General features: G+C 38.3%; 3 protein-coding genes and 3 pseudogenes across 6 annotated transcripts; 3 read left to right on the top strand and 3 right to left on the bottom strand.

The window, feature by feature from the left end:
• Positions 1–13,160: 13,160 nt before the first annotated feature.
• On the bottom strand, positions 13,161–13,763 carry LOC311048527 (transcription factor HES-5-like; the record flags this gene model as incomplete). Its single annotated transcript, XM_084061786.1, has 2 exons — positions 13,161–13,583; positions 13,701–13,763. 2 exons carry the CDS (start codon positions 13,761–13,763, stop codon positions 13,161–13,163), a joined length of 486 nt encoding a protein of 161 aa, XP_083917912.1.
• Positions 13,764–24,519: 10,756 nt separating this feature from the next.
• LOC311048526 (transcription factor HES-5-like) lies at positions 24,520–25,169 on the bottom strand (the record flags this gene model as incomplete). Its single annotated transcript, XM_084061785.1, has 2 exons — positions 24,520–24,942; positions 25,062–25,169. 2 exons carry the CDS (start codon positions 25,167–25,169, stop codon positions 24,520–24,522), a joined length of 531 nt encoding a protein of 176 aa, XP_083917911.1.
• A 3,624-nt stretch (positions 25,170–28,793) lies between these two features.
• On the bottom strand, positions 28,794–34,636 carry LOC311049092 (transcription factor HES-5-like; the record flags this gene model as incomplete). The annotated part of the gene is made up of 3 exons (XM_084062551.1): positions 28,794–29,001; positions 34,250–34,461; positions 34,574–34,636. 3 exons carry the CDS (start codon positions 34,634–34,636, stop codon positions 28,794–28,796), a joined length of 483 nt encoding a protein of 160 aa, XP_083918677.1.
• A 16,456-nt stretch (positions 34,637–51,092) lies between these two features.
• LOC311048525 (transcription factor HES-5-like) lies at positions 51,093–51,641 on the top strand (annotated as a pseudogene). The gene is made up of 2 exons: positions 51,093–51,155; positions 51,275–51,641. The product of its transcript is annotated as a transcription factor HES-5-like (transcript).
• A 3,705-nt stretch (positions 51,642–55,346) lies between these two features.
• On the top strand, positions 55,347–56,008 carry LOC311048894 (transcription factor HES-5-like; annotated as a pseudogene). Its single transcript has 2 exons — positions 55,347–55,465; positions 55,586–56,008. The product of its transcript is annotated as a transcription factor HES-5-like (transcript).
• Positions 56,009–60,589: 4,581 nt separating this feature from the next.
• Positions 60,590–61,331, top strand: LOC311048734 (transcription factor HES-5-like; annotated as a pseudogene). The gene is made up of 2 exons: positions 60,590–60,711; positions 60,829–61,331. The product of its transcript is annotated as a transcription factor HES-5-like (transcript).
• Positions 61,332–64,329: the final 2,998 nt, after the last annotated feature.

The raw sequence follows: 64,329 nt of genomic DNA, 5'->3' as shown, positions 1-64,329 counted from the left end.
TTTGGTCTCCTATTAACTTCAATTAGTCAAATATTGGAGTATTGGCTCAGGAATGCGAGAAAAACAATCTCATTCAAGGCTTTATTGTTTTGGATGAAGTATTCCTTTAAGGTAAACTCAGTTTTATGAATCAGAACAGCCCTCATCTGAGGCACAGAGTAAGTAGACATAAATGCCATCTTGTAATGTGCATTAGTGAGGGCCAATTATATGAAGATAAGGTTGAAAATGAGTGATGTGCTCCTTTAAGGATTATAGCTTTATTTGTATTTGTGTCTGTGATTGTGAATTCAATGTTTCTGTTTTACCCCAACCCTCAACAGAAGAAACTAAAGCACCTGCCACCCTGGCCCCTGGTATTTCGACTGGCTCACCAAGTGGCTCTGGGCATGAAGTACCTTCATAGTCTCAGCCCCCCTCTCATCCACAGAGACCTGAAGCCTGACAACATACTGCTGGACCCAGGTCTAAATGTCAAGGTGAGTCCCAGGCACCTTTTTGGGGGTGATTATTACCACCAATGATGGGTCAAGCATGCCCCTCCTCTGGCACTCTTCAAACTAATCTCTGCAGTTTTTTTGTATGAAGCGAATGCAACTGAGATGTAATATGAGCACACAATAATCTTTGTTTATTTAACATTGTAAGCTTGACATAGATGACGCTACATTTGTGATCTCCTCTTGGCCAATCAAATCTGCATGTCACGCCAGTCTACTATAAGCCCATTTTAATATACAAGTCAATATATTTCGCTGATCGCAGCAATGGTCACTGAGTTATGGCCATATGAAATGTTAAAGGTTTCATGACATGCTGGTTTACAAAACATTAAAAGTCTTTATCATGGTCCTTCAAACGCGTATTAAAAGGTTTTAACTGAAAAATCCACTCCAGTGAGCCATGGCAAGTTTATTTTCAGCTGCAATGAAAGAAACCCTACTTGCCTGCAGGTGTCACTGTTGAGGGATTTTGGCTGTCAATCATCACCCCCCCCCCCCCCCCCCCCCAAAAAAAAAAGGAGAAGGAGAGGGGAGGGGCGGGGAGGAGAGGGGGCGGGATTAATGGACTGTGACTTCAAAGTCCACGGACCAATCACAGCACTTTTTTCTGAGCCTAATTATTCAGAAAACCCCAGACCACAGAAAATCCACTGAATGAAGGAATACTAGACCAACATAATTATTTTGTGTGACAGGCCGGACTGGTAGCAGGCAGTGTTCAGGCCTTGTCTGATGGTAGTCGGCGGGTACAAACTCTTCAAAAGTCGGGTGTTCAGGCATTTGATACTGTGATAGAGCTTGCCTGGCCGTTGTCTCAGTAGCGTTGCATCATCAGTCACTCTTGCGCTCTCTCTCTCTCTCTCTCTCTCTCTCTCTCTCTCTCTCTCTCTCTCTCTCTCTCCCTTCCTTCTTCTCTGTTCCCTTTATTTTGTCTCCATTCTCCTTTCTTATTCATCCAGATCACTGACTTTGGCATCGCCAAGTTTGTCAGCACGGTGACAGGTGAACATATCGAGACGATGGGGACACAGTTATACATGCCACCAGAGGCCTACGGACTCTACACACCCCCCCAATGCTCTCATGATGTCTACAGGTATTCATCATTCCCTGTGCCATTTTCTCTGTGGCTGCAATACAACAAATGAACACTGACAAATACCCTCAAAACAGCAACATATAGTACAGTATAATTGGCGGTTTTATCCAGTTGCTATTTAGTTATTTTTGTAAGTGTTCTTATTGGGCTAACAATAACACTGATGCTGAGAATTAGTTGCTAATGCTATCTGTCCCGTGTGTGATGATTAAGTGGATATGTATGCTAATTGCTGATCAATGTCTCTTTTTATTTTAGTTACGCAATACTGGTGTGGACCATTTTAAGTGAGTAATTCTCTCCCTCTCCCTTCTTTATTTTGTCTTGCTTTCTCCTTCATTGTCTTCATTTTCTGTTCTCTCTCCATAAATCTCTCCCTCCTTTAGGGGCTGTGTCCACCAATACGTTTTTTTTCCTGGCTGAAAACGGCAAGGTGCTCGCCTAAAAACACCTCCAAACGTCCAAGTCAATAACATTATCTGAGCAAAATAAATGCTCAGTGACTCATCACGCTGCAGGGGTATAATTCAAAACAGCACTCAGAAAAAAAAGGCTTGGTGGACACTGCCCTTTAATCGCTCATTGTCTCTGACTCTGCCTCAAAGATTCCATTATTTGACTTAATGTTAATTCAATAATAGGAATCATTAGAAACACGTTAGTGTACCTGGTCTCCTATGTATTACAATTCCCATCCCAATCATATCTTTCACTCCACTCTCTCAGATACTGGCCAGGAACTTGCACCGTATGATGTCTCCAGTGGGGAAAGGCCAACCCTAGAGGATATTAAAGATAAAGAAATGCAGGTCCAAGGGCAGGAGGAGCTGGAAAAACTCATGGTGAGCTGCTGGAACCAAGATCCAGATGAAAGACCCAGTTTTACAGGTGAGAAGACTGCCCTGCAACCATCACTTGGAAAGTTTAATAGTTTTATACCTCCCACCTGTAGCGATACTGGTGAAATGACCAATCCCCAAGGGGAGAAAATTAAATGGCGCTGAATAGAACAGAATGCAAGAGTAGGATAGATAGAGTAGGAAAGTTGAGACAGCAGAATAAAAGTAAAAAACGTAAATATTTTCCTGGAGAAACTGTGTGCTCGCTGAAAGCAATACAGAAAACATGCTCAGTATATACTGTTTAGCATTTGTGTTCAAAGAGTGTGTGCAAACCAGAGAGCTGAGTTCAATTACTGTTAAAACTAAAAGTTGTCTAGATTGGGTGTTAGGTGGTTGCTATCATTAACTGGTAGATGTGTTCCACTCAATAGAACACCATCTAACTTTCTTGTTTTCAGAAAGGGGGTATAAAAAGGAAGGGGTGACAAGGAGAAGTAGCGCAAGAAAAAAGTTATTACAGTATAATAATCTATATACAATCAAAGATATCTATATATAAACCATAAAACCAGCAGATACAGTATGTGTATGAGGTTAATACGGTGCAAAAAAAGGGGGGGAAAGGGTCAAACCTAGCCATGGGTCTAGGAACTGACTGCAATCTGTCTGAGCAGCTGAATATACTTTTTGTCTTTGTTGTTCCCAGCCTGCACTGCTGAGACAAAAGGCCTGTATGAAAAGCACAAGACTGGGATTCATGATGCCGTCGACCAAGTGCAAAAGGAGCTGGTAAAGAATACATGATGCATTCTAAACTCATTCACTCACTTTAAAACAATGATGTTACCCTTCTCTGTGTGCTGAAACACTTTTATGAGAAAGATGTTTCTTGACACAGTATTGCAATCTCTGTCTGGCTGTCTAAATGTTTTCTCATTGCTTTCTTTCTCTTATCTCCTCCTCCCTCTTTCCAAGACATAATGATGTTTAATAGAGCCCATACTGTACAATACCATACTGTACATAATGTTATTGATATGAAATAACATGACTATGTTCAACAGGGTGGTGTTTTGGACGGCGGATTTGAGGAGTGGCTTCAAAACGGTCAGTAGAAACCAATGGGGCTCCTATTGTACATATTTTGAACAGTCTATGATCCTGATTAAGATTGGCTTCCAAAGTTTGCAGGAGGGGCCCGTTTTGAACAAAATGTCTCAAATCATGAACGCAGCATCCGATTCCCACTGGGTCAAGGATGAGATACATTTTCAAATCGGCCTCATGGTGGCGCTATAACCTGCTGATTCACATTTTTACCTATAACTGGACTGATCGGCGTGAAACTTTGCACACACACTCCCTAGAGGCCAAGGAAAAACCTTTTATAGTGCCACCAGGAGGCCAATTAAAAAATAAAATGTTTATATTACTCCTACAGATCATGCACATCAGTACACATTATCTCTACAGTCATGTGATCAAGATGGATCTGTCCGTTTTGAGCAAAATGCTTCAAATCATGCCTAATGTTTGATTGGCGTGAAATTTTGCGTTCACAATCCCACTAGGCCAAGGAAGAAATGTTTCAAATTGGCCTCATGGTGGTGCTAACAGGACAATTCACGCTTTGGCCTATAACTTTTGAGCTACCTGCATGGCCTGGTGGAGACCTGTGCTTTTTCTAGTTTTATACAAAATTCATACTAATACATTTATCTTGTTTTGTTTTCAAGATCCTGGCAGATATTTGACGCACCCTGGTGTGGTTTGTGACGGCTGTAAGGGAAGAATTTGGGGGACCAGGTATAAGTGTACAGTGTGTCCTGACTATGACCTGTGCTCTCGCTGTCAGTCCACTGGGTTTCATAAGGAACACCGTCTGAGGTCCATCGAGTCCCCATTCAAGGTCAGAATATAATCATTGCTGTTGGCAGAACCCTCATATCTCCATATGTCAATTCTTATGTTTCCCCCCATCCCTCCCGTAAACGAATTTCCCACTTTGCCATACTAGTGTCACACTAAGGTAGCACAAATAGCCAACCTGCAAGCTCACAACGCACAGCGTTGCAACGCATTGTGAGCTTGTAGATCTGCTATTTATGCTTTTTTGTTTGTGCGTGAAAGTGGTTAAGTGTGTCTGTGGATTTTATAAATCCACAGGTATTTGTTTTTTTATTTCCTGAAAAGTAACGGTTTTGGACATCAAGGTTTACACCCAACAGCGACAGTAAATGTTTTCATCTGAAAACTGTGCAGTTGTAACCTTTAAATACCTCAGGGAATGTAGAAAAGGAACTAATGTTGAAAATAAAAATGCAGTCACTGCCATTTGATGATGTATCTGTAGGCTACTTGTAACTTTCCTCGTACTTGCTGATGGTATTTATATTTGACTGTCTAGTCACTTGGATTATGTTTAGATGTATATGTATGAATGTTTTTTGCTTGTCCACAGATGCTAATATAACCTATGCTAGATGGTTTGTTGCTCAGCCAGATGCTAGGTTTGATGTTTACCTGCTATATGTTTACCTGTTACTTTGCAGCACTTATTCATTTTCCTTACACTCCATTTACTTGAACTCTTGCCTTGTTGTTTGCTGAAGTTTACTCCGGTTTGGCACTTTAGAAATCGCTCCGAGTAATAAGTTACATTTAATACGTTGTAGGTCTCTCTTGAAAAAGAGATAATACAGTAAACTGATTGGAACTAACCTGGTAAAAAATAAAGATAACATAAATTAATAAAGGTGTGTCTGGGTGGCATACAGTAGATTATCATACAGTTCATGGGTGGAAAGCCGGAAGGGGATTGTGTCCTTGTTGCTGCAATAGAGAGTCCTACTAGTCCGTTCACTTGTTCGGCAGGCAGGGGAATTCGTTGAGATAGAATGAAACTTGCATGTTAAGCAGATGTAGATCGTGTTCATTGCATCCTCAATCTCCATATGTAGATCTACAATTATAATGATAGCCCTTCTCTCTCTTTTTTGTCTTTAAGGAAGCAGACACGGAAGCAAGATCAAAGAAGGAAGCTGAAGGTATGTATCTTGCCAGAAGACACTAACTATCATTAGGGCCCGAGCTCTGCACCAGTGCGAAGCCGGAAGCCATATTGAAGTTGGAAAGATGATTAATGAATCGCAGTTTTGAGGGCCTAAACGTACTCAAAAAGTTGCGCAACTTTGTAAAAACATCACACGTGGTGGAAAAGAAAACAGTATTTTAATGGTAGTGAAAAGGCCCGTGGCCTAATGGCTCAATAGCGCCCCCTACACCATTTTAAAGTTGAAGCCCCACAATACGGATTCACCTGCAAGGATGAACATTGGTACACACCTGTATCATGTCCCGACTTACCAAAAAGTTGCTTGGACCCATGGCCTAAACCCAACAGGAATTCAGCCACTTTGAATTTATTGTGGCATTTTAGCACATGTTATGCCATTTTTACAGGTTGTACATTAACAAACTCCTCAGATCCATCTAAAACTTGCTCAGCATACACAAGAGACCTTAAAGGGATAGTTCACCCAAAAAAACGTTTCTAGTTTTATACAAAATTCATACTAATACATTTCTCTTGTTTTGTTTGCAAGATCCTGGCAGATATCACCCTGATGTGGTTTGTGACGGCTGTAATGGAAGAATTTGGGGGACCAGGTATAAGTGTACAGTGTGTCCTGACTATGACCTGTGCTCTCGCTGTCAGTCCACTGGGTTTCATAAGGAACACCGTCTGAGGTCCATCGAGTCCCCATTCAAGGTCAGAATATAATCATTGCTGTTGGCAGAACCCTCATATCTCCATATGTCAATTCTTATGTTTCCCCCATCCCTCCCGTAAATGAATGTCCTACTTCGTCATACTAGTGTCACACAAGGTAGCACAAATAGCCTACTTGCAAGCTCACAACGCACAGCGTTGCAACACGCTGTGAACTTGTAGATCTACTATTTTTGCTTTTTTGTTAGTGCGTGAAAGTGGCTATGTGTGTCTGTGGATTTCATAAATATTCAACCAATGAAAAGTATTAATATGAGCTTGTGACAAAATAATAACTACATTGGATCCATTGGAATACAGGTATTTGTTGTTTTTTATTTCCTGAAAAGTAACGGTTTTGGACATCAAGGTTTACACCCGACAGCGACAGTAAATGTTTTCATCTGAAAACTGTGCAGTTGTAACCTTTAAATACCCCAGGGAATGATTGGTCTATCCCAGTTTAACACACCGGATGTCAGTCAACAACAGTTTACTGCCATTAGTACTCGTCTTGCCTCATTTAGCACACATTTTAGTCTCGTCTAGTAGGCATACATCCTCTAATTTTGACGTTTTAATCAAGTGTTCAGAGTCAACGCACTGGACAACCCTGCTTCGGTGTTGGGTCGGTCAGTTTGTACTTCCAAAAGCACCCATTTATTTACACATACTTTGTAGATTTCAGTGCCTTCAGTGTCTCCAGTGGATGATTCACGTCCACCAGTGCCTCCAGGGAGCACAGACAGAGAGGACTTTTTAAAACGTAAGTACATGGTGATTAGTACAATGCTTTTAAACAAACCGGGCATACAGCAGGGTTTCCGCTAGACAATTTTGGGGACGGCCACCTTGGCTGACAGGTTTATATTTTATCGGCCAAAGAATACATTTATCGGCCATATTATAATTAAAGTCACATGCGTGTTTGCAGAGACATGCACCCAACTGACGATTACACCTTGTTACGTTAGCGCTGGGCTTTTTTCCACTTCTTTATCACAGATGCAATCTGTTCCTGTTTTTATAGTTAACTAAAATAATAACTATCTACTCTATCGTGCAGAGGTGTTGCGCCCTTAATAAAGTGTCCGTGATTGAACTGCTTACGCGACTCCGTCGCACAGTATAAACAAATTAATATATGTTTTGGGCTTTACATCTCATTTAGCTCTGGTCCATTAGCGAGAAGGAGTTCTCCTTAACGCTATGGGACTTTCGAGCCTTTGCGCATGCACCACAGGCTGCGCAGCGTCTCGTCTTCAGTAAAAATAAAACATACACTTTTGCTACTCACCAAAACAAAGACGGTTTTATGGAGTTGAAAGCTTACTCTACTTAGTGGGAACACTCGGAGCCCCTCACCTCACGTCTAAAATACACTTTTTGGACAGAAAAGAAAATATTTCACCGGAAGGAAAAATCTGGTCAATAGAAAAATTCAGTAACCAGTACTGTTTGCAGTAACCAAAAAAATAAATAAATAATAATATACACACACACACACACACACACACACACACACACACACACACACATAGCGCACTATTCTAGTTATTATTGGAAAATGTTTGCCTATATTGACATGGCCAATACAGGAACACTAGGTTGAAAGTGTTTAATTTTGTTGTGACATTTTGTCATGTGTGCTCTCACAGATTCCCGTTCACTGTCACTGGACCCCGACTCAATCAACATCAGGCTCTCCCTGTCAGAGGACAATAGGAAGGTGACTCTTGCCGAAGAAGACCAACATTATCCTGATCATTCAGACAGATTTACCTGTTGCCCTCAGGTGTTGAGTAGAGAAAGTCTGTCTGGACGTTGTTACTTTGAAGTAGAATGGATTGGACATTTGGTTTCTATAGCAGTCAGTTATCAAGACATCAACAGAAAGGAGGAGCATCTATCAGGCTTTGGGAGCAATGACAAGTCCTGGCTGTTATGGCACTCTTATGGAAGATACAGGTCAAGACACAACGGCATTACGACTAAAGAATCCTCCAAGTTGGGGGGCAATGATAGGGGAGTAGTTGGGGTGTATGTAGATCACAAAGCCGGTACTGTGTCATTCTACAGTGTGTCTAACAACACAATGATTCTCCTTCATACAGTTCAAACCACCTCCACAGAACCTCTCTATGCAGGGTTCTGGGTTGGTTCTTCTGGTACAGCAGAGGTGCGTAAGATCTGGTAAATGTTGAGCTTGTAAATCAGCTATTTTCAACTGAGTTTTATGTTGATTTATGATAATAGATAAAATATTGCTTCACAAATGTTGTATGCATTGTAGTAACATGATGTAGAAAAGACTACATGTATTAAACTATACCTTTTAATATGATGATTAATCTGATTATAAATGTGTGTCTTTATATGAACGGTTTATCATAATTATGCGATGTCATGTTGTTGTCATATCAGCAGTTTATACTTTATCATACGACAAATAGCTAAAATAGCAGATGTATAAGCTCACACGTTCTGGGCTGGTAGATCGGCTTTTTTAACACCACAGAATTAACAAAAATAGTGGTAATTAATTTTGTTGCGTTAAAATAACTGTTTCTGAGGATATCATGAAGCTTTGTACCAATAAAGAATGGGTACTTTTATACCAATTTAAACTTGAAAACACAATGGAAGGGGGTAAAAAACGCTGGCATGGGGATGAAAAACGATGTTTTAATGCTGGCAGCCAATGTGTTAAAGAAGAAGAAAAAAAGGAAACATTCTGAAATAGTCAAAAACAAAATCTCGAAATGATGTAAATAAATAATTGTGAGAAATGTTGTAAAATGTTTGTTGTTTTTTTTGGGGGGGGGGGGGGGGTATTTTGTTTGATGTTAATCATAAGTTTAATGTCATGTTAAATTTCCATTTTCTTTTCTTTATTGAAATACAAATATTGAATCATAACTATGATGTCATGTTAAATTTCAATTATATTATCTTTTTTATAGTTTGATTGACTTTAATTAATTCAGATAAAAATGTTTTCCAAGGCATATTACACTTTAAGGAATAAATCCCCCATCAGTGAAGAAGTATTCACATATTATTTTATTTATTAATTTACTTTAAAAGTAGCAATATCACAACTCTGTTCCAAGTAAAAGGCCAGTATTTAAAATTTTACTCGAGTAAAAGTATTGACATCAAAATACACTTCAAGTGAGTAAAAGTAAAAGTACAAAGGTAAAAGTATTAACGCTTTGCAAAATATGTCAAACCTTTCCTACGTGCTGTGAACTTTACCGTACAACATTACCGTAAAAGGAGATTGCTGTTGTGTTGACGTCAATCATAACACAGTTTAATTTAAACAGTCTGGGGATCGTAGAATAATTTGTATGTTCAATTTGAACCAAACATAAAAACTTCTACGCAGGGTTTCCATGTCCGCTTATTGTAAGCGACTTAGGGCTTGTTTTTCTGTAAAGTTGCTTGTAAATATTGGTAGTTGCGGTTTGCGTTTTTTTTTGGGCTTGTTGCTGTTGATTCATTTTTATTTTTATTATCATTATTTAAACAGTCCTTAAACATGTTCATGTCAAATTATTGTATTTCTCTGCAGACCCCCATCTGAATAGAGATAATGTACCAATTTGCGTGATGTTTGGACAAAATGTGTGGGAGTAATATAAAAATCACACCCTGTGTGAAGAGAGTGGTGCCTTTGATGAGCCCCGTATTGATGTTGTCATCAATGTTTGTTTTTTGGACAGACATACATACATACATACGAACACACGGACAAAGTCAGATATAGGAGTGGTTAGCACCACTCAAAAATCACACCCAGTGTGAAGTGGGCGGTGTGGTCACAGTGGTCATCACAGTGATGGAAGTGATTCACTTAAAAAAAAACATAAAAGTTTTTTTAAGTGCATAGTCCTATTTATAGGGCTATAAAACAGTCTTTCATCATTCATCCCCCTATATGGGTTTCCAGGCAACCTGCCACGGTCTACCTTACGGTGGTATCCATTTATGGCTAATGCTGGCAAGTGAACGTTCGCTACAAGGGCAATGTTAAAAGGGTGGCATTTGTTCCTCAACGCAGTGCAAATATGCGCGCAAAGTTTCACCGCAATCGGACGCTGCGTTCATGATTTGCGGCATTTTGTTAAAAACGAGCCACTCCTGCATGCAAACTTTAGATGTCAATCTTAGCCAATCAGGATGGAATATGACAAATCAAACAGATCTGTCTTGATCACATGACTATAGAGATCATGTGTAACTGTGTAAGATTTGTGTGAGATTTCGACAAAATCTGAAGGAGTAATATAAAAAAAAAAGTTTTACGTAAGTCGGCCTCCAGGTGGCGTTATAAAAGGCAGATGTGAAAAATAGCCGGGCAAAGGTTTTTCCTTGGCCTCTAGGGAGGGCGCATACAGAGTTTTACACAGATCGGTGCAGATATAGGTAAAAACACGAATCGGTCTGTTATAGCGCCACAATGAGGTTGATTAAAAAAATAATCATGTGGCATTTCTTCCTCGGCCTAGTGGGAATGTGCGTGCAAAATGTCACGGAAATTGCACGCTGAGTTCATGATTTGAGTTCAAAACGTGACATTTTGTTCAAAACGGAGCACTCCTGCAAACTTTGGAAGCCATTTACTACTGGTCTGTTACCACCGCTGCAACTACTATTGCTGCCTGAAACGCCTCAGCCTCGGGCCAAGTCCTCCTATTCTTTGTTGCCTTTACGTCTGTCTTAACATCGTAGTTTGCAGGTTTCACTTTGGTTCCTGCTGCATCATTACACTGGCCTCCAAGTTGTGGAATGACCTCGTCTCTCAGTCAGGCAGGGGCGTCAATTGGGTATGGCAGGCTATTGCAGCTGCCATACCCTGGCTCCAGGGGAGAAAAAAAAAGAAGTAATTTTTTGATAATAAATCGGGAAAATCAGGCAAAAATAAGAATTAAATAACATAACCCTAACCTAACCCGAATCTTAACCCTAAAACCGAAATAAAGTAACCAAAAACTGGAAAAAAACGAACCCAACCCGCCCAGAACCGCACAAAAATTTGTGACCTCATGCGGTCGCGTGCATGCTGCCATACCCTAGCTTTTGCTGAACTGACGCCACTGCCCTCCAGCACTAAATATTTTTTTTCTGTGGACTCTATGTGACCATTTACCTTGTTGTTTGTTGACTAGGGTTAGTGACATTTACTCTGATCCTGCACTTTGTAAGTTGCTCTGGAGCGTCTGCTAAATGCCTAAATTATAAGTTAAGTTATAAGTTAAAAATGATCAAGCCACTCTATATTCACTGGAGTGTGCTAGTTTGCCCTCACATATATGTATGTCTAGCTTGTGTGAGCTCATTGTCCATGTTTTTATTTTCTTGTTAGTCAGTGTACCATATCAACATTAAGTTTAATCATGACACCACATCAAAATACAAATATTTCCAATAGATTTAGATTTTCCTCCGTACATAACAACCTCAATAGTTTTTTTTCTTCCTTTGAAATATTTTCTATCACATCTGACTATCTCCCAGGCTCCCTCCCCAGTCAGAGTTTGAATGAATGTAGAATTATGTGCAGGATGTAATTTGCATACAGATGTGAGGGGACTTAATCATTTATAGCACAACATTGCAATCATTTTTACCGGTATTCTTTTTTGTGATGCATTTTCAAACTCGCATATAACAGAAAATGTTGGATATCTAAAATTAAGTATATTGAGGTTTACAAATACATTTAAAGTTTTATGTAGTTTGAAATAAAATGATATGCCTTATTATTCTAATCTTTTACATATAACAGTATGTAACATCATTATATGTTTATGGATCTGGTATAGAGCACCTATAGAGACTTGTGTCAATGGGTAGAGAAAATGGCAAGAAAGATGGCAGTTGAGGTTGGTTTATTCAAAAAGAACTCCATGAATCACATCTCATATCAGGTGTAAATTCCTCAACTGAAGGCAGATAAACGTGATGACACATCACAACAATAACTTGGACATTTCTCCAAGACACTGTACTCAAATAGAGTAGAGGGTTTACAATGAGAACATGTCTTTATGAAAGACATATCACACTATATAAATGTAACAATATTGTGAGTAAATATTACACTTCATGTAAACTGTTCATAGAAACATGATATTTAGTAACAAAAGCAAATAAGAAAAATAAGACCTTAAAACAGATCAGTTTTTTTGGATCGATGTGATGACAAAAATCTAAATGATACACATCATCATAATAATGTCAGTGTCACTACAAAAAAGTGACAGCAGGAAATTAAGCATTCCTTAAAAAAAAAGGATCTATATTGTAAAGACCTTGCATATCCATATAGGATATACTGCATGATGGCAAAAAGTCATTGAAATTAAGCACTTCCAGTTCAACTTGAACTCAAACAATGAAGTAATAAATGTCACAATAATATGACAGCTTGAATACAGCATATATGCTGCTATCTGTCTTTGCATTAAAGACACAATGATTATTCTTTCCATTTTCTCAGGAATATACATTTTCTAGTCATAATAATGTCAGTGTAACTACAAAAACGTAACAGCAGTAAGTTAACTATTCAATGTATCTATAATGTAAAGACCTGCATAACCATAGAGAATATGAAACGCATAATGGTAAAACGTCATTAACATTAAGCACTTTCAGTTCAACTTGAACGGCAATAATCAAGTAATAAATGTCACAATAATATGACAGCATGAATCCAGCAAACAAGCTGCTATCTGTCTTAAAGACACAGTGATAACTATTTTTATTTTCCAAGAAATAATATTTTTTCTAATCAAATTAGTTTAAACATTAAAGCTATTAAAAGGCTTTCTGTACAGAAAAACAATACTTTCAGTATTGAATGATACAGTTCTTGTCAGTCTTGTACCAATATGGTCAACTCAGTTAGTCAGGTTGGAATTCCAATCTGTAGTTTACTTCCAGGGCCTCCAGAGGGCGATGTTGACTGGACTCTTCTCTTTGGTGATGCTGGACTGAACTGGAGACCTCAGCTGAGGCAAACAAGTCTCCTTCATGTTTTTGTCAGAGGATGACTGCAGGTTCTGGAAGTGGTCCAGCAGTCTTCTCTGGGACTGTATCTTCACCTCATCCTTGGACAGGAAGTGCACCACCTCTTGCACACACCTGGAGTATTCCTGATTGACAGGTGCTAAGTTGACAGGTTGATACTGCTGCTGTCGTGTCAGGAAGCAAACTGTCATCTCCAGGATGTCTGCTTTCTCCAGCTTGGAGTCAGCTTGTTGTTTGAGGATCTCTGGACCCAGGAGAGACTTGAGCTGCTCAATGCTGCTGTTGATTCGCTCTCTGCGTAACTTCTCCACCAATGGTTTTCTTTGCTGCAGAAAGAAAAGGCCATCATTAATAAACATATTCTGAAGAACAACATACATTTGAATAAGTACAACCAAAATGAACAATATTTAAGTGTCCGTTCAGTTGAGTCTTCAATTTACCTTGTGGTTCAGAGTTAGGAGCTCCTTAGAAGAGGTGCATGTTGAAGTGATTGTAGGTGCCATGGCTGATCTCTGTGCTAGAGAGAATCTGATCTCTACTGGCTTCATCCCTCCTATTTATAGTCCCTAATCTACATATGAATGTGTGGGTCTGGGTCTGGTTGGACTTTCTCACAGTGTTAGCCAATCAGAGAGCCAGGAAGGACAATGAGGAATGTAGTGCTGCCACATGCCCAATGCTCTTACTGCTGAGGGACAATGGTTAGATCTCAGGGGAACAGGTGGAGGACTTGGGGGTGATGGAGAGAGACTTTGTGTGAATCTGAGAAAGTGGTGACCCTAAAGAGATCTGATCTGCTGCCTGATGTTGAGATCAATGACTTTAACTGAGCACACGCTCATCATCACATCACACACGTGGGAGACAGAAAGCAATCATTCATAGGGTAACAGAACGATCTACACAATTTACTGACCATGCAGTGTAAGTTAACATTGTATATTATACACATTCTGCATCTTCTTGTATATCTGGCACTTATGTTCCACTATACACATCATTAACATGATACAGACAAAACACACACTTATCAGCCTATCACACATGTTACTGACATCATGTATCACTTACAATATCGGTATAGAGAAGAATTTCAACTGCAAACTGCAAAAATAAATCATGGAAAAATAATTACTGAATATATTGTTGAATTATGATCATATCAGTGAAGAAGAAACTGGTAACTTATTTTCACCTTTTCAGAAACAAGCTTTCTTAAATGTTATAATAAAACGTTTTATTTTTAAGATTTACCTAAGTTTATGGTGTATGAAACATGAAGGTGGGGGTAGGTACATAATGAGACGGGTGCCAGTTCCCCTGGAGGGGGTTGACATACTGACCTGGGACACTGCTCTCCAGAGCATTCCCACACTTTAGTCATTGACAGGTTTCTCACAGAACAATAGGCATGTGCCTACTACTTAAATGCTAATTCCTCCCTGCAAGCAGATTCTGTTAATTATCTCATTGTATACTTAAGTTGTTGTTTGCAAACAAATCAATTAATGCAAGCAGGTATAGTGCATACATTTACAAGTACACAGAATCAGATTATAAAGTCTTAATGGTTGGACCTCCAGCTTTCTTCAACAATACAAGAAAAGGATCATATATAAGTATACAGTATAAATATAGCTAGCTCTGGCCCAACAGTTGTGTTGTTCATTACCCTAAATAAACAGATCAACAAACAGAACACACGCTAATCAGCCTATCACACATGTTATACTGACATGGATACCTACAATATAAGATCCCTGATGTGAAATACAAGAAACGAATGTTGTGTTGAAAAATGCCTCTTTCACATCAAAACGTATTGTTAGATGACACAAGTGGTGTTCAGATGAAGCAGGTGTTGCTCCTGCCTGTTGTCTGGAAGTCATGTGAGTAGAGAGTTGGTCAGAGTTTCCCACACTGAGTCTTGTGTGCTGTGGTCAGTGCACTATAAAAGGACTTTGAATGGACCTTAAGTGACTGACTGCTTTTTAGCTCTGTGTTGTTGAGACAGAACAGAACCTGACGTCATAAGCCATCTGGAGGGAAAGCATCTCAATGGATGACTCTGAGGATTTCAAGAAACATGGCTAAAGTAATAAATTAACAAATATAAATTGTTGGTGTAACATTTATAGTGAAACATTACATTTGTATTGTGCAAGAAAAATCTACTCTCCTTGAATTCCTCGATGAATGTTTCAAAATTAAACATGAGGATGGGGGTTTGAGACAGCTCCTTCCTGAAGTGTGCCAATTCCCCTCTGAGAATAGTCAGGTGCTGGTGGGGTTGAGGATGCTAAAGACTTTGAACTGGGACTCTGCTCTCCAGAGCTTTCCCACACTCTGTTCATTGACAGAGCTCTCACTGAACAATAGGCGTGTGCCTAGTTAAATGTTAATATATCCCAACACCAGCAGTTCCCAATGAACCCCCTCCAAAATATAATTTTCCAGTTGTTTAAGAACATTCAAAAGCTTACTGATGATAAACACACAATGAAGAAAAACATAAAACATTTATCTTCAAGCTCATGATATAGTTTGCTCTTTAGGATAAGCCAGTATGACAAACAAACAATCATGAAATTGATTCTGTGTTAATGGAAATATATAATAATTGGTTGATTCCTTGTAGATTATATTTGTGTTGAAATATAGATACTATAAATGATAGGGCTAGTTCAGAATGGATCAATAAGTGTCCAGACACCCCCATCAACCTCTGACTCCCCCAGGGTAGAGGTCTGGATCTATTGTCCCATAGGGGTTCTGTGAGTGAGGTTTCTCTGGTTTCCCACACTCTGTCTATTGACTGATTTCGACAATAGAAGTGTGTCTTCTTATACATTGCATTAGTTACACAATGTGACGTCATTGTTTAGGAGAAACATAGTCGCAAACTTTTGGGATCCACGACACGTTGGTTTTCTGAAAAATAACTGGAATCTTGAGTCATTCCAAATTAATGATGTGGCAATATTATGTAAGACAAACCATGACTTTGTAAAAAAGTGTTTTATGGAATGAGTTAGCTGTTTTCATCTGAAAAGTTACCTCAGGCAAGAAATTGCATGCCATTTCTGAATAATTTAACAAACTCTGAATAACTTCCATGAAATGAAATCTTCATTGGCATAATATATAAAAAGACAAATAATGTTGATCTTTGCTATTGTAACAACAACAATGAGTCAATCTGGACGCGTTCATAGAGAAAAGGACAAAAAAGATGGCAGTTTATGTTTGTTTATTGAAAAAGACTCACTGAGTCACATCGGGTATAGGATCAAATTCCTCACCCTAAGGTAGATAGAAGTGATGACATCACAACAATAACGTGGATATTTCTCCAAGACACTGTACTCAAATAGAGTAGAGGATTTACAATAAGAACTCAGATTCTCTATGAGAGACATAATACATTGTATTATATGAACAGCATTGAGGATGAACTTTACTTTCCATTCCACAAAAAAAACAATTAAAGAAATAACATTTTTAAATAAAATGCTAATCACACAGTGATGACAAAAAGTTAAACAACCAGTTTGGTCAAGGACATTCATAAGATGACGTGGTACATCATTATGAAAATATTAGTGTCACTAGAAAATGGTGACAGTAAATTATATTAAGTATCCCTTTTAAACAAAAGGACAGATTAAACATATTGATCTTACAACAGATCAGTCTTAATTAATCACTTAGATTACAGTAGTACAGTCCACAATGGAAAGGACGGTCATTTGTTTCTAAATAATTTGATCTATAACAATCAGGTAAAACAAAAATGACACAGCTGTGAAGAAATGTTCACAGCATAACACACGCTAGTTTTACAGGTAGCAGTAATATCAGATTATTCTGATGTATCAGTTGATTCATGCAACATGCATGTGTCAGTGCCAACGTGCTATCATAGGTTAACATGAAATACACATTAGCATATTTTCTTCATTTTCATGGAAAATTCAATTTCGGAGACCAAGACATTTTAAATATAAAAACTAAACAAGTAGTTCATTAAAAAAATGGTTTACAAATACAGAAAGAAATACAGAAAAAAATATTTCTTTCATCTTTCTTTAAAAGCCTTCAGTATTTTCAAGGACGCAGCCCTGGGAAGTTAAAAAATAACATTTGAGAAACACAAGTACATTTATCAATTGGCTACATAATGGTCACATAATATGTAACAATGGCTGCTCTTTTGTGTATATTGCTTGAAGTGATGCTGATAGAGCTGTTATTTTTCCTTATCAACCATATGTATAGATACTTATGCATGGCAGAAACATCACATCAGTATGTATATAAGTACCGGTAACTTTCATCAAAGGCGACAAGGAAAAACCAGACTCAGGACACAGGCAGCCATTGGATGTAATGAAAGTCTATTATTCAGAGAGAGAGAGTAATGGAAGGTTACAGTATCAGCAGGTTCACGCATCATCGGTCGTCGCCTCTCTCTGCCTTAAACAGAGAAAGCACTGGACTTTAACAGCGTCCAGTAACATAAACATATGACATCATTGAAGATACATCGAGTGTCCATCCGTCAGAGGTGTCCTCCTACTATTGGTGGATAGTGATGATTACGTCGTCGTCAGATGAGGATGATGATGGTAGATGATGAAGATGATGAAGATGGTGTGACAGTTTATCTTTGAACAACAGCGTCCACATGTCTCGGACAACATGTTGGCCTCGGGTCTGACCTGTCACTGGTCAGTGATGACTTCAGTGGCGCTGAAGGAATTGTTAGCGCAGAGGAGAACATCGAGATACAGTGTTCTTAAAACAACTGATAGCCACAGAACAGGCCTGTAACTACTTTGACCTTGCATAGACAGAGAAATAGCAGAATAGTACATGACAGAGTTTAAGCCAATATGAGCAGCTATTATATTAATTTGACATTTAAAGCAGGTTAAGGGCACTAGACAAATTATGATCAATCAAAATAACTCCATCAAGCCTACATCTTATCATGATTTGGATAGGGTCAAAGGGCAAGCTGATCAAGTCTTGTACCTTGTGACATTATTCAAACCAAATCAGACACAGACAAACCTTACAGTGACTAGGTAAGGACACAGAGATTTCAAATGACTTAGGGGCAAAAATAAATGGTTAGTTATTCAGATAACATACACATTTTTACTTCTTCAAAAGGACTGTATAATTTATTCAGATATTAATTCAAAATTGTACTTCAAAAGGACTGTATATAATGGTTATTTTATTCAATTAGAAAGCAAAACAGGGTTATATTTCATGAGATTCACCACACGACAAGTTTTCCCCTTGCAATTTGCAAATAACTTTATTATAATTCAAAAAAATCTCAGCTAATGTACTGTCCCAACAAACCTTTTCAAAATATGTTTAGATTTGATCAATTTTAGCACCGTTAATGACCCTTAGCCCGTTTCTGTTGATAGAGTGAGAGAAAACTAACCAGTCTGACAAGTTTTCAAATAATCTGACAAGAGACCTACGTCACTTTGTCAAAGACGATTCTGGACACGTTCAGAAAAAGAAAAAGTTACCCTCCTCGTTGTGAAGCTGCGGTCCAGTGCTTTATTTAACAAGTTGACCTGTAGGTCCAAGTATTTGAAAAATGGAACGGTACACTCCTGATACCGGACGAATTTGTTGATGAGAAAGAAAAGAAAATCAAACTGAAAATCAAAAGAAAAAAAATTAAAAAAATTCAAATTTTTTTTTTTTTTTTTTTAAAGTTATAATTAAAATATTTAAAATTAAAATATAACAATGAAAAATAAGGAATAAACATCTTTGTTCTGAAGAGTATATTAGAGTTAGATAAAGTACACCAAAATAGATCGAAATTCAAATTTTTCCAAAAAGAGCAGATCTACAAGCTCAAAAAAAAAAAAAATCTTAAGTTAAAATGTTAAAATATTTTCAAAACTTTTAAAAGAATTCAAAATGACTTTATAATAAACTTAATATTATAGTTAATTTTTTCCAATATTGATATTAGAACATATTGAATCGTATTAGGGTTAATTTAACTGCGATGGGTTATACATTGAATTCAATGGAGGCTGTAGGGGCAACGTTGCTAAGCAACGTGGCAGTTACTAACACTTCCTGCTTCCTGCAGAAGGAATTATGGGTAATTGAGTTTTAGAGACCAGAGTGTTAAACTAATTTTAACTGACTGGAAAATGACTGAAATTTGGACTAAGATTGTTAGAGAACGAGCAAGACAGACAAGCGCATTCAAACATTCACGCATGCCTGCATAGCTGAATCGCTCACGCACATAGAAAAGATAAGAGAGATAGAAACTTTCACCTTACGCTCTCTCACTCCCTCGCACTCACACACCGTAGAAGACAGACACACTGGCGGACCCACAGAGAGAGAGAGAGATAGAGAGAACAAAAAACAATCGTTCATTAATACACACAGACATACCGAACATACATATTTCAGCGACAAACTAAATTTGGAATGAGAAATATTTTACTGACTGGGTTCAGTATTAGGCTTATTAGTTTAAATTATATAAAAAATATTTAAAACTTAGAATTTAAAACTTAGGATTTAAAACTTATTATTAAGGCAAAATATATTCACTGGTTCAAAGGAATATAAAATGTATTATTAAGGCATTTAAAACGTATTGTTTAAAGCTCAATATATTAAATGGATGGATGGTTTAACAGTGGTCAACATAAAACCGGTCTGTGTTCAATATATATAACTTTGACTGATGACAGAAGAAATCACAGAGAAAAAAATATATATATTTAACAAACCATATAAGACAAAACAAACAAACAAAAAAATGTACTGACAAAGTAAGTAAAACACAAACTTCAAACGGACTCGGGCCGAAGCAGAAGTTTCTGAATTACACGGACGGACGGACGGACGGACGGACTGTGAGCTGATATGAGACCCGATAAGGTGGACGTATTATGCCTGTCTATCAGTAGACTAGAACATTAACCCACTTAGGTCAAATATCAGTATAGAAGGAAAAATGAGTACATTATGACAACGAGAAAATAAAACAACCTAAATAAAGACCACTGTATTCTAATTAAAAGGATAATTTATGAGACATTAGGAATGTCCTCCCAGCAATATAAGGTGATAAAACATTTTTACTTGGCTGACTCCCTGGCGGAGCTGTGTTAAACAGTAATTTAAAAACAGGCTGATAATTTATGAGACAAATAGTTCGGTAAAGACATTAAAATAAAAAGAAATAAAAAGGTATACTCATCAGATCAAGGTTCACATGGAGAAGTTACGTGGAGATCCCAATCACTGGACCATGGTAAAATAAAATAAAAAGATATACATCCCAAATCAATGGTTCAGGGATCCTGACTCCGATGGCTGGACCATGTGGAATTTGAGACATGATGAGAGTCAAGGGGCAAGTCCAAAGGTCCAGCGATCGCGTCCAGGTCCAAAACAAAATAAATAAAATAAAAAATGTGATACTGTTCAAAGATAACCTTCATCTGAATAGAAGTGATACATCGTTACACCCAAGGCTGGTTCGTTTGATACGTATTAAAACATGGTCTGCCAGGGGAAGAGAGTCTGACCGTACAGTTCCGGTCAATAGCTCAGTTCCCCCCGTCCACCCTGTTTTAAACATATCCGGCTTCGATCGGACCAATTGATAGAGCTGTTATTTTTCCTTATCAACCATATGTATAGATACTTATGCATGGCAGAAACATCGCATCAGTATGTATATAAGTACCGGTAACTTTCATCAAAGGCGACAAGGAAAAACCAGACTCAGGACACAGGCAGCCATTGGATGTAATGAAAGTCTATTATTCAGAGAGAGAGAGTAATGGAAGGTTACAGTATCAGCAGGTTCACGCATCATCGGTCGTCGCCTCTCTCTGCCTTAAACAGAGAAAGCACTGGACTTTAACAGCGTCCAGTAACATAAACATATGACATCATTGAAGATACATCGAGTGTCCATCCGTCAGAGGTGTCCTCCTACTATTGGTGGATAGTGATGATTACGTCGTCGTCAGATGAGGATGATGATGGTAGATGATGAAGATGATGAAGATGGTGTGACAGTTTATCTTTGAACAACAGCGTCCACATGTCTCGGACAACATGTTGGCCTCGGGTCTGACCTGTCACTGGTCAGTGATGACTTCAGTGGCGCTGAAGGAATTGTTAGCGCAGAGGAGAACATCGAGATACAGTGTTCTTAAAACAACTGATAGCCACAGAACAGGCCTGTAACTACTTTGACCTTGCATAGACAGAGAAATAGCAGAATAGTACATGACAGAGTTTAAGCCAATATGAGCAGCTATTATATTAATTTGACATTTAAAGCAGGTTAAGGGCACTAGACAAATTATGATCAATCAAAATAACTCCATCAGATGCTGTAGTAGACTAACATCAAAAGTCTTCTCTCCTTGATTTACTTGATAAATATTTTAGTATACAGTCAAATCCTCAATGTTAATTTAGCAATTTCTGTCCGATTTGGCCTAAATGCATATTGACCTTTCTGGGTCTGTAATTCTGAGCATGTACAAATGTGGTTTGTTACATCTGTACACTCTCAGGATTAACTGAGGATTTTATGGTGTATGAAACATGAAGGTGGAGGTATGTACATAATGAGACGGGTGCCAGTTCCCCTGGAGGGGATTGAGGTCCTGACCTGGGACATTGCTCTCCAGAGCATTCCCACACTTTGGTCATTGACAGGTCTCTCACTGAACAATAGGCATGTGCCTACTACTTAAATGCTAATTCCTCCCACTAGCAGATTCTGTTAATTATCTCATTGTATACCTATTTTGTTTGCAAACAGACACAAATCCGTAATTAATGTAAGCAAGTAGTGCATACAAGTAAACAGATGATACAGTATTAATGGTTGGACTTCTAGCTTTCCTCACGCAAGAAAAGGATCATATATACATTTAAATATAAATACACGGTAGCTAACACTGGCCCAAAAGTTGTGTTGTTGTAAGCCCCTGTTAAATAACTAAATAAAATAAGTCAAAACGAGAACATGTATTTTGGTAATACATCAACAAACAAAAACAAAACAAAGGCTTAAGCAGTCACATGACAGAAAAGTCATGTGACTTCTGTTTTTAGATTCAGGAAAAAAAAATGTAGCTGTGTTGACTTTTGGGAATCGGACTGAATATGACGAATAGGTGTCGCTTAGGTGTCGTGGATTGGCTTAAAGGAGTGAAGGACAGCCAGGACAGCCAATGACGAATAGGTGTCACTTAGGTGTCGCGGATGATGATGTCTCAGTCTCTCTGTAGACTCAGGTGCTCTTCCAGAGCACCTGGTAAAAATATCAAGCCACTCTATGTTCACTGGAGTGTGCTAGTTTGCCCTCACATATACTGTATGTCTAGCTTGTGTGAGCTCATTGTCCATGTTTTTATTTTCTTGTTAGTCAGTGTGCCATATCAACATTAAGTTTAATCATGACACCATATCAAAATAAAAATATTTCCAATAGATTTAGATTTTCCTCAGTACATAACAACCTCAGTAGTTTTTCTACTGAGAGCAGTAACCCACCTATCTCCCAGGCTCCCTCCCCAGTCAGAGTTTGAATGAATGTAGCGTGCAGGATGTAATTTGGATACAGATGTGAGGGGACTTAATTTAATTGACTACATTTTATTTAAAAACAAAAATCCTCTTTCTCACACTTATGCCAGTGTGCCAGTGATTACCCTCACTGTGCCAATGTTGGGATCCGTGCCTAAGGTTGACTACCTGCAGTAGACCCTAAAGTTAACTTTTGTTTTGGTTCTGTATACCATACACCTTACATTTGGGATTATGACTCAGGACTACCAAAATCATGGTCTGAAAAAGAATAACGTCACAGAAATATAAACATAATTTATAGCACAAAATTGCAATCATTATTACCGGTATTATTTTTTGTGATGCATTTTCAAACTCCCATATAACAGAAAATGTTGGATATCTAAAATTAAGTATATTGAGGTTTACAAATACATTTAAAGTTGTATGTAATAGTTTGAAATGAAATGATATGCCTTATTATTCTAATCTTTTACATATAACAGTATGTAACATCATTATATTTTTATGGATCTGGTATAGAGACTTGTGTCAATGGGTAGAGAAAATGGCAAGAAAGATGGCGGTTGAGGTTGGTTTATTCAAAAAGAACTCCATGAATCACATCTCATATTAGATGTAAATTCCTCAACTGAAGGCAGATAAACGTGATGACACATCACAACAATAACTTGGACATTTCTCCAAGACACTGTACTCAAATAGAGTAGAGGGTTTACAATGAGAACATGTCTTTATGAAAGACATATCACACTATATAAATGTAACAATATTGTGAGTAAATATTACACTTCATGTAAACTGTTCATAGAAACATGATATTTAGTAACAAAAGCAAATAAGAAAAATAAGACCTTAAAACAGATCCGTTTTTTTGGATCAATGTGATGACAAAAATCTAAATGATACACATCATCATAATAATGTCAGTGTCACTACAAAAAAGTGACAGCAGGAAATTAAGCATTCCTTTAAAAAAAAAGGATCTATATTGTAAAGACCTTGCATATCCATATAGGATATACTGCATGATGGCAAAAAGTCATTGAAATTAAGCACTTCCAGTTCAACTTGAACTCAAACAATGAAGTAATAAATGTCACAATAATATGACAGCTTGAATACAGCATATATGCTGCTATCTGTCTTTGCATTAAAGACACAATGATTATTCTCTTCATTTTCTCAGGAATATACATTTTCTAATCATCATAATAATGTCAGTGTAACTACAAAAACATTACAGCAGTAAGTTAACTATTCAATTTATCTATAATGTAAAGACCTGCATAACCATATATAATATGAAACGCATAATGGTAAAACGTCATTGACATTAAGCACTTTCAGTTCAACTTGAACGTCAATAATCGGTAAATGTCACAATAATATGACAGCATGAATCCAGCAAACAAGCTGCTATCTGTCTTATAGACACAGTGATAACTATTTTTATTTTCCAAGAAATAATATTTTTTCTAATCAAATTAGTTTAAACATTAAACATTAAAGCTATTAAAAGGCTTTCTGTACAGAAACAATACTTTCAGTATTGAATGATACAGTTCTTGTCAGTCTTGTACCAATATGGTCAACTCAGTTAGTCAGGTTGGAATTCCAGTCTGTAGTTTACTTCCAGGGCCTCCAGAGGGCGATGTTGACTGGACTCTTCTCTTTGGTGATGCTGGACTGAACTGGAGACCTCAGCTGAGGCAAATAAGTCTCCTTCATGTTCTTGTCAGAGGATGACTGCAGGTTCTGGAAGTGGTCCAGCAGTCTTCTCTGGGACTGTATCTTCACCTCATCCTTGGACAGGAAGTGCACCACCTCTTGCACACACCTGGAGTATCCCTGATTGACAGGTGCTGAGTTGACAGGTTGATACTGCTGCTGTCGTGTCAGGAAGCAAACTGTCATCTCCAGGATGTCTGCTTTCTCCAGCTTGGAGTCAGCTTGTTGTTTGAGGATCTCTGGACCCAGGAGAGACTTGAGCTGCTCAATGCTGCTGTTGATTCGCTCTCTGCGTAACTTCTCCACCAATGGTTTTCTTTGCTGCAGAAAGAAGAAGGCCATCATTAATAAACATATTCTGAAGAACAACATACATTTGAATAAGTACAACCAAATATGAACAATATTTAAGTGTTCGTTCAGTTGAGTCTTCAATTTACCTTGTGGTTCAGAGTCAGGAGCTCCTTAGAAGAGGTGCATGTTGAAGTGATTGTAGGTGCCATGGCTGATCTCTGTGCTAGAGAGAATCTGATCTCTACTGGCTTCATCCCTCCTATTTATAGTCCCTAATCTACATATGAATGTGTGGGTCTGGGTCTGGTTGGACTTTCTCACAGTGTTAGCCAATCAGAGAGCCAGGAAGGACAATGAGGAATGTAGTGCTGCCACATGCCCAATGCTCTTACTGCTGAGGGACAATGGTTAGATCTCAGGGGAACAGGTGGAGGACTTGGGGGTGATGGAGAGAGACTTTGTGTGAGTCTGAGAAAGTGGTGACCCTGTAAAGAGATCAGATCTGCTGCCTGATGTTGAGATCAATGACTTTAACTGAGCACACGCTCATCATCACATCACACACGTGGGAGACAGAAAGCAATCATTCATAGGGTAACAGAACGATCTACACAATTTACTGACCATGCAGTGTAAGTTAACATTGTATATTATACACATTCTGTATCTTCTTGTATATCTGGCACTTATGTTCCACTATACACATCATTAACATGATACAGACAAAACACACTTATCAGCCTATCACACATGTTACTGACATCATGTATCACTTACAATATTGGTATACAGAAGAATTTCAACTGCAAACTGCAAAAATAAATCATGGAAAAATAATTACTGAATATATTGTTGAATTATGATCATATCAGTGAAGCAGAAACTGGTAACTTCTTTTCACATTTTCAGAAACAAGCTTTCTTAAATGTTATAATAAAACGTTTTAATTTTTAAGATTTATCTAAGTTTATGGTGTATGAAACATGAAGGTGGAGGTATGTACATGATGAGACGGGTGCCAGTTCCCCTGGAGGGGGTTGACATACTGACCTGGGACACTGCTCTCCAGAGCATTCCCACACTTTAGTCATTGACAGGTTTCTCACTGAACAATAGGCATGTGCCTACTACTTAAATGCTAATTCCTCCCTGCAAGCAGATTCTGTTAATTATCTCATTGTATACTTAAGTTGTTGTTTGCAAACAAATCAATTAATGCAAGCAGGTATAGTGCTTACATTTACAAGTACACAGATTATAAAGTCTTAATGGTTGGACCTCCAGCTTTCTTCAACAATACAAGAAAAGGATAATATATAAGTATACAGTATAAATATAGCTAGCTCTGGCCCAACAGTTGCGTTGTTCATGACCCCTGTTAAATAAACCGATCAACAAACAGAACACACGCTAATCAGCCTATCACACATGTTATACTGACATGGATACCTACAATATAAGATCCCTGATGTGAAATACAAGAAACGAATGTTGTGTTGAAAAATGCCTCTTTCACATCAAAACGTATTGTTAGATGACACAAGTGGTGTTCAGATGAAGCAGGTGTTGCTCCTGCCTGTTGTCTGGAAGTCATGTGAGTAGAGAGTTGGTCAGAGTATCCCACACTGAGTCTTGTGTGCTGTGGTCAGTGCACTATAAAAGGACTTTGAATGGACCTTTAGTGACTGACGGCTTTTTAGCTCTGTGTTGTTGAGACAGAACAGAACCTGACGTCATAAGCCATATGGAGGGAAAGCATCTCAATGGATGACTGAGGATTTCAAGAAACATGGCTAAAGTAATAAATTAAAAAATATAAATTGTTGGTGTAACATTTATAGTGAAACATTACATTTGTATTGTGCAAGAAAAACTACTCTCCTTGAATTCCTCGTCGATGAATGTTTCAAAATTAAACATGACGATGGGGGTTTGAGACAGCTCCTCCCTGAAGTGTGTCAATTCCCCTCTGAGAATAATCAGGTGCTGGTGGGGTTGAGGATGCTAAAGACATTGAACTGGGACTCTGCTCTCCAGAGCTTTCCCACACTCTGTTCATTGACAGAGCTCTCACTGAACAATAGGCGTGTGCCTAGTTAAATGTTAATATATCCCAACACCAGCAGTTCCCAATGAACCCCCTCCAAAATATCATTTTCCAATTGTTTAAGAACATTCAAAAGCTTACTGATGATAAACACACAATGAAGAAAAACATAAAAAATGTATCTTCAAGCTCATGATATAGTTTACTCTTTAGGATAAGCAGTAATGGATGACAAACAAACAATCATGAAATTGATTCTGTGTTAATGGAAATATATAATAATTGGTTGATTCCTTGTAGATTATATTTGTGTTGAAATATAGATACTATAAATGATAGGGCTAGTTCAGAATGGATCAATAAGTGTCCAGACACCCCCATCAACCTCTGAGTCCCCCAGGGTAGAGGTTTTGTCCCATATCTATTGTCCCATAGGGGTTCTGTGAGTGAGGTTTCTCTGGTTTCCCACACTATGTCCATTGACTGATTTCAATAGAGAGACAATAGAAGTGTGTCTTCTTATATATTACATTAGTTACACAATGTGACGTCATTGTTTAAGAGAAACATAGCGGCAAACTTTTGGGATCCACGACACGTTGGTTTTCTGAAAAATAACTGGAATCTTGAGTCATTCCAAATTAATGATGTGGCAATATTATGTAAGACAAACCATGACTTTGTAAAAAAGTGTTTTATGGAATGAGTTAGCTGTTTTCATCTGAAAAGTTACCTCAGGCAAGAAATTGCATGCCATTTCTGAATAATTTAACAAACTCTGAATAACTTCCACATAATTAAATCTTCATTGGCATAATATATAAAAAGACTTATAATGTTGATCTTTGCTATTGTAACAACAACAATGAGTCAATCTGGACGCGTTCATAGAGAAAAGGACAAAAAAGATGGCAGTTTATGTTTGTTTATTGAAAAAGACTCACTGAGTCACATCGGGTATAGGATCAAATTCCTAACCTGAAGGTAGATAGAAGTGATGACACATCACAACAATAACGTGGATATTTCTCCAAGACACTGTACTCAAATAGAGTAGAGGATTTACAATAAGAACTCAGATTCTCTATGAGAGACATAATACATTGTATTATATGAACAGCATTGAGGATAAACATTACTTTCCATTCCACAAAAAACGAATGAAAGAAATAACATCTTGCTGCTAATCACAGAGTGATGACAAAAAGTTAAACAACCAGTTTGGTCAAGGACATTCATAAGATGACGTACATCATTATGAAAATATTAGCGTCACTAGAAAATGGTGACAGTAAATTATATTAAGTATCCCTTTTAAACAAAAGGACAGATTAAACATATTGATCTTACAACAGATCAGTCTTAATTAATCACTTAGATTACAGTAGTACAGTCCACAGTGGAAAGGACGGTCATTTGTTTTTAAATAATTTGATATATAACAATCAGGTAAAACAAAAATGACACAGCTGTGAAGAAATGTTCACAGCATAACACACGCTAGTCTTACAGGTAGCAGTAATATCAGATTATTCTGATGTATCAGTTGATTCATGCAACATGCATGGTGTCAGTGCCAACGTGCTATCATAGGTTAACATGAAAGACACATTAGCATATTTTCTTCATTTTCATGGAAAATTCAATTTCGGAGACCAAGACATTTTAAATATTAAACTAAACAAGTAGTTAATTTAAAAAAAATCGTTTACAAATACATAAAGAAATTAAAATATTTCTTTCATTCTTGAATTGTACAGTTCTATAACAGTAATCTTGGACCAATATGGTGAACTCATTTAGTCAGTTAGGATTTCCAGTCTCTAGTTTACTACCAGGGCCTCCAGAGGGCGAGGCTGACTGGACTCTTCTCTTTGGTGATGCTGGACTGAACTGAAGACCTCAGCTGAGGCAAACAAGTCTCCTTCATGTTCTTGTCAGAGGATGACTGCATGTTCTGGAAGTGGTCCAGCAGTCTTCTCTGGGACTGTATCTTCACCTCATCCTTGGACAGGAAGTGCACCACCTCTTGGACACACCTGGAGTATCCCTGACAGGTGCTGAGTTGACAGGTTGATACTGCTGCTGTTGTGTCAGGAGGCAAACTGTCATCTCCAGGATGTCTGCTTTTTCCAGCTTGGAGTCAGCCTGTTGTTTGAGGATCTCTGGACCCAGGAGAGACTTGAGCTGCTCAATGCTGTAGTTGATTCGCTCTCTGTGTAACTTCCCCACATGGTTTTCTTTGCTGCAGAAAGAAGAAGGCCATCATTAATAAAAATATTCTGAAGAACAAGATACATTTGAATAAGTACAACCAAATATGAACAATATTCAAGTGTCCATTCAGTTGAGTCTTCAATTTACCTTGTGGTTCAGGGTCAGGAGCTCCTTAGAAGAGGTGCATGGTGAAGTGATTGTAGGTGCCATGGCTGATCTCTGTGCTGTAGAGGTCTCTGTAGAGACTAGAGAGAGAATCTGATCTGATCTCTACTGGCTTCATCCCTCCTATTTATAGTCCCTAATCTACATATGAATGTGTGGGTCTGGGTCTGGTTGGACTTTCTCACAGTGTTAGCCAATCAGAGAGCCAGGAAGGACAATGAGGAATGTAGTGCTGCCACATGCCCAATGCTCTTACTGCTGAGGGACAATGGTTAGATCTCAGGGGAACAGGTGGAGGACTGGGGGTGATGGAGAGAGACTTTGTGTGAATCTGGGAAAGTGGTGACCCTGTAAAGAGAGCAGATCTGCTCCCTGATGTCGAGATCAATGACTTTGACTCAGCTCACGCTCATCATTACATCACACACGTGGGAGATAGTTAACGATAATGAATGGTGTTGATAGGTATAAAACTATGTATTTTGTCGACAATATTGATATATATGCCATTATATCCTATTTTAGTGTGCCATCTCTGCATAACTCAAGTTTGCCTACCAATGCTATGATTTTATTAAGTTAAAGGTGGTCTGGAACTAATCCTAGTATTAGTTCTCTCCTTTCCTCTAGAGACTGCATGTGTTTTGAGTTGCACAGGCCCAGCCAAGGTCACTGATTATCTCTGGAGGAATACAATAACAGCTCCTTGGAGTTAACTTGACCATCTATGACAAAGCCACAACACCTCCAGCGACGCCGGTCAGAGCCAAGGTCTCGCCAAAGTCTCAACCTACGAGCAAGGCTCCTCATGGCCAGATGTCATCGTCAGAGCTGATAACAACTTACTTTGTGTATAACTGTTGTGATCATTGACTGTTTAGGCAGAGAGATATTTTTGCTGTACGGTGCCTCGTGGATTGATTCTTTCTCTTAATACAATGTCAACCTTTTAATTTGAGAACCGGCCTGTGTCTGTCTTTGATTTCGTCTCATCCTTTTTACACTGGGTTTTTCAGCTGTTTAACTACAAATAGTTTTAATTAACATAGAGCAGGATTTACGACCCTTATCAGCTCTTTTATCTACTTTATCAGGTGTAATATGGAATAATCTAAAAACAACTTACTGATGATGTTTTCTTTGCTTAGTATTTAGCCTTTTAACTAATTATTCTCTTAGTAAAGTTTTTGTTTCTTTTGTCTTGTAAAGCGACTTTGAGTACCAAGGAAAGCGCTATATAAATGGGATGTAGGCCTACCGGTATTATCATTATTATTATATTAAATTGACACTATATATTATGCACATCCTGTATGTACTTGTTTATTTGTGGCACATATCCTACAATTCTATATACATATCATTAACATGATACAGTTAGAACACACTATACCATCACATATGTGTGATACTGAAAAAAATTGAAATAGTGCACAGCACACTAGATAGAATGAAAACGGTGCACACTTCATGCCATATTTTCAAATCCATGCTTCTTAAATTAATTAGATTCTGTAAATCATAAAAGTACATTTTTATATTTACTTGCCAAGTTGAATGGCTTCTATCACAGAGACCAGCAAATCATAGTCATTAAAACATATTATGCATTGTTGAAAAGTATTATAAGATGTCTATAACAATGTTATATTGACTTAGTTTTTATCATAACAAAAAGAAAATTCAAATCAGATTGATGCTGTGAAATACAAAAAGGGAATGCCTTGTCAAAACACGTCTCTTTCACATGTATCAAAACTGATGTTAAATGACACAAGTTATGGTGTTCAGAGGAGCCAGGTGTTGCTCCTGTCTGTTGGCTGGAAGTCATGTGAGTAGAGAGTTGGTCAGAGTTTCCCACACTGAGTGCTGTGTGCTGTCAATGCACTACAAAAGAACTTGGAATGGACCTTTTAGACCTTTAGTGTTGCTGAGACAGAAGCGGAGGATCTCATTCGGTGGCTCTGAGAATATAGAAGGCTATATAACATATGACAATGCATGTTTGGACTGTGATCGCCTGTTGCCTACTGTGTGTGCTTTGTGTGTCTTGCAGTTCCTTGGCTGGGTGGAGCTGAGGTGCCATTGAGTTAACTGGGGGCAATTAGCCAGTGTTGCCGTCCCGCCCGCCTGCCCAGACTTCAGTGTGTCAGTCCTTTCAACCCTCAACAAGCTTAGATTGCTTCTGTTACGTGTACATGACGTTGCCTTCTTTTGTTTTGCATTGACTTCATGTGCTACACATTAGCCACTTCATTCATGTACTCCCATACACCACTGATCAATGACTTTCACACCACATTATAATTGACTTTGTGATTTACGATAATACATTTCAGTTTGTTACTGGTAAGTTTGGCTCGCATCTCCGACTCCCACCTTTCTTGCTAAGTATGAGTCGGACATAGTAACGCTTTTTGTTCAATAAATTGTGAAAATTGCTTAAATGATATGTTTTAACACAAAATGTATGCTCCCCTTGAATTCCTTGATAAATGTTTCATTATTAAACATGAGGATGGGGGTTTAAGAAAGTTCCTTCCTGAAGTGTGCCAATTCCCCTCTGAGAATAGTCAGGTGCTGGTGGGGTTGAGGATGCTAAAGACATTGAACTGGGACTCTGCTCTCCAGAGCTTTCCCACACTCTGTTCATTGACAGAGCTCTCATTGAACAATATACACATGCCTACTTAAATGCTAATATATCCCCACACAAGCAGTTCCCAATAAACCCATAAAAATACACCTGACAGTTGTTTAGGAACAAACAAAAGCATCTGTTGCTATTAACAGAATTAAACAAAACACAAAATATATGTTGAATGTGTTGGCTTCTCATAGATTTTATGTTGTTAAAATATAGATACTACTATAAATGATAGGCTGATTCAATATGGATCAATCAGTGTCTATAGAGACCCCCATCAACCTCTGACTCCCCCAGGTTAGAGGTCTGGATCTATTGTCCCATAGGGGCTCTGTGAGTGAGGTTTCTCTGGTTTCCCACACTTTGTCTATTTGACTTCTTTCAATGGAAGACAATAGAAGTGTGTGTCTTAGTATACATCACATTAGTTACACAATGTGACGTCATTGTTTGGGAAAGAAATAGTAACGGAAACATTTTGGGATCCGAGTTGGTTTTCTAAAAAAACAACTGGAATCTTGAGGATTTAAGTGAAACCATGATTTTGTAAAACATAGTGCTGCACAAAGTATGTGACTGTTTTAATTTTTAGCTACTTCAAGGCAGGCAATTTAATTTGCATATTGCCATGTCATAGCAAAGTCAGTATAATTTACCAACCTCTGTATGAACATGCCATTCGATCTTCATCTTCACTGGCTTAACTGATTTTACAAATTAAAGCAGCACTATGTAACATATTATGTCCCACAAAATTATAAAGTTACATGTTTAGGCAATAACAATCATCCTTCCATAAATGTATTGACTGCTTGGGGCTTGACTGCAGGGGAGACAATGAGTTTCATCCTGGCATTTGCCAAGGCACCAAGGCAGAACTGCCGTTCAAAGCGAAGACCACAGGGCGTCCTCGCCGGACATGTTTGCAGAGACTCTTGGATAATGAAGTCGGCTGCCATGTTATTTCTTTACTGATACCCCATACTACATAGTGCTGCTTTAAACTGACATATTTAAATTGCGAAAATCATTATGAAAAGGCAATTAATGTTTAATTTTTGTTATTTAACATGGAGCTAATTTGGAGGCCTTTATCAAAGAATGAACAAAAAGGGAAAGGGCAAAAAAGATTGAAGTTGATGTTTGTTTATTGAAAAAGACTCAATGAGACACATCAAGTATAAATTCCACAAGTGAAGGAAGGCAGATAAAAGTGATGACACATCACAACAATAACTTGGATATTTCTTCAAGACACAGTTCTCAAATAGAGTAGAGGATTTACATGTGTATGAAAAACAAAGTATGAAATGAACAGCATTGAACATTACTCTCCATTCCACATGTTGGTTCAGAGAAAAGTAGTACTTAATTTAAAAAAAGGCAAATGAAAGAGATCAGATCTGAAAATAGATCAGATTTGACTAATCACAGAGTGATGACAAAAATGTAAGCAACCAGTTTGGTCAATTATAAACATTATAAAAAACATTAACATCACTAGAAAATGGTGACAGTACATGATTTAAATTATCGCTTTTAAACAAAAGGATAGATTAAACATATTGATCTTACAACAGATCAGTCTTAATGAAATTAATCATTTAGATTATATTATGATATCTAATTAGATTAGAAGGACAGCACAATTAGTTTAGATCAATTTGATCTAAGATTAGGTAAAACAGAAATGTCACAACAGTGAAAGGAATCACAGCTTAACAAAAGCTATATCTTTACAGGTAACAGTAAAATCAAATTATTCTGATGTGTCAGTTGATTCATGCAACATGCATGGTGTCTGTGCCAAAATGTTGTCAGGGGTTAATAAGACACATTTGCACATTTTCTTAATTTTCATGGAAAATTAAATTTTGCAGATCAACGATTTACATATAAAACTAAACAAATAGTTGATTAAAATAACTTCTGCAAATACAGAAAATGAAATGAAACAATTATTTCATTCTTGAATTGAACAGTTCTATGACAGTAATCTTGGACCAATATGGTCAACTCAGTTAGTCAGTTAGGAGTTCCAGTCTGTAGTTTTCTACCAGGGCCTCCAGAGGGCAATTTTGACTGGACTCTTCTCTTTAGTGATGCTGGACTGAACTGGAGACCTCAGCTGACCCAAACATGTCTCATTAAGGTTCTTGTCAGATGACTGCATGTTCTGGAAGTGGTCCAGCAGTCTTCTTTGGGACTGTATCTTCACCTTATCCTTGGACAGGAAGTGCACCACCTCTTGGACACACCTGGAGTATCCCTGATTGACAGGTGCTGAGTTGACAGGTTGATACTGCTGCTGTCGTGTCAGGAAGCAAACTGTCATCTCCAGGATGTCTGCTTTCTCCAGCTTGGAGTCAGCCTGTTGTTTGAGGATCTCTGGACCCAGGAGAGACTTGAGCTGCTCAATGCTGCTGTTGATTCGCTCTCTGCGTAACTTCTCCACCAGTGGTTTTCTTTGCTGAAGAAAGAATAAGGGCATCATTAATAAACATATTCTGAAGAACAACACAGGTTTGAATAAGTACAAACAATTATTATTGATATGTGTTGACACTTAGTCTTCAATTTACCTTGTGGTTCAGAGTCAGGTGATCCTTAGAGGAGGTGAATGGTGAAGTTATTGTAGGAGCCATGGCTGATCTCTGTGCTGTGTAGAGGTCTCTAGTCTGTAGAGAGAATCTGATCTCTACTGGCTTCATCCCTCCTATTTATAGTCCCCAATCTCCATATAAATGTGTGGGTGTGGGTCTGGTTGGACTTTCTCACAGTCTTAGCCAATCAGAGAGCCAGGAAGGACAATGAGCAGTGCTGCCACATGCTCAATGTGCTTACTGCTGAGGGACAATGGTTAGATCTCAGGGGAACAGGTGGGGGACTGGGGGGGGGGGGGGGGGGTAGAAGGAAAGTGTGTGAATCTGGGAAAGTGGTGACCCTGTAAAGAGAGCAGCCTGATGTTGAGATCAATGATTTGAACCAAGCACACTTTCAACATCATCACTAGAGTACAGCATGTACACTTGTGCTGTTATTTTACAAGACATGTCCATTCTCCATCATCTTAATCTATGAAATAGGTGCTTCATTGTCATTAGTTGTGATATACTGTAATTTTTCATTGCTGTGATCATTCTACTGTATATCATCCGTCATTAGCCACGAATCGGATCTACCGTCGGATGACCGTCTTGTGAGATTTCTTGTTGTATGTCTGTTTGATTGATCGAATACATTATTAACAGTTTGCAAAATAGTACAGTGGTACAATTAAGTGTAAAATAGAATGATGCTAAAAGGATAACACAAAAAGCCCTGCCTGGATGGTCACGTTTTCCACAATATTAGTTTAGGTTTGTTTACCTTCACATCTTTTCTTATCGCCCCATCTTTCTAAATTTGTTTGGTATCTGTAATCTGTACTCAGGTCCACTTAAGGTAAGGTTTTAGAACCAACGTAAACAAAACGTAGTAGTCCTTTCTTGTCCATAGTCTCAGATTTAGTGACCCTACTAAATTTCCTGAAATTCTAGCTTGACAGAGTTTTCATTTCAGTGTGCCAATCTGTCAGTCAGTGTAGTGGATCAGGTTTCCCTCATAATTTCCTCATCTGATCCCCCACAGCTGGCTCCCTCCCTGCACAAGGTCTGAGCGTGCCCCGGTCACACGCCCTCCTCTCTCTGAAGCTGGGAGCCACAGCCACACACGGCTTCCCACACTTCAGTATGCAGGCTGCTCAGCCCCCCTCACAATGGAAGTGTGTCGGCCCTGACAGTCTTACGGCCGTTCCCAGGCTGGGCGAGATGTGGGCTTAATGCCAGTTTACAGTTCACTGCTCCGTCTGGTCAATTATAATAACTCACTGCTTTGCAGAGTGACACATCAAAACACATCATTACTTCCATGGCACATTCAAATATGAAAGTTGGAACATTTTCAATTATTTCAACCCTTTAAAATCATTAAAGTTCATTATCTTTATACTTTATATACTATGTTAAATCTAATGTTGTCGTGTTACTGTAAGTCTCAAATATTCCTCATAGAATGTTGAAGGCCATATCAATATGTTCAACAAAAATGATCACAGCAAATAATTGTATTATTGATTTAATTTTCTGTTATAGTCAATAGTTGCCAAAATATATTATCATACGTATGTGTCATTTTGTACAATATGACTTTTATTATATCTATGGGAAACAAGATGTTGATATGTCTACATGGGCACACACACTTTCCCAGGGAATAATTTAACAGATCTCATTGACATATGGCATAAAGAACTACATCCCACCTGTCATGTGTGGCAGCCATTAAATCTAATCTTTTGTCCCAAGCTCCAAGGCTCCTGATTGGCTAACAAACGGGGACGAGGCAGTACGAGGAACATAAATACAGAGTGCACATGCAGACATCAACAGAGAAGATCCTCTGAACACACAGACCACCATCTGCACCGCAACAGGAGCCAACATCTAACCACAATACTACTTTGTTTTCTGAGGAACAGCAACAAATTCAATACAAAAATCTGAAAATGTCCCCTTACTTCAACCTTGATCTTCAGGATTCAATGAAGGAACAGCAATTAAGGTAAGCAATGACACTGTTTTCTTTGACATAGTTTTCTTTAAAGACGTTTTTAAGCTTCTCAGATGTACACACATGGTTGTTTTGCATATTTTATATACTGTACATGTAAAATCCCTGGTATGGACATGGTGTGTAGTTATATATTAACTACACACCAGGTCCTGTAGTGAGCTCGCAAATGTGATCAAAGTGTAAGTCATTAGAAACTAAGTATTCATGGCTGTTCTTTCGATTCTCACAGGTACAGATGTATACTCCACATGTTGGAGAGGAAATGCAGCACAGGTGTAGAGAAGCTGAAGGTTCTGATCGGAGAACACCTGCAGAATGGGATCCCTGCTTCAGACCTCCTGGAGAGGACTTTGTCCTTCTTCACTCTGAGAAAGACCCTGCTGTCACACAACGGCTACTCTAAATGTTCAAGAGACATCCTACGTCTCTTTCCCACCTCAGATGAAGATTTAGCACCTCTGTGCCAAGAAGAGTTGAAAGACTTTCATGAGCTGTTCACATCTGGACTGGATTATTGATTTGAGCTCCTGATTGCACCTGCGTTTTTGTTTTGTTTTTGCATTTACTTCATGATGTGAAAGGGAGATGATTTGTTAATTATCTGTTAGTTGCAAATCAGTGGATAATTTTGAAATGCAATGCATTGTATGAAGCAGTTGTACTGCTAAAGGCTTTCTTTAAGAAAGATTAATGTCACATTTATACACCATGTAGCCTACCTAGTATACCTGGGTCAAATTATAAGTACTAAAGTATTTTTCTATGATAGACAACTTTCTTGACTATGTTCTGATGCTGCAAAGTTTTAACAAACTATTATTACTACAGTACATGGCCTGACTGTAGACCAAAGCTGCTTGAAATTAAGTGAGACCTTGGATTTACACTTAAATGACAGAGTGCTGGCCACTCTCACAGAAAGTTGGGTATCTATATAGGGTAATTATTATCTCTTATTAAAGGGAAATATTATTTTGTTTGTCTAAACATATTGTTTATTTTTCTTTTGCCTTATTATGGTATCACATACCGATGAAGATTTGCAGATATTTTTTGTTCACTATTAAACAAAAAGAAATTCATGAATATTGTTTCCTCTGTTTCATTGTTTTATCAATGCATGTCTCTTACCAGTCCAACCTTGCAATAACTGGTTATTGTATATTGAGTATGATTGGGTTTATTCTGCGACAATGGGAACACCATTTACACCTGTTGGCGATGCTCATGTTCCATCACTTGGACAACATCCAATACAATATAAACCGTGCCGTTTTAGACAACACATTTTAATTCTAAATTTGACATTTCTATATTTGTACATATTTCTATAAATGTGACATCATAGTTAGACATAGCTCAGTGTTGTTCTCCAATTGTGAAATTAAAAATCAAAAGCAGTTTGTGAGTAAGTGTAATACAACGATCCATAAATAGAAAGAAATAAGTCTGTGTTTTTTATAGATATTATAGATATTTTACAGGACACTGCAGGAAACGTCTGCATCTATCTGTCCCTGAGTCTGCTGGACTAGTACGGCATCAACACGACAACTGCAGTTTTTGAAGACATCAGGGATCCCAGTATATCCATATTTTATCGATCAGCTGTATGGTAGTGAAAACCACACCAAGTACTCTGACAACATGTACAATGGGTACTGCATCGTTCCCGACTTGCGTGGTTCCCAAGTAGTATTGTAAAATACTGGAACAGACCTAAACAGCACTAAATGTGATCTTTTTAAATCAAATTAAGTGCAACAGTGTACATTAGCTTTGATATAAATTACTTAAGATATTTCCCAATTTAGGGCTTCTCTAAGAGGTGGTGCATTTCCTGTCCAAGGATGAGGTGAAGATACAAGACTGCTGGACTGGGGGACACTTGTCAACATCCAGTCAACATTGCCCTCTAGAGGCCATGGTTGAAAACTACAGACTGGAGCTGCAGTTTGAGAAACTGAACATAATATGGATCAATCAATATTGTTGGTCAAAAATTACTGTCAAAGAACTGTGTTATACAAAACTGAACAAAATGTATATATTTGTAGAAGATTCTGTTAAATATGTCTAAAGCTCCTTTGATCTGTAAGTTAAACAAAAATAAATAAAATGCATAACACTTTTGCTGTACTTTGTGGACATGTCATACATTTACTATAAGTATGTTTAGTCTACCGGTATCCTTTAAAATTATTTATCATTTTCTGGTGAGGCTGGTGATCATCAGAGAGACCTGATCAGTTTTTAATATCCATTTTGTTTTCAATTTGTTTCCTTTACTACTCTAGAATGGAGTAATGTTACACACAATATTCAATTTATATAATGTCATATTTCTTTCGTAAATCCTCTCCAAGAACAATTAACAATCAACTGCATATTTTTGTCCAAGATCAACATTATGTACCTCGTTATGCTATGATGGTGAACATGCAATGATATGAGAGTTATACAGAGTTTGGTAAATTGGTCCGACCTGTAATGCAATCTATGCAAATACTTGCCTTGCCAACTTTACAAATAGAAAACGGCTACAACAATTATGCAGCACTATTTTATAAAGCCTGCACATGAATACAATGTAGATTGTAGATAAATAAATAAAATAGTAAAAGCTTAACGTGTGACCCAAAAAAGCAATTCATAATAAATCAACAAAAATGTAAATGTTATTGAAAATAGTTTATTATACAATTTATTGAAAACAAATTAGAAATGTTTTAGGGTTAAAATTCCTATATAAAAAGGTACCATGATGTCAGGTCATTTATCTTTGTTTCGGTCCATTGCCACCTGTAACAAGGGTGATTGATTAGAATATACCAAAACAGACTTGATATTAGCATGTCCACAGTCCAACAATTTCACCTCCAAAAATGTAATAGTCACTAATAAGTTAGACCTATACTGTAGGCGGTCTCTCTCTACTCATTACATAGTCTGCAACAGCTCTGGTTTCAAAGTACATGTTGGAACCTGCTGACAGTTTGGCAACACTGTATTGCTCTCTGATACAAGCACAGCCATGTGATGATACATGACACATCTGAGCTCCACTGCAGTCCAAGGCAATACTGACCTTTTGGTTTCCCAGGTCTGTTCCAGGTGTTATTGTATGGCTCATCCTGCCAGTCCCTCTGTCTTCTGTTATCTATAAGAAGGGGGAAATAAATAACAACAGCAAGGCTTTATATTTTAGTATATAGTATACCCAGTAAAATCCTCAAGACTTGAATTAGTCTCGACATTGGGCCTCATTCACCAACCGTTCTTAAGAACGTTACTTGTGCAGTGTACATTAAGTTTCTCACATTCACAGAAGCTATGCACAGTCAAGAGCACTCTTACGCACATTAAAATTCTGACATGATTGTGCAAAAATGATCGTTGTGCAAAAATGATCGTTTCTTGCATTTTCTTCAGTTACACAGTTGTCATAGGATTAAAATGATATATACTTCATAGGATTTAAATTATAGCCTACTTTTTTTCTAATCCTGAAAATTAAAATACAACCAGAACCCATGCAAGTTGAAGCCTGAGCCCCCACCCCATCACCAACCCCCCATACCCTCCCCTACAACACCCCTGCAAGCCCCCATACCAACCTAACCCCCCCAATACAATAAAGTTCAGTCTTTGTCACATTAGCTTGTGAAGTAGCCTACTATTGCTGGCCCACACAGAAATAATTAAAATTATTAATTGTAATTAATGTAATAAGAATTACAAATGTTAATTGAATATAAATATTCAATGATCATGATCAAAGTTTAACAATACATAAATAGCCCAACTGATCTATAATAGTTAAATATTCAATGATCATGTTTAAAGTTTAACAATACATAAATAGCCTAACTGATCATTGACATGACATTTCTGCAATGTGTTATGATGGAGTAGGCTTCATACCCTGTGACCAGTTTTTGCGTTGCCCATGCTTGTTTGAGTTTCTCGGCACGTGACCAACCTCATAAGTATCCTCGTCAACCCTGGCCTTATACATCCTCCGAGAGTCTGTGGGTGACAGACAGGTTTTTAAAAATAGAATACAGTTCAGAGGTAGAAATAAAAATAGAGTAAAGGTGCATTTTCAACAGGCAATGCTTTGTAGTTCAGTGCCAATAGGTCTTCCATTGTCAATGCGTTGAACTCTATGGGTGAAGTTTAGGATGTCAGTTGTCCAAGAACACAAAAAAACAAAAGCTTTATCTCATGAAGTGTGGTTCAAATAAATCTCATGCTCTGTTGGGCTAACTTGTTCCTATAGTTGCCTGCAGACAGTTAAACAATAATGAGTACAGTAGAAACTTACCAGGATTCATGTAAAGGTTCTTCTTGTTGCCCCTGGACTTAAAAGAACACTGTACACCACAGTCCACCAAGTGTGCCTTAGACGGAGACACATCGTCCATTTTCTGGCCCATTACTTCCAGCGTAATTTGCTTGGGTTCACAAAATTCCTTCTCTGTCTCTTGTCCCACTTCTTCATTGTTGGGGCTCGGCTGACCAACACATGGGCTTTTCTCCTTTGCTGGATTTTTGGGGAGGATGGATTCCAATCGCTCTGGAGAGCATGAACTTCCCACCTCCTGCTCTCTAACATTCAAAGCTTCCTGGTTTGGGCTTCGATTAGCCTCGGGTTCAGAAGACCATTTTTCAGAGACTTCCTTCTCTCCCCCTTCAGCGTTGGGAATGGATGCATTCTTTTTGCTGAGGCCAACAGCAGGTGAAGCCAGGGAATAATCCTCCATTTCTGAAGGCTCCATATTCAGGCCTTGTGCTGGGTTCTCAACCATTGTTTCGGACCGTTTAATCTCAGACTCTATTTCTAGTCTCTTATGTGAGCCTAGCTCAATAGCTGGGGTACTGATTACAATGTCAACATTTTGCTGGGAGGTCAAGGCCAGGGGGGACCTATTGTGACTTATTCTGGCTAGACAGACTACAGAAGGCTTTATATTAAGTCCTTGTTTTGCCTTTCCAACAATTTTTTCGTACTTCTTGATTTCACAAGACCCTTTTTCAGAGACATCCTTCTCTCCCTCTTCAGCACTGGAAATGGAAGCATTTATTTTGCTGGGGACAACAGCGGGTGAAGCCAGAGAAGCTTCCTCCCTTTCTGAAGGTTCCATATTCAGGTCTTGTGTTGCGTTCGCAACTATTTTTTCAGACCGTTTAATTTCAGACTCTATTTCCAACTTCTGATGTGGACCTCGCTCATGAGCTGAGGTAATCAAAGATTTTTCCTGGGAGATCAGAGGGGACCTATTTTGGCTGTACATATCAAATTGTTCAGCAACCCTGCTGGCCGAGGGGAAACTTATTACAGAGTCAACAGACGACATCGAAAACCGACGACTCAGCCTTCTGTTTTTCTTGACTTTAAGGTCGCTGCCATTTGTCAAAAGATAATTTTTACCTTCATATGTAACTTCTTCAACAACTACATCAGGCTGCAATATGCCATTCCGCATCAACCACTCATTAGAGGGGATGTAGGGGGCCAATGACTCCACAGACCACACAGACTCATTCATTTTTGTCTTTGGAGAGTTGAAGTATATTTGACAAGGAATGACATCTATGGAGTCTTCAAGAGAACCAGCCTCAGTCTCATCTTCTGGCTCAGGTTCATCATTACAGACTTGACTTGATGCATGAAGTTGATCTAGAAATCCATTTTGGAGCAGCCTCTCTCTGCGGATGTGAGACGCGACGGAATTAACTGACCACAGGGACACATTTGCTTTTCTACTCTCTGATAGGCTCTCCCTCGCCTTAGTACCATGTTCATCATCATCTTCTACTGACTTATTACTCCTCCTGTCAGTTAAATGTTGATTGATGGTTTCCTTCTCAGCCACAGTTTCGTCATGTGTGGGAATATGGTCCTCACCCTGCGTCAATATTGGACAAATTGGCAGACCACCTGTTGAGTCCCCTCCACCACCCATCACGAGATCAGGGAAAGAGACACGTCTTTCTTTGGTGACAACATCATCCTCTCGGTCAGAGGAGCTACAGACAGGCACCAAGCTGTCATTGGACGCCACTGACCACCCTTCACAATTGCTGATGCTCCTACGAACACCTGGAGCAATGTTGTCCTCACCAACACTCCCTTTATGCATTTCCAAAGGTGTCCTGACACATGACAGCACAGTCTTAGGCCTCGCAGGGGAGGTTTCAAAGTCATGTTTGGCCGTGCTCCTGCCACAACCTTGCCCGCCAACCTGGAAGTCATCTTTGACATTGCGATCAGGGGAGGGGCAGTTATTTTCCTCCTCAGTGCAGGCCTGCCTTCCCGAGCAGGAGCCTGGGGATGACGAGGTCGTGGACATGGTTCCACGTCCTGATGAGGTGCTTCTTTCAGTGTAAAGGCCTCTCATTACGGCTGATGCCGGTTCAGTTTGCACCTCCGAGTTCACCATCTCTCTGGGGACATAAGCATTGTGTGGAGGCCGGAAGCGGCGGTTTTGGTTCTGATTGTGGTATGGTACTCCAGGAACTTGGGGGTGGAGCAAGCGCCGGTAGTCGACCGGTGGGAGATGAGGGTGAGGAAACATGTAGCCCGGAGCCTCCATGTAGGGGTTGGGTAGGAATGGGGGCATGACCATACTGTAGCCTGAGAATCAAGAAAGAAGAGGGATGCCAGGTTTATCAGATGTGTTTGTTATGTTAAATATGTCATGGAAAAGGGAAAAAAAATAACTCACCCATGCCAGGGAATCCTGTGAAAGGGTTACAGGGGAAGGGCATGGGCCACTGATACTGAGGAGGTGGAGGCATGGAGGGGATGTAAAAGTAAGGCCGGGGAGGGTGGGCTTGAGAATGCATTGGAGCTGCCCAGTGGGGGTCCAGGGGGTTGTAGGGTTCTGGACCACTGTATTGGGGGCCATGCTGTCCAAGGTTGGGAGCGCCAGCAGTAGTATTAGGTCGAGGATTTGCATTTGCTCCATTTGGTACTGGATGAGATGGAGGAAGTGCATTCACAAACTGTGCCGTATCCATATCAGACCTACACGGAAAAGAGGAAAAAATTATTATTAGATATATCAGTAATCATATTAGCTACAGACTGTCAGGGTGGCATTATGATGTCAAAGCCCTTTAACTATCCTGATATGTTATCTGGTTAAAGGAGAACTAAGGATGCACTAAGGATGTGTGCCACAGTCCAACAATCTACACAACCTGGTCTCATTTATTAGAAATATCTGCTTATTGGGTGTCATCAAACAATGCTGCTAGAAGCGCTATAATATAGCTGACCACAAAGATGATTTACTGTGACAATTATTTTAGCACACTGCTGAGGAAAGCAGTGATCACAGGTGGGAGCACGAAATGGACTGCATTAATATAAATGGACTGCATTTATATATCGCTTTTCTCCGAATCGCTTTACATTGCATTTCACATTCACCCACCGATGGCAGAGGAAACCATGCAAGGCACCAACCTGCTCACCGGGAGCAGTTAGGGGTTCAATGTCTTGCTCAAGGACACTTTGACACATAGCCAGGAAGAGCCGGGGATCGAACCTGGAACCTTTCCAAGACGGCCGCTCTTGGGTGAAACATGATCGTGCTCCTGTTATCACTGCTTTCCACAGTGGATGGCTGACAGCACTCACACGCATCAGTACATGAAGTAGGCCACAAGCTGTACAATAACTATTATGTCAACAGACTTGCCTTTCTATTGTGTGCAAAATATTTGAACCATTCCATTCACAAGATATCAAACATTTTTCAGTGATCAAATGACTCATTACCTGATAGGTTTGTCTGGATAGTGGATACAGATCACATAAGACCAAGCCAAATTGAGCAAGTGATTTTCCCTCAGTACCCTGATGTGGTTTTCCTAGCACAAAGACTCTTAGGAGTTCATGTGTTTACATGAATCTATAATTACAGTCCATGCATAGTTTACACCAATACAGTTGAAGAAAAAGGGTTTTGTTTCTATGGCATATGTAAGTGATATTCTGGTGAATAATGTATCCATGTACAGTAGGCAGCATGTCAGAGAAACACACTAAGGTGTAAAACCATGCATAATTGCATATATAATGGAAATATACTTACGGTTATTGTTTTTGCAAGATGTAGACATAGATACATTAGTACATTTGATTTGAAAGTATACTACAATCAAGACCAAGGTGGACATTTAACTTCTCATAGCCCCTTTCGGGACCCTGTTTACCTTTTTTGTATTTGGGAAATGCAAAAAAGGTAAACAGGGTCCCGAAAGGGGCTAAACTTCTCAGAGCTCCAGTAACAGAATCCACTACATCAATCTGGCAACTACATTCAATGTGGATTTGGTGCTATTAACTCTAAAGTAATAATAGGAATGTTGGACTTTAAAGAATGTGACTAATAAAAGTATTATTTCAGATATAACATTTGAATCAAATAATAAATAAGGTAATCCAAGGTGGGCAAACAGTTGCTGCCCATTAGATAAAAAATAAGCTGTCAGACAAATGTACTGTGAGCATCACTACCTCAACATGTTCCATTATGATTGATTATGGCTTTTGATGTGACATTCTGAACAACAAATGCAACTGAAAATGTACCTTTTAACACCAGAATTGAACTAAAAGCTTGGATGATGCAGAAATCAATTGAGCAAACAGAAGGACAGACACACCTGATGTTAACTAGCTAATTATGAGGGGTGTGGCCTATACTGGGGATGGGGAAGGGGGTGTATAGCTGTCCTGCTATTGGTTGGTTTGTTACTCTTCCAATCAGGTATCTATGGTATCAGCACTATGCTTGAGAAATCTGCTTGAACACTCTTTCCATGACACAGGGTATGAAAGTATATATTTTTCCATTAGTTTATCCCATTCCAACCTGGATGCCATACAATACAGCAGGAAGGGCGAAACACATACATACGACATAATGGACTACATAATGAATACTGAACTTGCAGCAAATGAATCCTAACAGTTTATCTTGACACGACATGATAAACTACAAATGTGCAGTTCCTGCTGAAATCGTGTGGGCTCGCATGTAGAAAATAGTAGAAATGTTCAGTCTCGGGCAGTGCTTTGTGTACCAAGCTAAAGTACTAAAATATTCTAAATGTTCTAGATCTACAAGCTCATAACGCGTCACATTGTAGATCGGCTTTTTTTAAACTGCGAAAGTATGACATAGGACTTCAGTGGTTAATGAATGTTTTGTATTACAGCATCAAATGTTGTAATTGTAATGTAGTAAAAAGTACAATATTTGCATCTGAGACTTAGTGGAGTAGAAGTAATATAAATGGAAAGTAAAGTAAAAGTACCTCATTATTATTATACTGTGAATTGTACAAATACTGTACATTTTTGTATAGTTCTTGAGTTAATGTACTTAGTTACTTAGCACCACTGACCAGCATACAGATTGTTCCTTTAAAACAGGGGTCTTCAACAGCGAGGTGTTGTGAGCTTGTAGATCGGCTATTTTTGGCAAGGAAGTTTGGTGTGGAGGGAAAAAAGAGCAAACCAAGTACAGAGCCAACAGTCAAGTTTACTAAGTATTAAGGCTTTAAGTGGTTAAATAATTTCTGAAAATACACATTAACATGAATTAATATAGATTAATTAATGTGTAAAAAATTTACAAAAGACATTCATTTACACAACACTGATGATAGTGCTGTCAAACAAGTCTATGAAGCTATCTCTGAAAAAGTTTCATCTTCATTTCCCATAGACTTTACTGGGTTCTGGGTTAAATATTTCATAAACGATAAAACATTTCATAGTAAAACTTTGGAAGTCAGTCATACAAACTTGGAATAGGATCAAAATTACATCTTGATCACATGACCCCACAGATCTATAATAGTAGTAGCAAAAAGTGTGTTTTGAAGAAAACAAAAATGCGAAATATTTGGTCAATATGGAGATTGAGGATCCAAACAATCCAGGGATTTTTTTTATTGTACAAGTAGGTGGTTCATGATTTATTGGCCAAAATGTGAAGTGGGCTATTGCAGCGCCACCATGAGGCCGATGTGAACAATTTGGGGTGGAGGTTCTCCCGATGAGCTGGTGCCTTGCATGGTTTCCTCCAGCTATCTGTGTATGAAGGTTTTTGTGAATGGGTGAATGTATTGCACAATCATTGTATGTAAAGCGCCTTGGATAAAGGCGCTATATAAATGCACCAGTTACCATTTAGCCAATCAGAATGGAATGTGAAAAACTGGACAAAAAGGTCTTGATCACATGACCATAGAGATAGTGTGTATCGATTTGCGTGAGGTTTGGACAAAATATGTAGGAATAATATAAAAAAAGATTGTGGCACTATCACAGGCAGATGTGAAACATTTGGAGCAAAGGTCCTATCTTGGCCTCCAGGGAGTGTGTCTGCAAAGTTTCACACCAATTGGTGCAACGGTGCCAGAAATTAGCTTGACACACACTCACACACACACACACGGATGGACGGACATACACACAGGGATGGACAGACAGGGGCGAAAACATAGTCTCCGGCCTTCAGCCGTACAACCTGGCTGAGACATTATACGACACACTTCTATTGTCCCAATGGAAGCAGTCAATAGACAGAGTGTGGGAAACCAGAGAAACCTCACTCACAGAGCCCCTATGGGACAATAGATCCAGACCTCTACCCTGGGGGAGTCAGAGGTTGATGGGCGTCTCTATGGACACTGATTGATAGATAGATAGATAGATAGATAGATAGATAGATAGATAGATAGATAGATAGATAGATAGATAGGTAGATAGATAGATAGGTAGATAGATAGATAGATAGGTAGGTAGGTAGGTAGGTAGGTAGGTAGGTAGGTAGGTAGGTAGGTAGGTAGGTACTGTAGGTAGGTAGGTAGGTAGGTAGGTAGGTAGGTAGGTAGGTGTCAGACAGACAGACAGACAGACAGACAGACAGACAGACAGACAGACAGACAGACAGACAGACAGGTATAGTAGAGAGATAGATCTACGGCTAAGGTGAGAATAAAGTAGTAAAGTAGCAGTATAAATTGAGTTAAAAGTAAGATATCCTGGAGTAAAATTTTTGTAGCTTGTATATACGTTATACGTATATTATGTATTATGTTTTGTTTCTTTGTGTGTTTTCCAAAAGTAAGCTATTGTTTGTTCCTTGTTTTGTTTGTTTGTTCGATTTTTTTAAGGTCGTTTATTGGGAATTTATTGGGTGGGAATTAACATTTAACTAAGCACATGGCAGTGTTCCTAGTTAAATGTTCAGTGACAGTTTTTTTGATGATGTCTTCAATGTCTTTAGCATCCTCAACCCCACCAGCACCTGACTATTCTCAGAGGGGAATTGGCACACTTCAGAAAGGCGCCATCTCAAACCCCCACCCTCATGTTTGATAATGAAACATTCATCAAGGAATTCAAGGGGAGTCTGTGTTTTGCAGTATGTAACTTATCATTATAACTAAAACCTATAAAACAAAACATAGTTAGATTCATGTGAACATATGTAATATTTGCCAGGTTATTGTTTCGCAACTTTTTTTTTGTATTACTTTTTTTTTTATAATGTTAATGATAAATCCACTGATTAGGCCAATGAGATCCTTTCCCTCCAGATGGTATGTGACGTCAGGTTCTGTCTCAGCAACACAGAGGTAACAGCCGTCACTAAAGGTCCATTCAAAGTCCTTTTGTAGTGCATTGACCACAGCACACAGGACTAAGTGTGGGAAACTCTGAGCAACTCTCTACTCACATGACTTGCGAAAGAGAAACATCTGTTTAATCTGAAACAGATTAAATAACTTGTGTCATTTAACATCAATTTTGATTGTTCAGTTCATCAAAGACTTTGAAAATAACATTCACATATGTGTCGAAGTGTATTTCAAAAAATCAACCTACAAATGTCTACATCATTTTAAAGGTGTTGTTGGTCAAAACAAAATGTTTTTTTTTGTAAGGGTTAGGGTTAGGTTAAAGCATTATATTCTAATAGTATTCATTGCTATAGTGTCTGTTCAATAACAGGGAAACTGAAAATACATTTTCAGGTGGGTTGCGCATTTTCAACCAATCAGGAGCGAGTACCCATTTACCAGCTTCAATTTTATATTGTTTATCCTTTATTCTTTATGAGACAGTTCTCTCTCCTGATTGGATACAATTAGTATCCCAACCTGAAAATGCTTTTCAGAATATAGTTATTTAACATGTTATTTTAACAGAGGAATATCACTTACCCTACCTTTAATTTATCAAATTCTTCTTCTTTTTCCAAATACAGAATTAGGTGTATTGGCTAAGATTGTGTATTCTGGGAAAACTATGGGACGTAATTCTAATTTAAAGTAATCAAGTATGCAATCAATTTAAGAAACCTGATATGAAGAAAGCTGATTTTCCCATCACTATATTGATCACATTGAGACAATATGTTCTTATTGTTTCCAGATTCCAGATTCCACTTTATTATCGCATCACAAGTTTACAGATGTAAAAGAGAAGGTGAAATTCATTCTTGTATACAAGCTCCCAACATTTTGCCGTTTGAAGTTATAAAGAATTGAGAAAGAAAGACACAAGGAAACAATATCAGATAACTAGAACACAATGCCCTATTGGGTACAATGTCAAATAACAATATACAATGTCAAATATACATATTGTGCATGGTTAAAATAGCAACAAATGCGGCAGAAATGCTCATTCAAGTAGCTTTCTCATGTAAATGTGTAAACAAAATTATCCCAGCTAGAAGGCCGGAATGGCCGAAGGCGGAGGATTGTGTTTTCACTCAGGGTTACTCCGTCCGTCCGTCCGTCCGTCCGTCCGTCCGTCCGTCTGTGAACAGCTAATCTCCGGCGCCGTTGGACCGATCGGTGTGAAACTGTGCATGCGTACTCCCAGTTGGCCAAGCAAGAAGCAGAGGGCATTTTTCAAATGTGTTTGGCACTATAACTCTTGAACCGTAAGACGTACAATCAAAATATTTTTTTCTCTGGATTTCTTGGATCATGATGCCTCGACCCAATTCTGCCAGACCCAATTCTGACCCAATTCTGTATTTTCTGCCATTTTCCGTTGACTTCAAAACACACTTTGTGCTACTGCTCCTACAGATTTTGTCCCAAACTTACGCAAATCGGTACACATGATCTTAGTGGTCACGTGAGCCTGCTTTTTCAGATCCCTTTCTGATTGGCTATGGTTGGCTTTCAAACTTTGAGAGAGAGGTCCGTTTTGCACAAAATCATGAACGCATGCAGTGTCCGATTGCCTTGAGACTTTGCACACACACTGCCAGTATAGGCCAAGGAAGAACCGCCCCACCAATCCTTTAAAATTGGCCTTATGGTTGAACTATGACAGCTCGATTCAAGTTTTGGCCCATACCTCTCGAACTGTAGCCGAGACTTAAAGTTCACCCCAAAAAAATATTTGTTTCTATCGGTTAGTCACCCATGGATATTTTTTTTGTTTTTGTAGCATTCCTAAGCCAATAATTTGATGACCAGTGGATCAATTGGCAGTGGTTCCGGTAGGAGATACAAAGGAGACTCTCCTACCGGAACCGCTGCCGGTCATCAAATTATTGGCATAGGAACGCGATGAAAACCAAAAAATATCCATGAATTCAAGTCTCCATGGGGTGACTAACCGATAGAAAATAAAAGTCTTTGGGGGTGAACTATCCCTTTAAGCCCCCCCACCCGATGAAGGCTGAGCCCCCCTGAAGCCCCCTTCCCCACTAACCATATTGTGATGAAAAATATTTATGGAATCAATTAATTAATTAAATATATGAAAAATAAAGGACTGACTTCTAAGTAACAAACTAAACTATGAAATCATATTTTTACACTCTAATAAGCTAAAATAATAATATTATAGTTTATTATTATACATTCACAGAATTATTTGCATCGTTAACTCTAAACATTTAGTAATGTGGATTTATGTTATGTGGCCTGTTAAACTAGGATAATTGAATCTCGTTTGTCATTGTCATTATTATTATTCATTATTGTCTGTTGCCTAAATTAATTTGACCATATTCTAAAACAATCTAGCCCCCCCATAGCTCCCCCAATCACAATTCTCTGTAGCCGCCACTGTCTCCCACGTGTGTGTTGTGATGATGAGCGTGTGCTCAGTCAAAGTCATTGATCTAGACATGAGGCAGCAGATCTGCTCTCTTTTTACAGGGTCACCACTTTCCCAGATTCACATACAGTCTCTCCATCACCCCCTCTCAGACCTGTTCCCCTGAGATCTAACCATTAAAAGCAGTAAGAGCATTGGGCATGTGGCAGCCCATTCCTCATTGTCCTTCCTGGTTCTCTGATTGGCTAACACTGTGAGAAAGTCCGACCAGACCAAGACCCACACATTCATATGTAGATTGGAGATTATAAAAAGGAGGGATGAAGCCAGAAGAGATCAGATTCTCTACAGCACAGAGGTCTGCCATGGCTCCTACGACCACTTAACCATTCACCTCTTCTACGGAGCACCTAACTTTGAACCACAAGGTAAATTGAAGACTCAACTTCATGGACACTAAAATGTTATTCCTAAAATGTTTGTACTTATTCAAGGCTATGTTGTTCTTCAGAATTTGTTTATTAATGTTTATTCCTTCTTTCTGCAGATAAGAAAACCATTGGTGTAGAAGTTTATGCAGAGAGCGAATCAATAGCAGCATTGAGCAGCTCAAGTCTCTCCTGGGTCCAGAGAAGATACAACAGGCTGACTCCAAGCTGGAGAAAGCAGACATCCTGGAGATGCGACACGAAAGCAGCATCAACCTGTCAACTCAGCACCTGTCAATCAAGGATACCCCAGGTGTGTGAAGATACAGTCCCAGAGAAGACTGCTGGACCACTTCCAGAACCTGATCATCCTCTGACAAGAACATGAAGGAGACTTGTTTGCCTCAGCTGAGGTCTCCAGTTCAGTCCAGCATCACCAAAGAGAAGAGTCCAGTCAGCATCGCCCTCTGGAGGCCCTGGAAGTAAACTACAGACTGGAATTCCAACTGAGTTGACCATAATTTGGTCCAAGATTAGTATAACAGAACTGAAAAATGCAATGTTGGAAGAATTGTCTTATTGCCGTTTTTTTTATGAGCTACTTTTTAATTGATATTTAGAATGTCATGGTCTGCTAAATACTGGCCAATGTTTCTTTCATGCTAAACTCTGACAATGCATGAACACCATGCATGTTACATGAATGATCTGATACATCAGAATAATCTTATATTACTGTTAGCTCCAAACCTAGCTCTTGTTATGCTGTGACCTTTTTCACTGCTGGGAGGTTTTAGTTTTTGCTTGATTGTTATAGATCCAATATATCTAAAAACTTTACTGTCCTTCTTATGGATTATTTTCCATTACAGACTATAATAATGGAATCTAAGTGATTATTTAAGACTGATCTGTTGTAAGATCAATACGTCTAGTCTATCCTTTTGTTTTGAAAGGGATGATTAAAATCATACTGTCACCATTTTCTAGTGACGTTAATATTTTCATAATAATGTCAATCTTATGAATGCCATTGACCGAAATGGTTGTTGTCATCACTCTGTGATTATTATAGCAACCCTGATCTATTCTAAGATCTTTTTTGTTTTGTTTTTTCATTTGCCTTCTTTGTTCTTTTACTAAGTACAAAATATAATGTTTCTCTGACTTTGAAACAACTACTGTGAAATGTAAAGTAATGTTTAACCACAATGCTGTTCATTTAGTACAATTTCTTATGTCTCTCATAGAGACTCTGAGTTCTCAAGGTACATCCTCTACTCTATTTGAGTACATCTAAAAACTATTGTCCTTCTTATGGACATTTTTCCATTGTGGACTAGATATAATAATGGAATCTAAGTGATTAATTAAGATTGATCTGTTGTAAAATCAATATGTCTAATGTATCCTTTTGTTTTAAAAGGGATGATTAAAATTATACTGTCACCATTTTCTAGTGACACTAATATTTTCATAATGATGTAAATCTTGAATGTCATTGACCTAAGTGGTTGTTTAACTATTTTCATCATGTGTTTCATGTGAAATGGATAGTAATGTTTACCCACAATGCTGTTCATTTACAATGTCTTATGTCTCTCATAGAGACTCTGAGTTCTCATTGTACATCCTCTATTCTATCTGAATACAGTGTCTTGGATAAATATCCAACTTATTGTTGTGATGTGTCATCACTTCTATCTCCCTCCGGGTGAGGAATCTATACCTGATGTGACTCATTGAGTCTATCTGAATAAACAAACACAAACTGCTATCTTTTTTGCCCTTTGTCTTTTTCTATATTCATTGATGAAGACCTCAAAGTTAAATCCATGTTACATTAGCAAAGTTCAACATCAACAGTCTTTGTATATGATTCTCTGACTTTATACTATGTTACACCAGTGAAGATCTAATGATATGGAAGAGAGTTTGGCAATTAGATCTCAAACGTGAATCTATGCAAATGCAATTGCTTGGCTTGAGGTAACTACAAATGAAAACAGCTAACTCATTCATGCAGCACTATTTTAAAAAGTCATGGTTTGTCTAATGCAGGGGTCTTCAACCTTTTCAGGCCAAGGACCCCCTAACTGAGAAAGAGATGAAACAGGGACCCCCACTATATATTACATAAAATTGTGTTGCAGATTAAAGCTTTTCATAGATGTTGGATTCATATTACCGGTAATGTGTATTTTCAGACATTTAACGACTTAAACCATCAATACTTAGTGAAATTTCACTCTGTACTTGGTCTGCTCGTTTTTCCCTCTTTGCCGAGAATAGCAGATCTACAAGCTCACAACGCCTCGCCCTGCAAGGCGTTGTGAGCTTGTAGATCGGCTATTTTCGGCTAAAGTTGTCCTTATAATAGGGATGCTAGGGTTCAATTGGTTAATGTAAAAAACAATGATCCTATCACACAGAGATTTGGCGGACCACCTGTAGCAACTCTCAGGACCCCCTAGGGGTCCCGGACCCCCTGTTGAAGACCCCTGGTCTAATGTAATTTCGCTAAATCATTTTCTTTTGAAAGACTCAATATTCCAGTTGTTTTCTTGAAAACCAAACTGGATCCCAAAAGATTGCCGCTATGTCTCTCTTAAACAATGACGTCACATTGTGTTACTAATGTGATGTATAATAAGACACACTTCTATTATCTTTCCATTGAAATCAGTCAACAGAAAGAATGTGGGAAACACAGAGCCCCTATGGGACAATAGATTATTGGGAACTGCTTGTGTGGGGATATATTAACATTTAACTATAGCCACACGTCTATTGTTCAGTGAGAGCTCTGTCAATGAACAGAGTGTGGGAAAGCTCTGGAGAGCAGAGTCCCAGTTCAATGTCTTTAGCATCCTCAGCCCACCAGCACCTGACTATTATCAGAGGGGAATTGGTACATTTCTGGAGGGAGCTGTCTCAAACGCCAAGCTTCATGTTTAATATCGAAACTTTTATCAAGCAATTCAAGGGGAGTCAATTTTTCGTGCACAACACAATTGTAATACTCTATATAGATATTACACAAACTATTTGTTAAAGACCCAATGAGGTCCTTTCCCTCCAGATGGTTTGTGACGTCAGCTTCTGTCTCAACAACACAGAGCTAAGTCATCAGTCACTAAAGGTCCATTCAAAGTCCTTTTATAGTGTATTGACCACAGCACACAAGACTCAGTGTGGGAAACTCTGACCAACTCTCTACTCACATGACTTCCAGCCAATGGGCAGGAGTAACATCTGCTTCATCTGAACACCATAATTTAACATCGGTTTTGAATTTCACAGCAGCAATCTTCCAGTTTGGAAGTTACTTTTGTGCACATTAAAACTAAGTAAAACATACCAAAATGAGTAAAAAATATTGGAATATTGGAATAGTTTTCTAAAATACAGCCTTAGTGTTAATATTGTGCGTGTGTAAGATTTTACATATAGGAGAAAGTCTTGTGTTGCTCTCTGTCAGAAGCGATTTTAAATTGTAAATAACGCCTTCAAAATAAAGCACATGTGAGATTTTTTTGTTTTGAGAAGTTATTTGTTTTTTCATCACTGACATGGATCACATTTAAACAATATATTCAGCAATTATTTTGTATTATTTATATTTCAAATATTAAATGTGTATTTTATACAATGAGTGATCCATGTCAGCATCACACGTGTGATGGGATAATTAGTGTGCGTTCTGCCTGTACCATGTTAATGATAGCCTACCCTACAGTATAGCAACATTGTGAGACAAGTGCCAGATATACAAGTAGATACAGAATGTGCATAATATACACAGTGTTGACTGGCATTGGTCAGTAAATTGTTTAGATTTTCTATGTTGCACCATTAATAACCATTATCCATCTCCCACGTGTGTGATGTAATGATGAGCGTGTGCTTAGTCAAAGACGTTGATGTCAACATCAGGAGGCAGATCTGCTCTCTTTACAGGGTCACCACGTTCCCAGATTCACACAAAGTCTCCCTCCATCACGCCCGAGTCGTCCACCTGTTCCCCTGAGATCTAACCATTGTCCCTCAGCAGTAAGAGCATTGGGCATGTGGCAGCACTACATTCCTCATTGTCCTTCCGGGCTCTCTGATTGGCTAACACTGTGAGAAAGTCCAACCAGACCCAGACCCACACATTCATATGGAGATTGGGGACTATAAATTGGAGGGATGAAGCCAGTAGAGATCAGATTCTCTCTGAGACCTCTACAGCACACAGATCAGCCATGGCACCTATAACTACTTCACCATTCACCTCCTCTAAGGGGCACCTGACTCAGAACCACAAGGTAAAGTGAAGATTCAACTTCATGGACGCTTAAACTTCATTCCTAAAATATTTTTACTTATTCAAGGATATGTTGTTCTTCAGAATGTGTTTATTAATGATGTCTTTCTTCTTTCTCCAGATAAGAAAACCATTGGTGGAGAAGTTACGCAGAGAGCGAATCAACAGCAGCATTGAGCAGCTCAAGTCTCTCCTGGGTCCAGAGATCCTCAAACAACAAGCTGACTCCAAGCTGGAGAAAGCAGACATCCTGGAGATGACAGTTTGCTTCCTGACACGACAACAACAGCAGTATCAACCTGTCAACTCAGCACCTGTCAATCAGGGATACTCCAGGTGTGTCCAAGAGGTGGTGCACTTCCTGTCCAAGGATGAGGTGAAGATACAGTCCCAGAGAAGACTGCTGGACCACTTCCAGAACCTGCAGTCATCCTCTGACAAGAACATGAAGGAGACTTGTTTGCCTCAGCTGAGGTCTCCAGTTAAGTCCAGCATCACCAAAGAGAAGAGTACAGTTAACATCGCCCTCTGGAGGCCCTGGTAGAAAACTACAGACTGGAATTCCAATCTGACCAACTGAGTTGACCATAATTTGGTCCAAGATTACTATAACAGAACTGAAAAATGTTGGGAAAATTGTTTTATTTTTTTCTGCATTTGATTTTTTTTTTAAATCTATTTTTTAAGGTTGATATGTAGAATGTCACGGTCTGCAGAAAACTGTCCAATGTTTCTTTCATGCTAAACTCTGACAATTCTTTGGCATGAACACCATGCATGTTGCATGAATGACCTGATACATCAGAATAATCTGATATTACTGTTAGCTCCAAGCCTAGCTCTTGTTATGCTGTGACTTTTTTCACTGCTTGGATATTTTAGTTTTACCTGATTGTTATAGATCAAATTGATCTAAAAAACTTTACTGTCCTTCTCATGGACATTTTTCCATTGTGAAATAGATATGATTATGGAATCTAAGTGATTAATTAAGACTGATCTGTTGTAAGATGAATATGTCTGTATCTTTTTGATTCAAAAAGGGATGATGATTAAGATCATACTGTCACCATTTTCTAGTGACACTAATATTTTCATAATGATCTAAATCTTATGAATGCCATTGACTGAAATGGCTGTTTACCTTTTTGTCATCACTCTGTGATTAGCAAAACCTGATCTATTGTAAGATCTTATTTCTTTCATTTGCCTTATTAGTTTTTTTACTAAGTGCAAACTGCAAAGTTATTATATACAAATATATGGTTCTCTTACTGAACCAACTACTGTGGAATGGACAGTAATGTGTACCCACAATGCTGTTCATGTAATACAGTCGTATGTCTCTGATATAGAGACTCTGAGTTCTCATTGTACATCCTCTACTCTATTTGAGTACATCTAAAAACTGTATTGTCCTTCTTATGGACTTCTTTCCATTGTGGACTAGATATAATAATGGAATCTAAGTTATTAATTAAGACTGATCTGTTGTAAGATCAATATGATTAAAATCCTACTGTCACCATTTTCTAGTGACACAAATATTTTCATAATGATGTAAATCTTATGAATGCCATTGACCGAACTGGTTGTTTAACTATTTTCCTCACTCTGTGATGAGCTAAACCTGATCTATTTTAAGATCTTATTTCTTTCATTTGACTTTTTTGTTTTTTACTAAGTGCCAAATATTATGGTTTTCTGACTCTGAACCAACTACTGTGAAATGGAAAGTAATGTTTACCCACAATGCTGTTCATTTACAATGTTTTATGTCTCTCATAGAGACTCTGAGTTCTCATTGTACATCCTCTCTACTCCAATTGAGTACAGTGTCTTGGAGAAATACCCAACTTATTGTTGTGATGTTTCATCACTTCTATCTCCCTTTGGGTGAGGAATTTATACATGTGATTCATTGAGTATATTTCAATAAACAAACACAAACTGCAATATTTTTTGCCCTTTGTCTTTTTCTCTATTCATTGATGAAGACCTCCAAGTTAACTCCATGTTACAATAGCAAATATCAACATCAGTAGTCTTTTGATATGATTCTCTGACTTTATATCAGTCTGTTAAATGTTAAATGTACATGTAGCCTGTGGGACCTCCCAGCCGGCGTCAGTTCACAGCTGCAACCAATGCCTAATGATTAGTATAAAAGTATCTGGTAGGGAGCTGAGCGGTGCGGTAATCAGTGTCGAAATCACCTGCCGTCACGCTGAGCTGGGGAGGAACATTGGTAGGCAAACATTTATATGTGCAGCGATTTTGTAACGTTTATCGATTTTATAGTGGTGTATTTTAAATTGCATTATTTTTATGTAGGGCTTGGCAAAGGCTGTGAGCTGAAGGCTGCTGTGGCATGACCCGTGTTCCATAGTAGTAGGTAGGCACACGCCATGGCAACATTCTAAATCTAATGAATAATGGTGGTGTATTATTGACATTGATATGTAACACTTTGCAGATTGCCAAGGCGTTGTCTGCCGCTGCCCCATGGTTTATTGTCCTTATTAGTTTATATGTTTTTTGTTTTTTAGTTATTGTATTTTGTTTAATCTGGCTGCTTCCCATCTAAGCACAGCTATCCTGACAGAGCATTCAGTTATATTACATCAGTAGCCTATGTATACTATGTGCAACATGGTGTGACCCAATTGGGTTCTATGTATACAGGTTCGCTGGACTGCCCAGGTTCCTAACTGTTGATCAGTATTTGTCTTGCTGTATTTTGCTCTTGCTATATCTATTGCTCTTCTAACCTCATAGATTTTATTAAATAAAGATCAGTACTATGATTTTATACTCTGTGTTTGTCATTCATTTGACAGCTTGACTGGGGAAACCTTATTTGGTGTTTATTGAGTTTCCTTTAACTCAGCCTAACTAAAGGGTGGCGTAGTCTTATCTACCGCTGTGTTACATACAGATTAAGTTACACCAGTGAAGATCTAATGATATGGAAGAGAGTTTGTTAATTAGATCTCTATGAAATAGGAATCTATGCAAGTACTTGCCTTGAGGTAACTACAAGTGAAAACAGCTAACTCATTCATACAGCACTATTTTACAAAGTCATGGTTTGTCTTACATAATTTTGCTAAATCATTTTCTTTTTAATGACTCAATATTCTAGTTTTTTTTTTTTTTTTCAAAATTGGATCCCAAAATGTTTCTGCTACTGTTTCACTCCTAAACAATTGTGTAACTAATGTGATGTGCAAATAAGACACACTTCTATTGTCTTTCCATTGAAATTGGTCAATAGACAGAGTGTGGGAAACCAGAGAAACCTCACTCACAGAGCCCCTATGGGACAACAGATCCAGACCTCTACCCTGGGGGAGTCAGAGGTTGATTGGGGTCTCTATATGGACAACTTTTGCTTTTGGTCCATTCTGAACCAGCCCTATCATTTAGTATATATATTTTAAGAAAATATAATGTATATGGCCAGGAACCAACACACTATGATTTATTTCCATGAACTCAGAATCAATTTGATGATTATCTGTCGTTGTTATCATTTTATTACTGACCTATCCTAGCTTGATGATACATCTTTTAAGTTTGTCTTCATCGTGTGGTTATACGATCAATAATCTTTTTTATTGTTCTTAAACAACTGGAAATGTATATTTTAAGAGGGGTTTCATTGGGAACTGCTTTTGTGGGAATATATTAACATTTAGCTAGGCACACGTCTATTGTTCATTCAGAGCTCTGTCAATGAACAGAGTGTGGGAAAGCTCTGGAGATTGGAGTCCCAGTTCAATGTCTTTAGCATCCTCAGCCCCACCAGCACCTGACTATTCTCAGAGGGGAATTGGCACACTTCAGGGAGGAGCTGTCTCAAACGCCAAGCTTCATGTTTAATATTGAAACATTTATCAAGAAATTCAATGGGAGTCGATTTTTCGTGCACAACACATTTGTGATATTACTCTATATAGATATTACACAAACTATTTGTTAATTTGTGACTTTGTCCATGTTTCTTGAAATCCTCAAAATGACCCAATGAGGTCCTTAACCTCCAGATGGTTTGTGACGTCAGCTTCTGTCTCAACAACACAGAGCTAAACAGTCATCAGTCACTAAAGGTCCATTCAAAGTCCTTTTATAGTGTATTGACCACAGCACACAAGACTCAGTGTGGGAAACTCTGACCAACTCTCTACTCACATGACTTCCAGCCAACTGGCAGGAGAAACATCTGCTTCATCTGAACACCATAATTTATGTCATTTAACATCGGGTTTGTGTTTCAAAGCAACAATCTTCCCGTTTTTAAGTTACTTTTTTTGTGCACATTAAAACTAAGTAGGCCTAAAACATATCAAAATGAGTAAAAAAAATATTGGAATGTTGGGATAGTTTTCTAAAATACAGCCTTGGCGTTAATGGCTAAGATTGTACAGAAAAAGTATTGTGTTGCTCTCTCTGTCAGAAGCAATTTTACAAAAATGTTCATTAAGTTATTCGTTTTTTTCATCACTGACATGGATCACATTTAAACAATATATTCAGAAATTAATTATTTTATATTATTTATATTTCAAATATTTAAATGTGTTTGTATTTTATACAATGAGTGATCCATGTCAGCATCACACGTGTGATGGGATAATTAGTGTGCGTTCTGCCTGTACCATGTTAATGATAGCCTACAGTATAGCAACATTGTGAGAAGTGCCAGATATACAAGTAGATACAGAATGTGCATAAAATATAGTGTTGGTTGCATTTTGGTCAGTAAATTGTTTAGATTTTGTTGCACCATTAATAACCATTATCCGTCGGTCTCCCACGTGTGTGATGTAATGATGAGCGTGTGCTCAGTCAAAGACGTTGATGTCAACATCAGGCAGCAGATCGGCTTTCTTTACAGGGTCACAACTTTCCCAGATTCAAACTCCTTCCATCACCCCAGAGTCGTCCACCTGTTCCCCTGAGATCTAACCATTGTCCCTCAGCAGTAAGAGCATTGGGCATGTGGCAGCACTACATTCCTCATTGTCCTTCCTGGCTCTCTGATTGGCTAATACTGTGAGAAAGTCCAATCTGACCCAGACCCACACATTCATATGGAGATTGGGGACTACAAATAGGAGGGATGAAGCCAGTAGAGATCAGATTCTCTCTACACTACAGAGACCTCTGCAGAGATCAGCCATGGCACCTATAACTACTTCACCATTCACCTCCTCTAAAGAGCACCTGACTTTGAACCACAAGGTGAATTGAAGATTCAACTTCATGGACACATGAACTTCATTCCTAAAATATTTGTACTTATTCAAGGCTATGTTTTTCAGAATGTGTTTATTAATGATGTCTTTCTTCCTTCTGCAGATAAGAAAACCACTGGTGGAGAAGTTACGCAGAGAGCGAATCAACAGCAGCATTGAGCAGCTCAAGTCTCTCCTGGGTCCAGAGATCCTCAAACAACAAGCTGACTCCAAGCTGGAGAAAGCAGACATCCTGGAAATGACAGTTTGCTTCCTGACACGACAGCAGCAGTATCAACCTGTCAACTCAGCACCTGTCAATCAGGGATACTCCAGGTGTGTCCAAGAGGTGGTGCACTTCCTGTCCAAGGATGAGGTGAAGATACAGTGCCAGAGAAGACTGCTGGACCATTTCCAGAACATGCAGTCATCCTCTGACAAGAACATGAATGAGACTTGTTTGCATCAGCTGAGGTCTCCAGTTCAGTCCAGCATCACCAAAGAGAAGAGTCCAGTCAACATCGCCCTCTGGAGGCCCTGGTAGAAAACTACAGACTGGAATTCCAACCTGACTAACTGAGTTGACCATATTGGTCCAAGATTACTATAACAGAACTGAAAAATGTTGGAAGAATTGTTTTCTTTTTTCTTTATTTGAAAGGTTTTTTTATGAACTACTTTTTAAGTTTGATATTTAGAATGTGACGGTCTGCAGAAAACTGTCCAATGTTTCTTTCATGCTAAACTCTGACAATACTTTGGCATGAACACCATGCATGTTGCATGAATGACCTGATACATCAGAATAATCTGATATTAATGTTAGCTCCAAGCCTAGCTCCTGTTACACTGTGACTTTTTTCACTGCTTTGATATTTTAGTTTTACCTGATTGTTAATATAGATCAAATTGATCTAAAAACTTTACTGTCCTTCTTATGGACATTTTCCCATCGTGGACTGAACATGATAATAGAATCTAAGTGATTAATTAAGACTGATCTGTTGTAAGATCAATATGTTTGTATCATTTTGTTTTAAAAGGGATCATATATTGTCACCATTTTCTAGTGACACTAATATTTTCATAATGATGCAAATCTTATGAATGCCATTGACCGAACTGGTTGTTTACCTTTTTTGTCATCACTCTGTGATTAGCAAAACCTGATCTATTGTAAGATCTTATTTCTTTAATTTGCCTTATTAGTTTTTTTACTAAGTGCAAACTGCAAAGTATTATGGTTCTCTTACTCTGAACCAACTACTGTGGAATGGACAGAAATTTTTACCCACAATGCTGTTCATTTAATACAGTCTTATGTCTCTAATATAGAGACTCTGATTTCTCATTGTACGTCCTCTACTCTATTTGAGTACATATCTAAAACGTTATTGTCCTTCTTATGGACATTTTTCCATTGTGGACTAGATATAATAATGGAATCTAAGTGATTAATTAAGACTGATCTGTTGTAAGATCAATATGTCTAATGTATACTTTTGTTCTCTGAACCAACTACTGTGAAATGGAAAGTAATGTTTACCCACAATGCTGTTCATTTACAATGTCTTATGTCTCTCATAGAGACTCTGAGTTCTCATTGTACATCCTCTATTCTATCTGAGTACAGTGTCTTGGAGAAATACCCAACTTATTGTTGTGATGTGTCATCACTTCTATCTCCCTTCGGGTGAGGAATATATACATGTGACTCATTGAGTCTATCTGAATAAACAAACACAAACTGCCATATTCTTTGCCCTTTGTCTTTTTCTCTATTCATTGATGAAGATGACATGAAGTTAACTCCATGTTACAAATATCAACATTAGCAGTCTTTTGATATGGTTCTCTGACTTTATATCAGTCTGTTAAATGTATGGCTACTGATTAAGTTACATCAGTGAAGATCTAATCATAAGGAAGAAGAGAGTTTGGCAATTAGATCTCTATGAAATGGAAATCTATGGAAATGCAATTACTACAAATGAAAACAACTCATTCATGCAGCACTATTTTACAAAGATTTGTCTTACATCATTTTGCTGAGTCATTTATTTTTTTATGTCAAGATTCCAGTTGTTTTAGAAAATCAACTTGCATCCCAAATTGTTGCCGCTACTGTGTCTCTCCTAAACAATGATGTTGATGTATAAATAAGGCACACTTCTATTGTCTTTCCATTGAAAGCAGTCAATAGACAGAGTGTGGGAAACCAGAGAAACCTCACTCACAGAGCCCCCATGGGACAATAGATCCAGACCTCTACCCTGGGGGAGTGGAGAGGTTGATGGGGGTGTCATGGACAAATTCTGATCCATCCTGAACCAGCCTATCATTTATAGTATCTATGTTTTAAGAAAATATTATCCATAACGAACAACACACTATAATGTATTTCCATAAACCCAGAATCAATTTGATGATTATTTGCACGGGCCATCCATTTCTGGCCTATCCTAAGATAAAATATATCATAAGCTGATGATAAAATATAAATCTTTTAAGTTTGTCTTCATCGTGTGGTTATAACATCAATAATGATTTGATGGTTCTTAAAAAACTTGAAATATACATGTTTAGAGGGGGTTCATTGGGAACGGCTGGTGTTGGGATATATTAACATTTAACTAGGCACACGTCTATTGTTCAGTGAGAGCTCTGTCAATGAACAGAGTGTGGGAAAGCTCTGGAGAGCAGAGTCCCAGTTCAATGTCTTTAGCACCCTCAACCCCACCAGCACCTGACTATTCTCAGAGGGGAATTGGCACACTTCAGGGTGGAGCCGTCGCAAACCCCCATCCTCATGTTTAATAATGAAACTTTCGTCAAGGAATTCAAGGGGTTTCTGTGTTTTGCAGTATGTTACATAATACAATTCATGCGACTTTGTCCTTACAAATTAGGCAATAGCAGACGCTCTTAATCCAGAGCGATTTACAGTAAGCAAGGTAAACACAAGGTATTACATCAAATGCATAGAAATAGTCATCTAGGATCATAGGTAAACCAAAAACCTATCATCTGTCTAAACAGTATTAAAAAATAAAAATCAGTAGGCTACATTGAAACTATACACACTCTTTATAACCAAAACCTATAAAACAAAACCTAGATGTAGAAAGATTCATGTGGATGTCTGTAATATTTGCTAGGTATACTGTTTAGCAACTTCTTTTTTACAATGTTAATGATGAATCTAAAGGTTAAGCCAATTGGATCCTTTCCCGCCAGATGGTATGTGACGTCAGGTTCTGTCTCAGCAACACAGAGGTTTCATAACAGCCGTCACTAAAGGTCCATTCAAAGTCCTTTTGTAGTGCATTGACCACAGCACACAGGACTCAGCGTGGGAAACTCTGAGCAACTCTCTACTCACATGACTTCCAGCAAACAGACAGGAGAAACATCTGCTTCATTCATGCACATTACATCACAGTATCAATTTAGAAAAATAAATATTATTTTTATCAAAATAAATTCTATAGACCCAGATCATGAAACTAAATTGTTAGTTGCCCAAATTTGTACTCATGTTCTTAGATCCTGTAATAATGTAATTAAATGTCACTCATTTGTTAAAGCTTAGTGTGATGGGATAATTTGTGTGTGCTCTGTCTGT

This window comes from Gymnoscopelus microlampas (assembly GCF_963454915.1).
Source record: "Gymnoscopelus microlampas genome assembly, chromosome: 7".
Classification (NCBI taxonomy): Eukaryota; Metazoa; Chordata; class Actinopteri; order Myctophiformes; family Myctophidae; genus Gymnoscopelus; species Gymnoscopelus microlampas.
Note: the sequence above shows the minus strand (reverse complement) of the source record. Positions and strands in the feature narration are given on the sequence as shown.